This window comes from Poecilia reticulata, linkage group LG17, assembly GCF_000633615.1.
Source record: "Poecilia reticulata strain Guanapo linkage group LG17, Guppy_female_1.0+MT, whole genome shotgun sequence".
Classification (NCBI taxonomy): Eukaryota; Metazoa; Chordata; class Actinopteri; order Cyprinodontiformes; family Poeciliidae; genus Poecilia; species Poecilia reticulata.
Genome location: NC_024347.1, coordinates 23,134,903 through 23,206,991, shown reverse-complemented (window position 1 = coordinate 23,206,991; position 72,089 = coordinate 23,134,903). Strand labels below are relative to the sequence as shown.

Here is a 72,089-nt window from a genome sequence, read left to right as displayed (position 1 = left end):
AAAATGAACTTGCGCAACCTCACTCAACATTGAAGAAGTTCTTTCTTACACCTATTAAGTATATGGCTATTAAGATGCCTTTAAAAAATACCAATCCTGACAACGTACTTCCAAATACCCATGATTGAGAGTTTCGGGCATCCACAGTGCTTGTATTTGTCTGTGCTTTGTCATATCTTTTAACTTAGAGCTTAGTGGTGTTGTCATAAATTCATTATTTATTTGGTTCCTTTCAGGTTTTCCTCTACACAGAGCACAAATTTTAATTTTAAATGATAAAGAAAAAAAATCAACTGACAAACGTAGAAACGAGTAACAGGGTTATAATCAAAATGTTACTTCTTGAATCAATGTGCATTTTTGACAACATCTGAAGGCCAAAAATCACTGTGGCACACAATGAGACACGGGCTTTCAAAGCAGACTGAGGTAATAATATGTGGGTGGGTTGACGTGATTTTTTTTCAACCATCTGTCCTAAACAATATTCAAAAGACATCTGCATGACAAGTGCAAAGCAACATAAAAGGTTATGTGGATGATGACTAAGACACCCTAAGAGCAGAATTTAAATAGTTCTTCATATTCACAGGAATTGACCATTTCTGAATTATGAGCAAAGTGGCAGTTGGATTTATAGAGACAGAGATGATCAGTAGAATCACTGAGTGAAAACTATTGATCTTGTCTTGACCCTGAAGACATAAAGCCCAATGTTCTGACAGATGGAGCAGTTGGTATTAAAGTGACCAATTTCCTGAATGTCTTTCTGTGCATCTTCTAAACCACTAGAAGGTCATAAACCAGGATCATTATGATGGTTTTAAGTTATGTATTCTGTTAGTTTATAGGCAATTTTAATGTCTGTCTTTACAGTTTCACTCATTTATTAGCATAGTCAGCATTTGTTTCATTGAAACAATAGCAAACATAGAATAAGTGTAGAACAAATGGAACCATACAGCACATTTATGCAAGCTGTATAGACAGTATAGAAGCTGTGGTTGCAAACAGTCATTCTAAAAGTATTGTGTCGGAGGAAACAAATTAAGCACTATCTTACAGCGCTCTGTCGCAAAAAATCCAATCAGAACTTTCTGAATGAGTGGTTATAAGATGACCAAATGTGAAAAAAAGTTTGCTGTTCAGGTACATTTCAAGAAATGAGATAATCTTGGAAAATTCAGTAATGTCACTGATTTCAAAAAAATGAAACTCATGTATTATAAAGCCATGACAGAGTAAAAAACAGAGCCTTAATTTGGAGGATTATGGCATGTAGAAAGTGAAAACCTAAAGTTCAGAATATCAGATAATTGGAATATTGTGAAAAAGTTAAATATCGGAAATCATGGTGTCTCTTTCTTATCAGATAATTCAACCAAAATACCTGCAAAAGATCCCTGAGCTTTTAAATGCCCTTTCAGTCTGGGTTAGTCAGCTACACAATCATGGAGAAGACTTATGACATGACTGATGTTCAGAAGAACATCATCAGAACAATTACTATGCTTGAAATACTTTACTGTATTCTAGTAAGCTACATATTAGTTTAACTTTCTGAAGTAGATGGCAACAAGCATTACATTTCTACATGATATTCCTTTTATTTTAGTTGTACCTGTGTATTGTACCCCTTTTTTATCAATTAGTTGTCATTTAAAAGTACTAGAACTCTTACATAAGGACCAAGGCCTGAATGAAAAGCATTTGTGGCATAGTATGTGTCAGTTTCTTTGAGATAAAGGTGGGTAACTGTTTTAATCTTCCCACTGGATTAAAATGCCAAAGACAGTCTGGACAAATCCATAGCTCTCTATTCACAGACATGTGCTTGCCCCTGTGCATATCTACAATCTGCTTAGTATTCCAAGGCAGGTGCAGCGCATTTTTTTAGATGCTGATCTCTTTGCAGTCCATCCATTGAATTGTAATAGGATATTTGAATGATGTTGCACATTAGGGGTGTAGAAACAAATTTATGGTAGCCATTATCCCCCATAATAACAGAGGGAACACCCCGCTACGACATACTGTATAGTCTTGTCTGGTGGCAAATCGCTGTTTAAGTTAATTTGCACAGTGGTAACATTGGAATCCATAAACTGATATTTTCTTAAACAGTGGGTATTATCTCTGTGGACAGTCTAAATGTGCATAAATAAAATGTACATCTTAATTTACCCGATGGTACAATATAACTTCCACATGCTCAAAACAAACCTTTTCCCAGCCAGTAAAAGTCAAGGTTTTTCTAGTTCAATGAGTATTTGAGATATCTGTAGCTAGCTTTTAATATGCTAATTTTTTACAAAGATAAGAATATATATATATATATAAAGAGAGATTTTGTGGCATGTAAAAACTACCTTAGTCATGCTGCTGCTGTCCAATAATTTTCCAATTTCAGTAAATTACATGTCATCAGACAAGTGGTTACAGTAAGAAAGAAAACTGGCCGAATAGTAAAATAAATTATCCCCTTTCGGTTGACCTCTTTTGAAAACATCAGCAGGTTAATTATAGTAAATCAAATCAGTTYATAGGGAATGAGGAAAAGACGAGTACTGAACTAAAATCGTACTTACACTGAACAGCAATGTTTTTTTTTTCCTCTAGCTTTGTGACCAGTGGTTCAAGCAGTATTTGTTTTAGACCAAATAGTGATTTGACTTTAGCTGTTATTAAATGTTGAATTATCAGTGTTACTTGTCTTGTGCTCACACTTCTCTTTTAGAGAACATCTGTCTGAATGCATGCTCAGTCTGCATAACTACCTTTCACACATTTCCTTCTCAATGCGCCTGTAGCTAAAACGTATTGATGTGCTACACAGGTCATTATAAACAGCTGGTAATTCGTTTTATTTTTGGCAATGATTTGTATGTAATGGCATAAATGAACTTATGCATAAAATTCAGAGGTAGTTGAATGAACTACAAATAACTCATCTATGAACATATGCTTTGTAAAATGTCTCGGAAATGTATTGAAGCTATTTTAAAGCATGTATGCGTTTACTTTACCTGCGCCTTGTTTATTTTTTCAGGAACTTTTCTACAGCTTCTGTACCAGAAGGCATGATTCCATCAGAAAAAAATCAAATATACACCATAATCCATCAATGGCAGGTAGGATGGAAATGTAAAGAAATTGACTCTGACAAGAACAGACAGGTTGGCTGGTAATTACCCCAGTGCCTTTGTGAGCAAACAAAAAACACCTTCTCGGAGATAGTTGATCCAGCTTCACATATGCCTTTCATACCTTTAAAAAAAAGTGAAAGATGAAAACAGAATGGTGTCTGCAAAACATTTTAGAACAGTGCAAGATGTCATTCATTAAATGAAAGCAACATTACAATGAAATCTATTCAAACCTTTGAACCTCTGCAATTCCTCCAGATGTTTCTTAGCATCTGCATTCTGCTAAGAGGCCGGATAATATCTAATCTACTGTTAACCATTCTCTTAGTTTATTCACTTTTTTTGTTGTTGTATTTGTGATGCAGTACATATCAAAGATACAGAGCAAATCAATGACGACAACAAAGTTATTGAGGTTGCAAATTAACATTAACAAACACCTGGACTGAAGTGTTCAAAAGATCCTTCAATATTACAGCCAGGGATGGCTTTACAGAGCAGAGTAAAACAAAGGTTATGTGGCAGAAAACCATTATTTAGAGGGTCCACCTCTGTGTGCTGCTCACAATGTTAGCACTTTAAAAGAAATACGTTGTCTGCATTCTCTATGGCAAACTGGTCTAAACTGTTTGCTCCCATAAAAGTTAAGCATGTACACTCTCTTTCTAATTGTACTGCAGCGGTGTTTCATATGGTCAACATGGGCAGTTGCCCAGAGCAGCATTAGAAAGGGGATATTACTATCTCTAAGATTTGCCTTGAATTAATTTTGCATTGCATTTATTGCATGGACAGTGAGTGAGGAGTTGACGCCCCCCGGTGTTGTCAAGGGGCACTTTTTGCCACTGACAGAGGAAACGCATTACCTTAATGAGCTGCACAGCATTTTGCCCCGCCCACATCTGAAGGCATTTCCTGGAATTTTTATTGATTTTCAGGAAGTATGGTTGTTTGGTGATGCCAGCCAGGTGTAACAAATGATAGAGTGGAGCACGAGCTGGCCTGTTACCACCTCTCTAGCGTTAGCCACAAAGCCTCTGTGCTACGTTAAGTGAGATGCTTGTTTCTTTGGATGTTTGCATTGTGGAAGTAGAACCTCATGAGGACAAAAAGGAGCGCTAACAGGGAACAGCATGACACAGCTCACAGGACTGTTGCTAGCTGTGAACAGGATGTTGTATTGCAGCTGGATGGAGTTCCAAATCAGTGAAGTACCAAGAAAGATGCTATACAAACATGCAAAGAGCAAGACAATTATTTAAGGTGAGCTGGTATTTATTTGTCGTGTAGTTGGCAGTGGCAGTTCTAGACCACATTTATCATGGGGGCAGAGTGGACCAGTGTTTATCTCTTGGGGGCACATAACAAAATAATGAAACAAAATACAGGGCAGTGTTTCTTTGTTTAATGAATTAATAGAGCCACAAAGCCACTTGCAGCTCCACAGCTGTCGGTTGCGGACTTCTGATCTTGCAGTTGAATCTACCAGTTCTACAGAGGCACTGGCCTTTGTTGGTCTCCATATCTTCCTAGATCTAGCAACAAGAACTGTCCGTTTTATGGCTTCCTTATGAAGACAAGGTATCACAAGATATCACTGTTTTTCTAAGAGATAAACAAAATAAGTATCTGCAGTCATTTCTTATGTCAAATTACACTGTTTTTTCTCTGTCTTTATTTTTCTTTAATTGTGTAAGGATAGCTTCCTTTGCTACAGACCACAAAGCTTATCATCTGAGCTCCTGACCCATCAGTTAAATCAGGCTTCAGTCTTTTTTTTTTTTTGTTTAAAATTGGTGTTCATCATTCCCAACATGGCATGCATTCCAAATATGTCACGACTAGCGCATGAGGGAGCCTTTGTCACATCTGTCTCCCACACAAAAGTCAACTAATCATCAGGGAACCTTTGTGAATTTGTCAGGAACTGAATTTTGCACTACAAGAATACACGATTAAAATGATTATATGAAAGATAAGCCATCTTTCATGAGATGATATTTAAGGTCTGTGTGCAAAAAGGAAGACCCCATGTGTATACTCATGGGGAAACATACCAAGAAAAGATGGAGTCAGCTGTGCCACATTTTAGCAAGGATATGTTATCTCCAGCCTTTTGCTTGTGCTGTGACTCAAAGCAAACTAAAGAAAATAAAATATTATAACTGTGTAAATACCATATTTTGCTATATCCCATATCCAGTGTAGTGAGAAAGCATTTCTTAAGTCAATAATTTTCCAACCTTCCAAATAATTACTCAATGAACAGTATTTATTTAATCACAAGACGGGAAATAAAATAAACACCAGCATCAATCTTATTAAATGAGATCTTTACTGTGTAATTTATAATTTACCTACAGCTTTCTTTAACAAGAAGCTGTAAAAAATAATTTTATAATGGTTCTAAAAGTGATTGCTCACTGCTTTTAAGCATTTGTTAATAAATCAATATTATGATTTTGTTTTGCAACAAGATTATTATTCAACTTTTAATAACTTACTCTAGCCACAGCAGATCTCCTGTTGCTTTAAGACATGACAAACTGCTTTGTCCTGAAATTTTAAGTTGTTCTGCATTTGGAGCCATATGCTTAAGTCAGTTTTATATATTGTTTAACCAGGTTCGAAAAATCAATATGGTTAAATCTTTTTACGACACTGCAGCTTGGAAAAAACAGAGGGTGACTAAAAATGAGATTTGCTGCTCTGTTTGCTAAAGTCAAAAATTCTTATTGGTGATTGACAGCTATAAACACCTACATACATAAATTGCAGTTCAAAGGGGTTCATTTGCATCCACAACAAGATGGTTTTTGACAATTTCCCAGCTGCTCGCTGTGGGAAACTTCCCGGAGATAATGATATCCTGCCTGACAGATTTGGTGCAATCAAACTCGATTCTGCAGGTTTTCCTCATTGTGCATACTCCACCCCGACAAGGACGTTTTCAGCTAAAAAGTGATGGATTGTGCAACTATGGGGAAACTTGTGCGTCCAAGAAAAAAAAAAAAAATCAAAAGACTGACTCTGTAAGGATGGGAAACTTTGAGAAATTACTCCGGGGAGATGCAACATTCTGAAATCATTGGCGCATGGGCTAAACAGTTGCTTCCAAATTGTGTCCAGCATTTTTTTTTATTTATTTAATTTTTTTACAGTGTATTGTAAAAGCTCTTGTACCCCTAGTGCTTGCTTATATAAAAACAATCTTATAGCACAAGGTGTTCTACTGGGTCGTAGTGTGGCCAATAAAAGCCATGAATAATTGCAAAAGCGGAATGAAAATGATGCATGGGTTTTATTGCTTCATACGTGTTCAGCCCCTTTACTCTAAATAAATCCAATATAAACAAATGGAAAATAGAGACCGTTTGTGTGTGATTTATTCTCAGTATATCCAGCTGTTGTGCGTAGACCTGAGAGGTTTGTTAGAAAACAATGGTGAGCAAATCCTGTTCATTTATTCATCCAAAAATGAGGACAAAATGGTGCAACTGCAACCCTCTGCCTAAGCTGACACATGAAGGCAAGGTCATAGATCCATTGTATCTCTGAAAGGACTGTAGCGGTGCAAGAAAGAACAGCAATTATGTGGTCATATGAAAATTACTTTTTCTTATTTTTTCTGCGTTAACACCGTCTTTGACAGAAAATGAACACTTCCCATAAACCAAAAGATGCCACAGCATAGTCGTAGCAGCATTATGCTGTGGGGACACTTCTGTAAAGCTACAGGGTGGATGGCGCTACTGGAAAAGCCTAAACATACACAAATTTTAGTCTTTTGAGGAGCAAAGTCGGTGAAGGTAAACCCTCAAAAGATGCGCAGCAAAAGGTGGTTATATTAAGTATTGAATCAGAGACACTTGATGCTTTCCACACTTTTCAAATGTGTATTTTTAAAGCACCTTGAAATTGTTTTCTTTCTTCTTTATAATTTTGTGCTATTTTACATGTATCACATAAAATCCAAATAAATTGCATATCAGTTTGTTTGTCTCATGTATGAATGTAAAATTAGCCATAGAGTGTTGATACTTGCAATGCACGTCAAAAAAAATGTGAAATAAATAAATAAAAAGGAATAAAATCAGTGACAGCCAAGGACAGAGGAACTGTAGCTGGCAATTGTGCGCTTATTTGAAGTTTTGGTAGCAGAAGAAAAAATAAGGCAAAGAAGGAGACGGAAAGCTGACGGGTAGAAATGAGACATGTCAGTAATTCATACTACATCAATGAGTGTTGTGATGATGCTCTGGGGGGAAAAAAAAGAACTTCACTGCAAGAATGCTGGCATTGTTGTTGTCTTGATCATTATTCCAGCCACATGTGGTCTGCATGTTGATGTGGTGCTGTGTTAATGTTTGATATAGAGGACCTCACATCCCAGCTGGGGAAAATAACCGACTAATGGCATGAGCAGGTTTGAGCAAATAGCCGCCGAAAATAAGAGGATGAGCAGAGCAGATACCCGGCGTAATTATTGCATTACATTGCATATTACAAATAAAATTCTACATGACATTCCTATTATTTGTTTGTTTGATGAAAGTTAAAGGGGGAAGAAAAAGCTTATTTAGCTGAAATATTTTCATACTATGTATCTCAATCTACTTTTATTCATATTTAAACAAACTAGTTCATCACCAATGTATTTAACCATTATGCATCAGCATATTTTTCTTTATAGCTATGTAACCTTTCTGAATGAGCCAAAACAACGCTGCAGGTATAAGATAAAGGAACGACATACAAAGCTCAAAAAGTCGATTTTGCTGTGTCATTGTTGCTGTGTGCATTTGCAAACTGTTTTTCTATCTTCATGACATCTTTAGCCTTTCTTCTGGGATTGATTTTTGCATATTTCTCGCTGTAATATTTACATTTTGGAATGGTGAGATTTAAAATTCATTTCCCGGTGAATCGTAGCTGATTTGCTTCAAGTCATTTCAATGAGCTCACACCAGAAGGGATGTATTTTACAGTGCCCTTAAAATACATCCACATGTGGTGCTTTGTTTAACCCAAATGATAAATTAACCTATAAGAAGCATAAAAAGCCATGACATCATTTAGGCTTTCAAATCTTATGATATAGTAATTGGAGTAGACGTTAGGTTTAGCATCTAAAAAAAAAAAGCTAAATATTGTTAATATTTTTCTTCCTCGTTATGCTGGCATTTGTGAAATAAAAATGGTGCAATACTGACCTAAGACACGACATATTTAGTCTGATTCAGTGTCTAACAATGAGAAACTAACTTTTTTATACTGTTCTCTGGTTTTATCTGTATAAAGGTCATGGCTTCGTTCATCAATTAGCATATCAATTATGTCATCACGCAGCATTTGCATCGTGACATTGCATCCTGACAGTTGTCCTTTTTTTTTTAAATGCTTCATTCACTGCTGTTCTCCTTGGATACATAAACTGTATTTAATTCTGATCAAATCCCCATGAAGTTGCTCTCATTCACATATCGCAATTCTTTTGTTGCTGGAAAGCAAAATGAGGCAAACATTTTGACTGAAGAGTCATTCATTAAAACTAATTGCTGCCCTTTTCAAAGCTCTATGGGCATTTTTGAGTCTTCTTTCTATTTAAGGAGAACCAGAATCGTCACACACTTAATGATGTTTGTGCTGTTATTGGGGTACTTACCTGTACAGTGTTCTGAGAGAAAAGTGATAGCATGCCTTAAACTCTTGCTTCATTCACCTGCTTATCTCWTAGCTGCAAAACCCACCTTGAGACTTCTGCCCAGTAACGACAAAATCGGAATGCAAAAGAAAAAAATCTTTTTTGATGTATACGTTTAAATGAACTTCCGTTTATGTTTTAAAGTGAGGAAGAAAGCATAATATCAAGTTTAAAGTGTGGAGTGAGGCATGCATCATCAACTCTGTGTGTGTGTGTGTGTGTGCGTGTGCGTGTGTGTGCGTGTGTGTGCGTGTGTGCGTGTGTGTGTGTGTGTGTGTGCGTGCGTGTGTGTTAGTGGCTGTGTAACGGCTGTGCATGTACCCACACAGGCAGACATACAGTAGTGAATCAAACTCCTGCCATGGAGCGGAAAGGTCGGAGCACTTTTCTGCATTAAGTAAAAAAAATAAATAAATACATTTTACATCTTTCATTCACTCCTGAATAGAACATACTTTAATAATACTCGGAGTAGCTTTCCTCACTGCTACTGACTCAGGAAGAGTGAGTGCACAATACTGACTATGAATATAAACCAAAATAACATTTGTGCAGTTTTAGAAGTTTAAATATTTTATTTATTTAAATCAAGCCATACCTGATACAGTCTTTTATTAAAATTAAAGCTAGAAAGTGCACTTTAAACATCTGAACAGAAGGACAGTCTAATCATCGCTGGCTGTGTTGTAGTAAGCTGTCAGAGTTGTTGGTAATTTACACGCCTCTMATTAAATAAAAGGGTTTTCTTGTTTGTGAATCGGCACTAATTTCTGCTTCTCTTAGCAGATTTGTGTTGTCATGGATTTGATTAATTAACATTAATTGTGCCAACCTTAGCCCCAAAGAGTCTGAGACTCCGCTCTTTGGTTTTTAATAATTTAACTGAGCATCGCAACATTGACATGTAATAWTGCTCCAAACTGCTTAAGCTTTTACAACAGTGGCCACATGTACTGATGATCAGTTAATCAAGGGCTTTTAATAAAAAAAAAGGCTGCTAATTAGTCTCAGTCCCTGTGGAAGCAATGCAGTGCTAAACCTGGAGTTAATGTAGAGTTATCACCACCACCGCAGAGGTTGTAAGTTAATCACAGTGCCGACACAGATGCAAAAACAGAATGAAACAAGCACACCGTTTTATTCCATGGGTTAAAAATGGCTCAATTAAATAATGAAGATGAGAGTAGCAGAAAAAAATGGTCCAGAAAGGTTTTCTGGCTGTTGTAAGGAGGAGGTAGTGATTCCATTGTTCCATATTACCTGCTCAGCTAATAACCTCTGAGAGGATAAACAAGGTCACACAGATTATACATAACAATGGAGAAAAAGATGTTCATATTCACACCTAATGACAGTTTTATAAGTACCAACTTTTCCTGTCTGAGGAAATGTGACTACCKGCATAAAACCCAGAGAAACATTTAAAGCCTAATCTTAAAGGGGCAGTAACATGTATTTTCTATGGATCATAAGGCCATTTCATAGCACAGAGTGTCTTTCCAACACTCTGCCTTCAGCATCACAACAACATTTCTCCATTAAGCCTGTAACAACGTTCATAGGAACTTTGCTCTTGTACAAGTTCAGCAGACACGCAGTTTCACCAGGTGTTTCCTAATTGCTGCTGCCGCTAGTCTGGGTAGCTGAAGAGAGCGTTGCACAGGMGGAATGCTTTGTGAGGCAGAAGCTGGGCTTGGAGACTGCAGCTTTGAGGAATTTAGGCATTTGGGCACCCATAAATTGCTGCCACRGGATATTAAAGGTTTCCTAAACCATGCATGAAAAAATCAAAACAACACYCCAGGTATATTTTTGATGAGCTAATAACATTAAGACATAATATTAAGCTCCAAAAAGTTGATTTTACATAATACCCCCACTTTAGTTGTATTTAAATTTAGTTTACTTTGTARACAAAATGCTAACGAGATCCAGCCATATCTTGAACTGATTAGTTTACATTTTAAAGGAAAGGGTGGTATTATGTGAAGAGATTCTGTCTGTTTGTGCCACGCTTTTCCCATCTGTGGATGAARGATTGAACATTGCTCCATGAGATGATCAAAGCTGGGGATATTGCATTATGAGCTAACTCTGCTTTGACAAACCTGTCCCTGGACTGTGGCCCTCGCTGGTCACAGTGCTGCTTGTTCACTAAAGTTGTCTAACAAACTTTACGGGAGAGCTTCATTTGTACTGTGATTAGATTACACACAAACGGTGCGACTTCTGAAGGTAATTGATTAAAATATCTATTTATATGTACGGATATCGGATTAAAACCATGTATCACTTTCCTTCTCTCTTCAAAGTTATACACCACTAGGAATTGGTCCAGCATAAAATCTCAATAAAATACATTGAGGCTAGTGATGGTTGTAAAGTGGGGAAAACGAGAAGTACTGTCAATTTGCAGGCATGGAAGAAAAAAACTACATACATTACTTCCAGCTTTGGCAGCGTTAGCATTTGCATGTGCAGTACGAGTTCATTTGCAGCTTTATGGGATTCCTGAGCGTCACAAGAGATGTAGGTTCTCTTAGCCTCAGTGGCGGAAAGAAAATATCTCTGATTCCACCAGTCTAGACGGARCTTTTTAAAAATAAAGACAGAGCCCTTAAATCTCTGCAKGAAAGCTAATGGTTGCAGTAGAAATGTGAAACAAATAGTTTATTTTTCCCAGTTCGACTGCATCTTCAGATCACAATCCTTTCCCAAACACAGCCTGGCCAATCGACAGCATAATTGATTTCCTGATTAATGTCCTGGCCCACCTACGAGCACTGCAGCCTAGAGACATAATTTTCTCTTCAGCATGATCAATAGCTGCATCAACATAAATAAAAGCTGAGAAGAATGGAATTTGGTTTAGTCACAGCACTGAAAGCTTTCTTTCCAACTTTAGGACTTGTAGTGAGATTTTTCATAGAAATATGTACTAAACCATAAAATACAACTACACTAAACATTTAGAAATGAATGTTTCATGTTAGTAATATTCAAAATGTAGTAAATACTGATCATTTATTTTTCAAATTCAAAGACAACAGCAGGAAGCAAAACTTTCCTAGCGTAAACTTGACAGAGCTCAGGTTGAATGACGTATTTAGTGGTGAGACTGAAGCCTGGCAGAGAGAGAGCGGCTGCAGTGCTGGACTGCTGACCTCTCACTAACTCGCCTCTTTATGATGAGCAGTGATTAAATATGTAGTGTGCAGTCATCCTATTTTAGCTTCTTGCTCCTTCATCATTTTCTGAACTTTGGGTTGAAAAAAAAGTCATCCAGACTCATTAACGCCTCGTACAGATAATCCTGGATGTATCTATGTTTCACATAATTGTACCATATCATGATATGTAAATAATAGTGAAATATATTTTTAAAATGGGTAGTTTATTTGATTGTCAGCCACCAGGTTTCTGTTTTTCTCGTCCTTCGGTACACGAAGGATCTTCTATTTCCACTTTAATTTTTAGATAACATCACGGACTGGTCCTSTGCGAGTACTGGAAGCACATACTTTGTTTTGCATTTATTAAGTACACAAATCATAAAGCTTTGCTTATTCAAACGTACATCAACATCTTGATGTACGTTGGAGTAACTCTTTATTAGTTCTGCTTTATTTGTTTTGCAGACTTTTCATTATGCTTTTTTTTTTGTGGTTGAGTTGTTGCAAGTTTGACAAATATTCTCTCTGGTTTTGAATGCCGTGTAGCTGTAAAGGATTTTTTTTTACTCTTGCTTTTTTACTTTCGAACAGTTGCTAGGATGCTTAGCCGTGGTAACAAGGTCTTGTTTTTACATTTGGGAGCATATCAACGGCTCAAATAATACCTGAACTCCAACCCCTAATACCTGAACTTCAGCCTATAATCCCAGAGGAGTTGAGAAAGAGGCTTCATGAATGCAGAGTAGGACCAACGAACAGAGAGGGAAGGAGGAAGTTCAAAACATCTCTTCCTTCGATTTATGCTGGACACTGCCTGGCTTTCTGACCATACGGCCAGACAGAGATTCAAARAGAAGTGGTAAAGGCAAACGASGGGAAATRGCAGAGCCTGCAAACAACTGAAAGTGTCATCTGGAGCATTTTGCTGTGGAATATCATCTCTGCTGCCTGGAAATTGAATTGTTGGAATGTCACTGTACTGTCATCTTGCAGCAGCCTTTAGTCAGAGGCTTCTTTAAGACTGACCACTAGTGGAGATCCATCCTGCCCAGAGCATCACCATCACTATGGCTCTTTGATACTTTGACTATATGAGTTACATCAATATTTATTTTCCCCTTTGGGATAAAATAGTTTGTAGTTGAATTGAATTTTACCCCCTTTTTGTATTCACAGGGATCAATAATATTATTAAATTTGCAACATCCAAAATCATTGCTAGAAACCTCATAACTCTCCACTTGAGTCCCCCCCCCCAAAAAAAAAAAAAAAACATTTCAATATACCCTTTGCCACTTTAGTTCAATTCAGATGGCATTTATCTGGGTATTTCTTGTAATTAAAGCTGTATTTATCTTAAGCTGTGACATTCAACTTACAATGTGAATGACACTTGTGTACCTTTGTGCACAGAGTGTGCARCACTGGCATATTCAGAGTAGTTATTCAAACTGTTGCTGGAGAAAGAGAGACTTTAATTTTATTGAGAGATTTATCAGACATTTCTGTTTTACTTTCTACAAGTATAAAAAGTACACATGGGTAATTTACCGTCAAGCCCTAGTAAACCATTTGAAAAAAMCGACTAATTTATTTGTAGTAGTTGCCATCCACATRTGACTTTGAAAGAATAATTAAAGTTTTGGCTAAGTGTAGCTCTGGGATATTTTACATTCTGGAGAAGTGACGGGATGGTAAAGCGGCCAGAGATATTGATTACTGCTGGGATTACAACACCATGAGCATCGCTCTSAGTCCAACAATGTAATCATCAGCCCTCTGCTTGTAATGCACAGGTCGCCTCGGCCCCCCCACCGAGGGAGGGAAGGAGAGGCAGAGGGAGAAGTGCGGTCGGACACAGAGCAGATGGACAATGTTTCATTTGACATTGTCCTTCAGCAAATGAAAACTTTAAGGTTGAAATTTTCCAATCAGGATTTTGGTTTAAGATTATTTTGAAAACAGCTGCAACGTCTTGGATATAGATGTGTGTATTTAGTGGAGTATTTTCAGGATTTTTTTTACTTCCACCTTGAAAATGAATTTTATTCATCTTGACGGAACAAGAATGCCAAAGACGAGATTGAGATTGCTTCTTCTTTCGGTGAAAGCTCTCATCGGTGCTTGCTGTAGATTAGATTCCTGAATGTGAAGAGGTAGATGCTATAGAGAAAATGTGGATTTATTTATTTATTTATCTTTTTTTAATCTGTGACTGCACTTACCTAAAAACTATTTCACTGCKGTATGGTTCTTATAACTTTTTTGTACCAAATCAAAACCCTCTGTTGATTAGCCTTCATGTCTTTCGCATAAAGTCAAATCTCAATATAGAAAGCTTTAGTAGCCTTTCTGAAAARYTGCTAAATTCTAGTTGACRTTATTGTGGCTTCAGCAGAGCTGGCTCAGTAACGGCTCTTTGTTAGAATGCCTTTTTACTGTGAAGTGAAAAGTGCTCTTAAGACGGTCAAGGGTGTATTTTCCAGTTCTTTGAGGCCCCGTAGCCCTAGGGCGTCCCTTGAAGCAACTCCCCGTCTGAGTCACAGGAGCCAGTACATCTGAAGTATAGCGGGCCAGGTGACATCATGGTGTTTCTGTATTCTCTGAAGCAAAAAGTCACATTGACAAACTTTTCTGAAACTTCCTAACAATAAAAAGCCTGGCTATGTTTTTCCTCTTATTGTATTTGCCTGTGCATTTATCCTTCTGAGACCGTATTCATACAGAACAAACATTTGAATTTGCACTTATGTTTTAAATGCGTTTGCTTACTTACAAAAATTGAGAATTAATATGTTGACTTTGATCAACTACTGAAACAGTTTCATACAACAGTGTGAGGTGTTTTGGTTGTGTAAATGTGAATGTCTTGCAGACTGCTAGACACCAGTGCAGAATAGGTCCAACAGCAAAATCAGAATAAATATTCCCACACTTCCATATTCAAACTGACCAATGAGCACTCAAGACGCTGAACACCAATACATAATTGTACCAAAGGCTAAATAGACTCTGACCTGGAGCATTTGATTAAGTATCAAAATATTTTGTGCATCACACTATTTACCATAAATGATTATTTCCCAGAATTTCTTTAAAAATTGGTGTGAAAGAAATGCAATATAAATACAATTCTGATTACATCAAAGTACATGTAATCAGAACTGCATGAAATAAAAATTACTAACACATTAAGATGTATAATTGAACTTATGAGAATGGGGAAAATAACGTTCCAATAGGAAAGTTCATTAAAACGTCACAAGAACTAATAGTCTTTGAACTTGATGGGTCCTTATTCATTGATGTGGAAAAAAAATACTTTTCCAGAACACTCTTCAATGGAGACAATGGAAGAATACCTTCTGATAGGCCTCCTCCTTTGAGAGGTTGGGATATTTCAGCTGTAGGTGAAATCAGCATTTGTCAAAGTTGGTACAAAATGTTTAAAACGCAGGTACACATTTAAGTTGAACTGGTATGAAATGACCTTTTGAAAATTGTCCACTTTTTTATGCCTGAAACAGTCAGGTACAAAACGACAGAAACTGCAAAAGTACCAAATAACGATTTGATGAAATGACCAGCACTCGTCAGTGTTGTCAAGAAGCTGGATCACTCTTGGTCAGGGGTCTCCAACTCCAGTCCTCAAGAATTGCTGTCCTGCAACTTTCATGCGCCCATGACTCATTACCTGGCCTTGGCAAAATGTAATGACCTAATTGACTTATTGAAATAAATCAGTCCTTGAATATCTTGCACCTGTGTATAGAAACACCTGTGAAATGTATTCTTTGCCATCTCAATACACTAATAGCCAAGAACTAAAACAGAAGTTTGGTCCAGCCTTTCACAGATGCCAGTCAGTGAGAACATTTTGTTTTGTATCGACAGGCTAAAAGGATAAACTCAAACAAAATGGAAATGAAAAGCCACCTCGGTTTGCACCCCATTGCCTGTTTGTGCTGGCAGAAGAAAACAAGGACAACTGGCACAATATTGACAATCATCAAACACAGATGTTCAAACCGAAGCGAAGGTTCAGTTCACCCGGCAGTTTGGTTCAGTTTGCAGAGTTCGATAAGGAAAAATAAATAAATAAATTGAGATCTACTTGCAAATTACTGTTTTCTAATAAAGGCATAAGGTCAAAGTAATTTATTTGCATTGAAAGACTTTTTTATTCCCAGACTGTTTTTATGTTTCTTTCACGGTGTAATTGCATGTGGAGAAATGTACTTTTTAAGAAAAAACCTTAAGGTTTTCAAACTGTACTTAAGTTTTACTATGCATTGAAAAGGGTGCCATAGAATTTAATGGGCTATGGGTTCAATAACGGCCCAGTTAAAAAGAGACAGCCATGTTTTCTATTTCTTTATTTGGTACAAAGTGCATCTACAGGGCTTTTCTAAGGTGGTACTTAGCACGTAAAGGGAGATAACTAGGGCCGCAGCACATAAGTAAATCTAAAGACCTCCATAAAGCTGTAGTCGGGAGAGGAGGAGGAGGACGACGGAGACAGGTATTACTCCATCCATCATTTCCAGTGGCTTCAAATAACCAGCACAGGCTCATCCCTAGATCATTGAGGACTGGAGGTGGCGAGTCAGAAGCATCTCCTGTGTGAATTAAGTAAAATCTATTTTTGGAGCCGCCACATCCATTCTGCTGTTAAAATGTAACATTTTACAAAATGCCAGCATTGTTAGAAGGATAAATAACAGCAAGAATAAATAACAGCTTCTTCTATTTCGGTGCCATTTTGTTATTTCATAGTCTCGCAGCTTACAACCAAGTTTGCTATATTTTAAAATCTTGTGATTGGGGGTCACTTATTTAAGAAGATGACCTCCATAACTAGTAGGTTAGAAACACCACATTATATTTTTAGCAACTTTTCTTTCTTATATTTGTTCACCTTACTATCTCAGAAAGGTTTTCTTCAAGGAATTGTGTTACCAAAATATTTTATTGGTGAGCCACTTAATAGTTCCAGTGAGTGGAAGCAGCTAAAAGTCTCACTTTTACTCACATAAAAAGTATATTTACAAATCTTATTAAAACAGCACATGTTCTTATAGAAAGTAATGTTTACACATGCTGCCCATGGTTACATTGTTCCTTTGGCTGACTCTGTTAAAACTAAGGTTTGTTGATTCCTTTGGAACCAAGATCCTCCATATGACTGGGGCACTTTTTTTTTTTTTTTTGTGAGTGAGTGTGAATTCCACTCTCTTCCTCTATATACTTTCCCAAATCTCATTCACTTTCCCTGTTTTTGGGGGAAATGAGCACATTCACATCAGCATCTTTCAGTGCTGCCAGCAAGCAGCGCTATTAGTTCATTAACCTTTTGAGGTTTAAGTTGCCATCTTTATAAAACCTCTTTTAGCCTGTGCAGCTTGTAAAATGAATAAAATGCTAATGCTATTCACAAATTCTTAGTAAAATTCTACGGCTGAAACAAATATGTGGTTAGTAACACCTGAATATTCCACTCTGTGCGACTTTCTTATCGTTTTGTGTGGCAGAATACAATAAAGCCTAGAACAGAGAGGTGCATCTGATACCTGGGGAAACCGTCTGCCCTCTATCCACTGGCTTGCAGAGAAAAGGTTGGATGAATATAACTCTGTTTTGATTCAAAACCAAAACTGAGAAATGTAGGAAGATTTCTACATCTGCAATGCATCAAAACTGTTTTTCAGCATTGCTTTAAAATTCTTGTAGGATGTAGGATTAGCACATGTTAGTTTTTGCTTAAATGTTTAAGCCTTATTGAATTTAGAGATTCATACATAAAATTATTTGTAAATAAAAAAATTGTGTAATGAGCCAATATACATCACTATTCAAGCTACAACATCTATTGGTGTATAACCAGATTAAAAAAAAAAAAGGAATCTTATGAGTGAGGACAAGGCAAACCTTAAGGCAGGGGTCTTCAGATCCAGTCCTCCACGGCTGGAGACTTGCGACTTTTAGATTCGTCCCTGGTCCAACACACTGGAATCAAATGACTGATTTACCTCCTCAGGATGCAGTGAAGTTTTCCAGAGTCCTGCTAATGACCTGGCTATTTGATTCAGGTGTGTTGAAGCAGAGACGCATCTAAAAGTTGCTGGACACCAGCCCCAGAGGATTGGATTAGAAGGCCCCTTCCCTTAGAATATCAAGTAAGACCAGAGCAAAAGGCACAGATGGAGGTAAAGGTCCAACAGTAGTACAGAGCATTACAGATGGAAAATTCAAAGTTTGGTGCAGATATTTACAAACATCTTATTTAGATATCTGRATAGAAAAGACAGACACCCTAATCAAACTTTCTCCAATTTGATGTCAGTTAGGTTTATCAAATTTATTTCTGTTTGTCTAATAACTATAATGATTGAAAAATAATCTTTGAATTCAGAAGTTTACACTCCTTTGCTGAGTAATTGTTAAAATTTTCCTTCCAAAAATATGACTTGGGTCTGGGATTTTGGGTGCACTTTCAAAAACTTCTCTCAATATTTTTTTGAACATTTTTTCCTTTTATTGGTCACATTGTGGACACACACACACACTCTTTCAGGTCTGTCCAAAAATATTGAATCAAACTGGGAATTATGACTTTATGATGGCCACTCAATCTTAACATTCTTAAGGGAGTGTGTAACAAGTTTGGTGGTATGTTTGGGGTTTTGGTCCATTTGGAAAACCCATTTGTGCCCCAGCTTTTACTTCATGGCTGATGACATTAGATGTTGCTTTTATACTTCCACATAATATTTTTTTTCATCCACTTTGTGAGTTTCACCAATCCCTTTGGCAGTAAAATACTCCCATAAAATCACTCTTCCACACTTTCGTTTCACAGTTTGGCTGAAGTTTTCAAACTTCCAGCGTTCCCATTTTCCCCTCTGAACAATGGCAATGGTCATTATGGTCAAACACACTTTATACTTTAGAAAAACTACCTGGTTTCTTGAAAAGGAGCATTTGTTTCTATTTATTCAGGAACCTGCAAAATGGTCCAACAGTCGCATTGAGTGACCCACACAATATTGCACTCCTCAGATTATAGCTGTGCCTGTTTTTGCTCTAATCTTGTCCACTTTGTTTGCCTCTAATCAGACCTTCCCATGACAATTGACTTAAGAAAATCTTTTAAATTCTTCCTTATGGCTTTCCGTTTTGCCCTCGCTGTACATCAGTAATGTTTTTGTTTGTACGGCCTTTTAGATTTGGGATCCTACTCCAGCTATTAACAGGCTTTTAAAAGCTTAATTAGCTGCTCCCACATGTAAACAACTTTCTTAATGATACGGTAATTGCACATTAGGACAAATGCAAAAAGTCTTTGAAGTGGCTGGAGAAAAACACTCAGCAGCACAGCATCCAAACCTGTGGGGAAAATGTATTTATTTATTTATTATAATATTGATTAAACTGTTGAGAATCTGGCTATGTGATTTTCAGATGGGGCTGAGTATTTTTGATTTGTGAGTGACATTGGGTTTAGTACTTAGTTCCTGCTTCATACTAAAAAAACAAAATAGAAATCGATGGCTGGATGAAGATACATCTCTTACATTGCAGGTAGGTTTGCCTGGCTCAGAACGGCGTTTTATATCATGCCTGCATATAGATACGTGTTTCCTGGAAAGTGTAACCCAGATAAAGAATAAAAAGTATAGAGGAAAAACTGTTCCAATCCACTTACAACAAAATCCTTCCAAATGCCTCAACAGCCACACGACAAAACGTCAGAGGAAATGTTGACTTGTTGGCGACAGATTAATGGCACCCTGACCTTTGTCACAACCCACAACATACACAACATTTACCGTCTCTCTTTAAGGTCATGGTAGGATGTCCTGCCTGTTGCTGCCACATTTGATCTTTTACTGTGGGCTTTGATGACCTGTATTAAAACAGGCCGCGTGCTTTTCGTCCACCTCTTGTCCCATCAGCAGGCAGGTGATGTTGGCGCCACTAAAACTCAAGTCAGAGGTCAACATCAGTGAATTAATTTCAGGGTGGGAGAGACGCCGCTCCCGGAAAACTTATTGATCCTTGGTAGTTGAATATGTTAAACATTTGTCTGATAGAGATGCTTTTAAAAATCGGCAGCATGAGGCTCCCAGAGTACCAGCACAGATTCAGCAGGGAGTGGCGTTAAATTACACTGCCAATACAAAATTCTCATTGTCAAGCGTTTGCCGCTGTGGCTCTGTGCTCTTTGTCATTAGCAATTACCATGTTTAAGTCCGCAATTAAAATCCTTAATTCCCCAATTATTGATGTTTGCTTTTGTATCAAATAGGTTTCATAATGGCTTTTCTGGCTGAGATGTATAATCTCCTCCTCATGAGGGATTTTGCACACAGATTATGGCAGTTTATGTTCAGAGTGTAAAATCTTACATATCGAGTCTCCATGATGTATTTCAACAGCTATGTTAAAGAATTTGTAGACATGTGTGCCGTCAGAGGCTTTCATTTGTAAAGCAGGTTTTACAATGTTGGCAGATGAAACGGCTTAACAAAATTTATTAAATGGGTCTGCATATGTGATGAAAATATTTTACTGTTTTGACTGAGTAATACAGAATTGAGTCGGTCTTGATAAAATACTCTTATTTATTCGGAATAGTCAAATGATCATTGAAATCAATTGTGCTACCCCCAGTTAAAGCTATGTATTTACATGCACATCATAAGAAGGCATTACCTTTTTTCATATTGATTTATTCAATAAATGAATAAATCAAAACTTTTTTTTTGTTACAAGTCAGTTTTGGATAACCAAAATTCTGAATACTAGAATAATGCAAATAAAAAAAAAAAGTTTACATATCTTAACACTGTTATGCCTTTAAGCTATTTAGGAAAACCCATGTGACAATCTCATGACATTTTAAGCTTTTGATGGGTTAATTTATAACCATCCATTTATTTACTATGCCCCCATAATGCAACAACTCAGATATGCTGATTCCTTGTGACGTCATAGAAAAGTAAACAAAACTGCATTAAATGTGGACCTCCACATGTCCCTTTCATCGTTGGGTGCAATTTTCAGATGCCTGAAAGTACTATGTTCATCTGTTCAAAACATTTGATGCAAATATACACAGCATAGCAATGTCCAGCTGTCATAGCATTCAGGAGGGAGATGGGTTCTGTGTGCCAGGGATGAATCTGTCTGCAAAATGTGTGTATCAAGCCAAGGAGGAAAAAAGAGAAGATCTTGTGAACTTGGAGTCAGGAACTGGCGAATAATATCTTCGGTGACACAAGTCCATTGAGTAGTTATCAAACTTAATAAAATAACAAAATGAAGAAAATGGATCACTTTATCCAAACATATTTGACTCAAAACCAGCTTACACCCATCTGAACTGTAAATAAATGCGCGTGTGTGTGTGTGCGTGTGTGTAGGTGTGTGTGTGCGTGTGTGTGTGTGTGTGCGCACGCTCCACTGACTATCAAGAACTTTAAAGCTGACTCTCATGACCCTGTCAAAAAATGATTAAGTATATTGAAACTATGTTGTAAGTGTATCAAAAGAGGAATGAAAGCTTAGCAGTCCATTTTTTATTTCTTTTTGCAAACTGTTTTTGCTCAGACCCTGAGAGAAACCTTTACATGAACATGCTGGACGTCTGATGACAGACGATAACAGTCTGGCAAAGTTGCAGACTCCTCAGTTTTGAAATAAGTTTAGATGAGACCTGTAAAAAAAAATACAGCTCTGTAGATGAACATTTACATCTGAAGTATGTTTGCTTAAATACAAGAGGAACATCTGAGGTGATGATATACACATCCAAATCTGAGGTGACGACATAAATACATTTGTAGTTCTGTATAAATCTGCAAAACAAAGTTCAATTTCAACATTTGTGTTGACAAAAAAAATGTAACTCAAGATTTCAGCATTGCTACGCTTTCATTCTTCTTTCTTTTTTGTCTATTTTACTATGCATTGCACATTCTCGTGGCTGCCCAACACAAACCTACCGTTCCTCCATCTAACACGATTGTCATGCAGCAGCTCCCCATTCAGCCATATTCTTCCCTCACATCTCTGAACTAAAGCCTCCTCTCAAAGCCTTATAAAAATCTGCTCTCTGGGAAAGAGCAAACCGCAGAATACCAAACCTTATCGTTCATCAAAGCACAACTCTGCTAAATAAAGATGCACTACAAAACAGAGATGCGCCAATTAAGTAAATACATAAAAAGGCACTGGAATCTATACTCTGTTTCAGGTTGCTGGTGATTTTGATGGGTTCTTACAGGAAATTAGTCTATTTTTTTTAGCCTTTACTGTAGTTGAACTTTGAGTGACAGTTTCAAAGTCAAACTACTATAATTAACCCATTTTGGCATGCCGCCACCACTACCACTGAAAGCAGCATAAACGGTTCCATTCAGTGAAAAAAACTGAATACCACAACATCAAGAAACTTAATATTTTATCCTTCAAATCATCAAGGTCAAACCAACGCTATGGCGCACATATCCATGTTTATCTGCACAGATGGCATGAATTATTCCCTTTCATCTGACAAAGAGGGCTTCATTAGCATTTACAGGACCGATTACACGCTCTCCTAATCTACTGCAGGGGTCCCCGTATTCTGAATGTGGTTAAAAAAAAATATCCCATCATTCTCACATGACATGGGTAATCCAAATGAATTTCTGCCAACATGCAAGAACATAGAACATATGAATGGCTCAGTGTCAGGCATTTGGCAAACGTTCATCTAGCCGCAGCAGAGGGCGATAACACAGGCTGAGTCACACGCTGTGTGAGTCACAATCCACTTGGGGCCGTATTCAACTGTACAACAATGAACAAAAAGCTAAATGACCATCAAAGAAAAACACAAGAAAAACAGAGGATTAGCGGTCTGCGTTGGCCATTGTTAACTGCAGAAATGCAGAAAGAGGAAGAGCAAGCAGTATTAGAGGCTTTTGTTTTAATCGCTGGGGTTAATGCTGTTGTTGAATAATGTATATAAGTAGGTCTTCTAATAATTGGGAGAGTTTTAAAGGAGGAATTTCCATTACATGTTTAATAAAGCAAATTGATTCTTAATATGTATCAAATGTAGAATTTTTCAGTCAAATTAATTTGCACATCCAGCATTATATGTGTTAATCAAATTAAGTGCATTTAATTTGTTCCTACATTTTCCCTTTAATGGTAGGATTAGAGTCATATTTAGTCATATTGAATAAATTTGGATATGCATTCTGATGAGGCTAGAGTAWAATAACCTGTATTTAATGCCTGTTTGTCATTTTTAAAACTTTTCATAATGTTCGCATTTCGTTAATAAAAATGTAAAACCAAAATTYGTATTTTGATTTTCTGATACAATATTTTGATCTGAGATTTTTTTATATATCTTTTTAGGTACACTCTTGGCAAAAGCTAGCACATCTGCAATTTCTCAATGATAAAAACAGATTTATGTTCAACACAAGAATCTATTCGTAGTGAACAAGTTTTGACTTGTTTTTAAACACTGTTTTTCATTTTTAAATTAGAAAAAGAAAATAATTAATTCATTGATGCATTCATAAAAACAGACATTTTTTTGTAACTGGAAGATTTAGGGCAGCCATCTGCACAGCATTAGAGGTTTTTATGTTAATCTAAAAAATCAATCAAGGTTAAAGGAGACTTAATAGTGCTAACAATAAGATCGAGGTGTTTTATAACTGCTTGCATTTTGTTTAATTTGTTTTTGACTCAGTATTAACATTTAGGCACTTTTGGGATTTTTCTGTTCTGCTCTCATGTGACTCCAGGCTCGAGTGAGCAGTCCTCACAGATCATTGGAGCAYAGGTGCGCCGCAGAGACTCACATCTCATTAAAATGTGCATTACCCCCTTCCTGTCTTCCCATCTCCGCTCGTACCCAGCCCTGGCGTAACCATATGGACCCCATACMGACTCTCATTATACGGCACGAAGTGAATTCATTCCCATTAAAACAAGGAAGGCCCAGAAGTGTTTTTGTGTTCAGATTGTGATAATTTTCATCTGACCCAAAGCTCAGGGTGGAAAAACGTCTGTTTGGTTACATTATTAAATTACATCGGTGTCTTTTTTTWYWTTTTTTTATTCARCTGTAAAATAAACTACTCAAACATGCTTGAAAAATRTKTTCTTAGTTTACTGAAAATTACAGTTGAGCTGACCTTTAGTGGCTGTTTGTCAAGATAATCTCGCATAAAACAAGCAAACTCCTTTTGCAAAATTATTGATACWTTTTTATGCAAAATCTATTAGAAGAAGAACATTTATCTCCATTATGTGTGTGCCTGTATTTGACAGTGAAGACTGGTCTTTGTGTTCGTCCTGCACATCAAATCTCCAAACATTTCTTGGTTTGCCGTTGTAACGTGTGAAAATGTTCAAGAGTTACAGCTRCTTCAGTAAGTCACACTACACTTTTATAGTGTCTTCCTTTACAATCTATAAAGTCTGCAAAGCTGTCTTCCAAATGAGAATCGACACAGCCAGCATGCATGTGCTGCAGAAGCATCTACGTAAACATCACCCCATTCCGTTTCTCTTTGATTATTACATACACATGAGGGGGCCGCCAAAGCACTTTCAGCCCCTCAGTCATCAAACCCCTCTCCGTCTGCTGACRTGAAAAAGTGAACAGCCGTGTAATCAGGTGACATGTGATGTAAAGAAATTAGGCAGGAGGATGGGAAAGGGCTGGTGTGGAGGATTCCTTACGTTTTACTCTTAAAACAGCCAGCAGGGGCAGCTCATCGGGAAATTGGGGTTGTCAGCGAGCTGTCAGGGTGCATTGACCAAACGGATCTCGCTGTGCTGGGTAGCTGTCGTTGACATGTCAGTCTCGCCCTCAACTAATCAATCCTTGGTAGAATAGAAGGAGACAGAGGAGAAGACCTGCCACTTATCCCGTCTTTTTTTTTTCAATTGATAGCAGTAAAAAAGGGGGGGGAAATAACCTTAAATAGTAACCTTTTGAGTTAATAAACAATGATACAATGTTGATTTCTGTTTTTACAAAGTCAACTTTTCTTCTGTTTTTTTTTTTTTTTCTTTGACCACCAAATTGTTCTGCTGTCCATGAAGGTCAACACGCGCTCAGGGAAAGTGTGTGTATTTGCAGCGAATAGAAAGCACAGCTTCTGTCCATGAGCTGCTCTGTCTGGGTGACCACGAAGGTGGCCAGCTTCCCCCTGTTGCTCCAGCTCTCCTCAGTCTGGGCAAGTCGGCTTTCTGGGTCACAGCCGCCACGGCTCCCCAGGGAGACGAGACAAAGAAGGCAGAGAGGGTGTGGAGGTGAGGTGAGGTGGGGGTGGGGGGTGGGAGAGAGCGCCGGAGTTGAGTATAAATAAAATCTTCCTTGCGCTTCACCTTGAAAAGACCAGTTGCCTGTCGTTGTCTTCCTCCATGCAGATTTAAGTCCAACAAAACTCATGAATATCTATCGGAAATGTGACAACTCCCCTTGAGGTTGCTTGTCTCCAGACTCATCGTCTTGCATTCTCCTGCATTGTGAGTGACAATCTATTAGAACCAACTAATATGCTGTTCAGTTTTACTGGTAGTAACGCTGCATGCTAATTTAACATTCATGGCTGCTAAAAGGACATTCTTTGTAAACAGAAGTTGTTGAATATTTGGAAACTCTGGGAGGCAAAACCAAAGAAAATTAAGGTGCAAAATATAAAAGGKCTCTTCSTTCTCTGTGTGTATACACATCTCCTCTGTCTTTTACATCATTTGATTTCYTAAATCTGTGATTTATAACCCATAGTTAAATACCTCTGGTGCTTTGGCTGCCTTTGGTGGCACTGAGAAAAAAACGTCGGTAGTAAATGTTTTTCCAGCTGCATAATAATATTTTGAACGACAACACGACTGCAAAATAAATAATTTAAATAAATGTAATTTCRCAATTACAAAAGACTGCTTTGGTGTAATATTTGGTGCTGAATGGAATAGTTCAAATTTCACATCATAGTTCCAGTTTCTAATAATGCATTTGGCTTCTTTGGATGGACTTAGACTATCTCTCATGCCCACACCTAAAATATATGCTGACAAAAATGCTGGAGCTCAGTTGGTTAATCATAATCTAAGCSTGTGTTTCCCAACCCTGCATGTTTGAGGTATTTCCTTCCTTCAGCCCAGCTGATTTATTTCAATCGATGACTGATTAACAGCCGTTTGTTGAACTGCAATCAGCTGAATCAGGCACATTAAAGTAAGGAAACCTCTAAAGTATGTAGGACAGTCTGCCTTGAGGACCAGGGTTGGGGAAACACTGACCTAAGCAATCACCACAACTATAGCTATTTTAAAAATATCATGAGTCCCAACCTCCAAAGTCGGAACTTGAATCTTGGACACTAATTGATATTTATATTGATACAAGACTAGCTAAAATATTTATTTTCAGTATATATATGAAGGAAGAATCTAAACAGGATGTTCTGTTCATCTGGCATAGACACGGGATATTTCACTGTATTAATATTTGGGTTGCATTGGGAAAAAACTAAACTTTTCCGGTTAACATTGAAGGAGCAATGTGAGAGGTTGGGAGGATCCTTGTTATAGTACTGAAAATTCACCAGAGGAAAGGAACCTACAGTAATGATACTCTATTCTTTGAAATAAAATTGTTGCATCTCCTAATTGTTTTTAATARCATAACTTTTAACRTYAMRGGTCCGATTTCTGACATACTTGCCTATTCCAACACTGGAAAGGCAGATTGAAACCATGTTCCATGTTTTGTAGCCTTGTACAAAACCAAAAATTCTGCTTTGTATGGAAAGTTAAAATCTAATGTATTAACAGAAAACATTGTGCCCTGAATAAGGAGACAAGTCAGAAAATTAGGATGAGAGATGCTGGTAAATKTGTCGACCTTTTATCATGGCTGTAGAAAACAGACTTTATATTTACAAAAGCCGTGGCTCCGTTGTTGTGTGGTGAGTGTTTATTTCGAGGAGAGGTGGCAGGATCAGAGGCACAAAGAAAAACTTAAAATGACAGCACAGGGGGTCAGGGGCGCCACAGATGATGTTAATCCTATTGAAGCAGTGTCCCTCTAGACATTTTCGCTTGATAATTTTTTTTCCCTGTTTATTGTTCTCTTCCCTGCACTGAAATGAAATTTCTGCCTGTGACTATAACTCAGCATGAATGCAGAATACTGTTTCCCAAAATATCCCACTACCCCCTCCAGCAAAAGTGCTGGACAGCGGCTCTGTGTAACTAAGTTCTGATGGAGCCAAAAAAACCCGACAAACTGTGTAGAGCTGAGCTTTTAAAGCCATTCTGACATCAGTCCACAAGAATGCTWCTAGAAGCCCGTCGATATAATATTGCAAACTATAGGACGTATATATATTTTTACAGTTTTACTTACCTACTTTGTCTTGGATAAGATTAAGAAACAAAACGTATTTATTTCACATAAAAGTTGAGTTTCGATAGGATGAGAATCATTAAGGAGTAGAGCCACTGCTCCTCCCCGTCGAGGGGATCCAGTTGAGGAGGCTCGGGCCTCTGGTTGGGACGCCTCCYAGATAAACTCCAGGGAGCTGTTACAGGCACATCCCACCAAGGAGAGAGAGAGTTGGAGGAAGGGACTGTTCCCGGGGAACACTTTGGGACYCTCTGGGAGGAGCCGATCCAAGTGCCAGAGCAGAGGGAAGTCTGGGCTTCTCCGAAGAAACCCAGACTTTATTGAAAACACAGACTTTCAATTCACAAAGAAGAATACTTGAACATTCACCCAGAACTGAGGCTGTTGACGGCAACAAATCAGACATTTGACCAAATARGTGTTGTTAGAAAAATTAAAAGCAAATTCAAATCAATCAATCAATCAAATTTTATTTGTATAGCACATTTCAGCAGCAAGACATTTCAAAGTGCTTTACATAATTAAAATAAAAACAGAAATAATCAGTGAGAAAGAGAGAGATTTAAAAAAAAAAATTACATCATTAAAACGTCGAAAAGAAAGAAGAAGAAATTAAAAACATTAAAGACATAAAAACATGGAAGACATCAAAACCCGTACATGCGTACATCAGTTCTAGTTCTTAAAATTATTTGAAGATTTGTCATCCCTTTAACTGAGAAAACAAAGGTTCACATACTTCTTTAAAATCCCGATAATGACGACATTCATTTCCGAGCAGCTCTGCAGCAGTGACTTACAGAAATACTGTCACTATTGTGAGCTCAAATTTCTGAGTCAAAGTCCTAGTTTAGGTCACGAACGCCTCGTGGCTTTCTTGTTTTCAAATGTGTCTAAAGCGCTTTCTATAAAGACTAAATGTCAACCTCGGGCTAAATAAAACTAAGGTCAGATAAATTTATGCTGAGAAGCCCAAGAAGATGTTTGCTGTTTTTACATCCAAATAAAATACACATTTTACAATATTTTGCAGTCACACTGTCAATATTGCATCCCTTTAAAAAATAATACAGATGATTTACATATTCACAATGATTTGCATTTTCTTGGCTTTATTTATGACAGATGGCTCATGCTTTGTCACATCATTAAGTACTTTCTCTCTGTGAAAATATGTGCTGTGCTTCTATGCCAATAGTGAATATATGCTTAAGACGGTTGTTGTAAACTTAATTAAGCAGACTGCCAAATACTGATGCTAAAAGAATACCATTAGATAAAAAGCCTTTACTGTGCTTTTTTTCCCCACACAAACCTTTTGTATTTGTTCTTGAAAATGAAAATGGGAGTAAATTGGTGAGCAGCCTCGCTCTGAAAACAGGTTATGACGTTATCTGTCTTAGACCAAGCCATATAATTTTAATGTTTTAAGTTGCTCAGGGCTGGTATGTATAATTAAGGCGCTTCGCTGGATTCCCCCCCTCCTGCAATGCCTGGTTGACTGACAGGAACTGATGTAGCTTTCCAAATATTTCTTAAAAAACATGAGCGCTCATGCTGTAAAAAGAAAACGATAAAATGTGTCAAAACCTTGTTTCACACAGAGAGATGTTAATCTATCTCAAGAAATTTWACATCATATTTCATAGCCATGAATATATTGTTTGATGCAGGAAACCTAAATAAATAAATGGCCTTAGTGAAGGCTTGTTATGAAAGTAACAATGCTGGTCAGAATCTCAACATTTTGTGGTCATTTTTTCCACTGGTCTGAACTCCGTACTGTCATGTTTTCATATTATCTCTGGTGGCCACAGTGTTATCCACTGAAGTCGAAGAGTGCTAACATCCCTATTCAGCAGCTTTCGACTTGACTTTGGTCATTTAAACGAAACGCGACTGCTGCGAGTGACGAGCTTGAATGCAAACTGAAAGGGAAAAGTTTCAAACTGATGTCATAAAATGGCGCCTTTGAAGTGTCTACAACTTTTGAGGAAGCCCCAGAAACGGCACGACAGAGCAGTGAGTATGTCAGTAATGTCAGCAGTAATGTCCTAATGATTCTGCCACTCTGCAGAATCCAGTCGTGGAGGGGCTTCGCCAGCACATCAATTATGAGGAGCGTTTGTTGAAGTAATGTGCTGCACGCAAGTCAATGGGCGAGGGTGGACGGGACCTGCTGCACTATTCATGTCACCATCTGCTCCCTTTAAGCAGCTCTTCCTTTAGAGGTCTGAGCGCTCCGACGCCAAGCGATGTGCCTGGCGCCTGACCGATGCATCCTGCAGAACCCGGAGTCACAGGCAGGGAAAGGTGATTTAGCCCAGTCGTTGGCGCTGYCCTAAACGCTTTGATATCCGCTCGTGCAAACAATGTGCAGGGCGCATGTGAGACTGGGAATTGATGGAATGAGAAAAAGAAGAACGGGCTCAAACACAAGCAGCAGGAGACTTCCACAGCAATAACGACGATCAATAAAGAAAATACAAAGGTTAGAGCTGAGAGGCGTTATTACATAASATCCCAAGGCCAGCACATAAAATATATATGATGCGGAAATRGGCATGATCTGTGTTTGGAACTGATTGCCGAAGCAGAAATGTTTTGATATTTCTTCCTGTTTAGTGGGGCTAAAACTCTGGAAAATCATCCATTTTTAGCGCAACAACAAGTCGGGAAGCTGTTGACCTGCAGCCAGATGGATTTTAGTGGTGATTAGAACCTGCCAATGGCCTAATGAAAGCCTTGGTTTGCACTGAGTCTGTTTGTACAGCAAATCCATACTCTGATTACATGATATATCCACAGTGAGTATCTGTAAGCAGAGRGCATGCAATGCTATGGAGGCATCTTATCAGTATGCAAATTAAACAGCTCACTTTGCTCATTATATTAAATGAGCCGCGACTGAATGAGTTTGTCTCAATTATTTCAAAGTTGTGCTCAGCGCCTGCTTGGCATAGTGGTATTTCAGATTCATATTAAAGCATTGGTCAGAGACTGAGGGCTAAGCAGGACTTGTCACACACTCTGCGTTTACCATGCCTGGGGTTTGGATTATGCACATGCACACACGCGCACGCACACACACACAGAATAACTCCCTAGTTTAAATATTGGCCACCTTGTGGGGGGCCAGCTTTAAAAGATGACTTAGCTCGGAAATAATGTCATTAAAGTATAAAGCCGAAGAATGCACAGGGACACAAAAGGCCAACCTTCACATTGCTCTGTGTGCTCCTGTATCTGTTGGTGGGGGGTATTAAAAATGCTCTTTGCACAGGCAGCTGACTGGTTGGGGAAGAGTTACTGTGATGCACAGCTTAAAACGAATAGATTTCTATCTGATGGAAACCCCCTAAAGTAGATGAGCATTGACACATTAATATTTGTTATTTTTTTAGATTGATCAAATATTTGTATTTTAGTTAAACAATGATGGCAAAATAAATACTGGAATTTACATTGCTTTTCAAAATGACTAMGTAGTATAAACTATATACTACGTAGCTCAAAATAGCTTCATTTTGAAGTAGAAGAAAAACAATGCATCATTTTCAGAATTCACCCCTAATACAGTACACAAGCAAATTTGTTGCAATTAGAGCTGCAGGTTTTATGAGGGTTTTTGTTGTTGTTGTTTTGAGTCGTGTATCTATCAACCTTTTATATCTACAGAAAAAACCTTTCTCTGTTCCACTCCGGAAAATACTTCAATCTCTATCATAATGGTTGGAGAGTGTATGGATGGCAATCTTCAAACTGTGGAATGGACTTTAGGTCTGGACTTTGACTGGACCGTTCCAACATATGAATATTTTTTCGAAATCATTCCATTGGAACGTGGCTGTATGTTTCATGCYGCCCCCCCACAAGATGCCGCACTGGGCGGTTGCCCACTTACACACAGACGTTATGCTTTCACAGAACAGTTATGACCAATTCTTCTTGTATTACAATAAAGAACCAAATTTGACTGTATTTCRTTAAATCTGTCTGCATGACTGGATTGGAATTGTATTCATTAAAAAGATKATGCTTTTAAYGTATGTACGATATGATGCTTTGTATAAYTGAATCTTCTTTGTTTRTACAATGCCATTTGCTCTATAAACTTAATTGAGGTGAATTAAAAAAATACACCTTGAGCTAAGTTCAAGTTGTATTTGTCAAGGTTAACAAAACGAGTTAAAGTCCACAAATTAAAGKTCTTAAAAATGGACGTTTTTCTAAAACTGCACAAAAGATATCCTTAAAACATKCCTCTTGCTTCTAGAAATATYGTGCCCCTATTATTTWCTTAACCAAATTWCGTGGAAATTGTAATGTGAAYGTGTAATACTACTTGTGCTTCACKTATACGCTCAACAGACAATAATAGAAACGTTTTACACATGTCTCTTGTCACTGACGACACACAAGATGAAACTTCAATGTTCAAATCATCAASTATGACTAATGCTCTCGCATTATAGATGTCAGGCTTCTCAAAATGGGCAGGGACTTTTTATTTTGTTTTAGGAAAAGTTTGACTTCACAGTTTTTGCTTCAACACTGCCCCCTAGTGAAGAAAAATCAGATCTCTATCTGACATCAGACGAGCCACACGGTACAGGTCTTGATGCTGGATGCCTCGTCTATGACAGCTGCATGTTGAAAAAGTAGGACTGTGCACAAATGCCATATAGTTAAACTCTCATATTTCATATTTGCCCTTTGATCCAGTTATTATCAAAGAAATAAGTATTCATTTTTTTGTATTTATCATGTGCACAATAACATGATTGKGCATATTTTATGTAGATTATGTATTTTACTAAACAGTCTTTTCAGGTCTTATAAAAAAAGCATCTTCTCTGCTTCTTATTTCCCCCTTTAAGAAAAAGCTGAGTACAGTACACTTTAAACATGCATTTATCTTTAGGTTGATGACTGCCTCATTGGAGACGGGTCTGGTGCACCATATGAAATATGAAACAGGATGGGGACGCYGTTGACAGCCATGTCAGAAAGCATCAGTGAGGATGACAGGAGCAAAGRAGCTGGTCTGCGATGCTGACATCTCTGTAGCTAATCTGAGGGTACAGGTCCGCACAGCTGCCGGACCGAAAGATGAAGGAGAGGTCAATAATTTAGCATCTGCAACGTGTCGAGGTTTGTCTAGTGCAGAAGTCTCCTTCAGCCATTTCTTCTGCGCTCATTGTCCGACCTACTGTTTTCCCTCATTCATTTAAAACGCCACAGTGTCCAAGATACTTACAGGTCTAACGTAATAAGGCACAAAGTATGTTTTTAATGCTTTCTCTATGCATTTTTTTTTAAACTAGAGGAATTAAATATATTGCAAGGGCTCAAATTACAAACTACATTTTATCCATGCATAAACCTTTTATCTTCAATATTACATGTTTTTTTCCCCCCTCTTCCCTCACAGCCCTTTTTCTTTCTATTAGGCTGTCAAGAGTTCCTCATTTTTCTTAGCGCATGTGCTCCGTTGTCATGACAACTGGGATGAGCTGAATGTTCTGGCAGGTATCACCTTTGCAGTCTCACCTCTGGTGGCTGGCGCTCTAGTGTCACTGGTCCAGATCTGCTGACAGAARCTCAGCAGTTGGGCCGGGAAGGTGGAGACGGAGAGAGGGAGGGAAAGAGAGAGAGGCTGATGGGACAGGAAGACAGGCAGCAGAGAGTGAGGAAGTGTGAGGATGGAGGGATGAGGGGTGCCAGCACGGCACTGAGGTGAAACTGAAGTGGCTGCAACGTGATGGCGGACAGTTGTCCCAGTGGAGTGGAAATACACAATGCAGGAAGGACATCTGCAGAAGGCACATTCTCCATTCAGGACACTCACTGACCCTTGACAGCTGAGAAGGGAGGGATTACAATATCATTACACACTTCCAGGAATGACCCAGAAAACTGGGTTCAGTTTTTAACCCCAAAAAAGGTTAAACTGGCTTTCTAATATGACGTGTAAAGAGTGGCTTTTATTTTTTTTAAAAAAAGAAATAAAAAAAGAAACATAACCGGATTACTGAAGTGATATTTGGGTTTATGTGAACATTCTGGTCACTGTTCTTGTCCAGTCCCATGATGCTTTGCAAGAGCTCTATAAGCAACTTCCAGTTTTACAGGTGAACTAACTGTGTCTATCAGAGCAATTTTAGAWAMAAAAAAAATCATGTGGGAACATCAAGTTTTACATCAAACCAGGTTCTTAATTTTTAAAAGGTTGGAGGATAACAAGAAATTGACTCTGTTCTTTCTCCATTGCAGTGGAGTTGACAATATGCTGGTATTCATAATCAAACATAAAGATATTTACATCAACATTGATCTGGCAAAATCTATGTTTTTAAGTCACAAGGAGCTTATTAGTTTTGTGTTTGACCRTTTTTACTGATAATTTGATGCTGTAGGTTGAGAATGTGTTTAGTGGTTAAGAACAGGATGTTGTGCACTGAATTTTTAAAAATCAGAAGGACGTATGAAAACTTGTCTTTTTAAATTTAAAATCATGCATTATAGTAGTGCTCTTAAATGTTTTTAGGAGCAGGTGTGTCCTCTGTATAAGCCCAAGCACAGTTGAGGTCAGGCTGTTCCTTCTCCCTGACCTTTTAGTTTACAAGTGAAAAGAAATGGTGGTCACTTTAAATTTAGATTTTTTTAAATCACATTCTTCTTGATTGTTGATAACTGATAGAAAAATAATTGCAGGTGTGATCTATAGCTTCCTTTTGAGCACATATTTAACATGGACCAGCTAACACAGATCAAGCTTCATCTGCATAAAGGTGTAGCTGGATAACATATTTTGTTTGTTTTTCCTCCTTATTGCATATTTTCAATAATCTATTTCCCCCTTTGGCTACAATAAACCGTTGACCAAGATCTGCAAGCATTTCRGGCCAAAAATAAAGKAATCTGGTTTAAATGATCCAAAAATGTGCTCATTATAAAAGTGGTGAATACTGTATCCACTGAAACCAATGAGATGGAATAATTCAAACACGACCATMAATAGAGCCATAMAAGTTCATGTTGTACAAATAGTGAAWTTTGTTGTCATCTCTTGCTCCAGCTTTCTGAGTCATGGCWGTCACGGTCTGGGTTTTGGTTTTYATCTAGAGTCAAACCCTGGCTCAAACACTTTTTCAGACTATGTGGAGAATTAGGACCAAATGTTTGGGAAAAAYTACACAACTCCTTTCCTAAAAACGATCTATGTTTAAAAACTGTTTTTTATAACAGATTCAGCTATACTTGCTTTCAAATCGTCACTGAAAGACATGTATTCTAGCTTTATTTTATCATTAAGATTTTTTTTTTTTTGTTTGTTTAAATTTTTGTCTAACCATTACGTTGATGTAAATTCTGTTCTTTTAAAATGTGCTTTGATCGTTTTGAATCAAGCGAGAAACTTTTAGTTTCAATACAAATTCATGCCACTAGGAGGCCCCGTCTCCTCAGGAATRCAGCTCCCATTTGTCTTAGACTTACAAGAGCCAGATACCATCTGCCAATATTAGAAAAGTTTCTTACTTTAACAGGCAAAGTATGCCAGTTATGTTGGTAACATTTAAACTGGAAAACATAATTACTTATGTAAAAAAAAATCCATTCATTTTGAATGCGATATTCTCTCTTCAGACGTTGGATACACTAAAAATGACATTTATTTGATAGATTTTTTTTCTCTCCTGTTTAAAAAAAAAATCACTTTCGACATGATTTCACTAATAACTCTGAAGGGTGACCTGTTCAGGATGTACCCGCCTCACACCCTCCAGAAACCTYGCAATCCAAAAGCATTAATTGGGTYTAAATAGCGAATTTTCATTTTAAGAAGTGTATTTCTTTTAAATGTTTAGGATGAAAACCAAAAAAAGTGCCATGTTTCTAAATGTAGATAGACAAATGTCGAGCTGTGTACTAGTGTKAGGAATAGAGTTAATTTATGCTACGATTGAAACGAAATTGGATTTAATGTGCATTGTGATACGTAATGTCTTTACAAACTCAAGTAGAAATTGAGGATGTTGGATAAAAGTTGTTCCTTTTTGTATAGGGTAGATGTCTTGAGAGTAAACCATTTTCCAGAGAGTCAGATCATCCATTCATCCTACTGACTGACTCACTGTTTCACCTTCATCAGAAGAATTCAACAGTGAGGCAGGACTGTTAACTATCTATGTTCTTTCATCTGTCTAATAAAACTGCTCTCGTATTATCGTGACACCAGACTTTGACTGGACTGCAGAACTAACAGTGGAAGAAATTAGAATAACCAAAACTAAACCTGACAACTCAACGGAAAACGTTCAGAGGTCTCGAAAGTTTTGGTTGATTGGTTAATTAATGACTTCAAAGATGATCCTGTTTTTGTTACGCAATGAAAAAAACAGCATCAGTAGTGACATGCACATAAATTAAATGCATTAACATTCTAAAGACAAAGAAAAAATATTAATTTAAATAAAAKCATTTAATGCAACGTATATACGTCAATTAAAATGTTGATACATGTGTTAAAATACTTTAAACTCATTTTTAATATGTTTAATATATTTTCTAGTTCAAACAAAAACCATATCTGATAATACTGGCCTCTTGAGTTCATCCAGTCAATAAGTTTATCAGTCTCACTATTTGTGTGAGAGACTGTTGAAATAAAACAAACTATTTCTTAAATGTTCTGATTTCAAAGCAAAATAAAAAAATTTTAAACGGTAAAAAAAATGACATTAAAACACTCATCCAAGATAATGCTTTATTTGAATTTATGGAGGGTGTGTTTACAACTTGGAGTCAACATGAATGGCGATAAAAGGATCCYCTTCTGTGTTGCTGATCTGAAAGTGGGCACGGCTGTCCACACCAACAGAGATCTGCTTCCCAGTGCAGCTGCTCCCTKCTTTCTGGCCAGAAATGACATCACAGTAGGTGCCAGCCGGCAAACCGGTGTACAGGGTCAAGTCCAGGCTCCTGAAGGTGAACAGCAAATTATTTTTGATTGAAACAAAATCAAGAGTTTCGTCTTTAGCGTGTAAAACGGCAACAACAAAACATGTACATCTATATCATGTCTTAAACATTTTATTGATGTGATTTCCAGATTGAACTAATTTACTAAAAGTTATCTTAAGACCTTACCAGTCGTCATTGTTAAAAACTATGAAACCACGGTTACCGCGTCCAAAGGCAACCTGATTGCTCTGGTTGTCCCACCAGTTAGAGAGCGGTTGTCCGTTGACCACGTTACGGAACTGCACCATGTTCCTTGATAAGAAACGTGAAAATTAGCAAACATAAATGTTGCTGGTTTTAGAAAGTTTCTTTAAGCTCTCACGTGATCTGACGCCATCTGTGCTCACAAATCCATCCGTTTCCACAAGTCTGKTCCTGATTGATGATTACAGGCATGGTAGTTCCATCACCAAAGTTAGGAGGACCCTGCCAGTAGTTTTGATCCTACAGTCACAACAAAGGAGATTAAAAGTTGATCCAAATATGAACTACAACACAGAACGTTGGTTAGTATTTCAACACGTACGTGTCCATTGACTATGTTGCGGTCCCAGGTGTAACTAGACATGACTCTGGCCTGTCCGTAAGGGTGGGCAAGCATAAAGCCAGTAGCCATCTTGTACAGTCTGGATTCCCAGAAGGTAAGAATGGAGGYACCACCAGCACCGTCACCTCTCTGGTTGTCATGGTTGTCAACAAAGACAACAGCTTCGCCACTATACATGAAGCCCCAGCCTTCTCCCCAGTYCCTGGACAAAAAATGGAAACAAAAAAAGGTTTTGAGTTAGGTTAAGTAAAAACTGAATCTTTATATTTAGAGTTTAATAATTATTTTTCACATCGAAAACAACATACTTGGTGTAGCTCAGCTTTTCTCCGTTCCATTTTCTGAAGACATATCCCAGTTTGGCTCCATATTTGAATTCTGTCACTCTTCCCAGATGGGTGTACTCTTTATACGAGATGGCTTCACCTCCCAAATCAATAACCTGGACCAAAGCAATACAAGCTTAGATTAGAAGTATATCGATAAATGCATTAAACTCTTAAAGAAAATATTTGCCGTGGAAACAATTTTTCTGCCTTTTCATTCTATATTATTTCTCCCATCTTCTCTCCTGCTGCCTTCTACTGCCTTACCAGGGCTGTGCAAATACCTTTAACAGGATCTATTCAAAAAACTGTATCAAGGGGCACAAACAGATCTGCTTTGCATCAGTTTATGTATATAGGCGAAACTAACTGGGGATTGCTGGGAGCTGTTTGTTGAATCAAAAAGAGTTGGTCCACAAACTGGGCCTACATATAGATCTCAAATAACGAGAACTCATTGCAGCTGCTGGAAATTAGATCTTTTTAAGAAAAATGTTTTATTGAAAAAGTTGCAACTTCTTAATATTTTATTCTGCATTAAGCAACACATTTTTACCAAACATATTACAGGAACAAAGAGCCTGAAAGCATGGTGTACAAAATATTTAGCTTGTGCCTATTGCAGTGCAGATGGTTCTTTGTGATATGCATGTAGCATATCACAAAGAACCATACAATTGTAATACATAGGAAATAAAAGCTATACTGAATGTTACCTCCTGGTAGATGAAGGGCCTGCTGTTTGCAGGGAACCATTTAGTGTTGAGGTTGTGAAGACGTCCATAAATGTTCTCCAGGTCTCCGGGCCACATGTGTTTGCAGGCGTCCATTCTGAATCCAGCCACACCCATGTCTGCAAGGTTGTTCATGTACTCTGACACCTTACCCCTAACGTACTCTTTCTCCAGTGCAAGGTCCAGAAGTCCGACCAGATTACAGTCACGCACCTGGACAAGTCAGCATCATGTATATTTATAATGAAAGTTCTGAAATGTTATAACAAAACAGTGCTGAGGTTTAGCAGAAATGTGTAGACATTTTCACCAATCTGGCAGTCCTGATTAGTGACATTAACTACCTGATATGGATCTCCATAGTTCTCAATTTCACCACTGCCAGTCTTGCATTTGTTTCCATTGAAGTCCCAGGCAGAGTAGGGAACACTGGGGAAGTCCCTGGTGATGGTGCTGAACCAGCTTCCACATGAAGAGTGGCTTCCCTCTCCTCCTCCAGTTGCAGCCATGTGGTTGATGATGGTATCCACGTAGATGTTGACCTGTTTTCATGTTTTCAGATATCGAACACATGAATTCTTAAATGTGGTTCTGCTTATACTTAAATATAAAAAGTCATTCAACATTTTGGATAAGTATTTGGTAGATATTTGTTGGTTGTGTAGGTCTGTAGATTTACACGTTGCTGTAACATGCAATAGCTTTGTTGGCTTTTCCCTAAATCACAGTTCTTTACCCCAACATTGTTGCATCTGGTGATCATGTTTCTCAGTTGCTCTTCGGTTCCAGATCTGGAGCAAAGTTTGTAGCTAGTTTGCTGGTATCTCTGGTACCAAGGCCTCCAGGGATTGTCGAGAACAATGTGCTCTGCTGGTGGAGAGATCTGAGCCAGAGAGATAAAACCGCATTAGTTAAAACTTGACCACTACATCTGACTTGCTTCCACTCCCCCTTTTGAAACTGTCTGTTAGAAAACTGCATGGTGTATCATGTGCATGCAGAACTTAATTCATTAAAAATTTAGCTTTTATTTTTGAAACGGGTTCTATTTAGTTCTGAAATAGTTTTCTAACCTCAATTATAAAGATATCACATCATTGTCTGCATCCACTCATTGTCTATTCCTGCTAGTGTAATCAGGAAAGCCTATCTCCAGCAGAGATTTAGTGAGAGGCAGGATACACCCTTGACAGATCCTCAAGGGAACACAGGCCTAAACCCATTAACACACACACTCACACCTAAGGGCAATGTAGAGACACAATTGGCCTAATCACGTTCTTGAACCTTGAAGGGGAGCCAGAGTACCTGGAGAAAACCCATGCTTTCATAGGTAGAACATTTAAAGTATTTGTAGAAAGACTCCAGGCCGGGATTTTAACCCAGGATCATCTTGCCACAAGGCAACAGTGCTACCAACAGCGCCACCGTGCAGCCCTGCTATGAACTTGCAAACAGTAAAATTCTTGCATTTGTGAGCTAGTCAGACCTAAAGTGCATCAGTCCTCCTCATCTGTTGATTGGGATGATCAGACAACCATTTATTTTTTAACAATAAGACGTGGAAAGCTAAAGAACATATCATCTTCAAAAAATCCAGCTCTTTACTCTGTTATCGGTTTAGCTGGAGAGGAATGACAAGTTGCAGTCAATGTGGATCGATAAAGCTAATGCAAGAAAACTGCACCAAACGTAACTGTTTTGGTGAAATTCTATTAATACCCATTAACATAGCATTTTACTGCTTTTTCTGACTTCAACTGGAACTGACCCTGAAAATAACTTCAAAGAAACAATCTAACACTGTCGGCATGGAAATGGAATATATCACTTAGAGCTAAATCATGCTATACGCCCATGTTCATCAACGCATACCTGAACCCCACCAAATCCCTTTGGACCCAAGAAGCGCTCACATTCGTCAGCGATGTCGACCCAACGCCACTCAAACAAGTGGACAATGGTTGTCCTTCCATCCTTGAAGTGGGGGTTGTGCTGGGCGAGGCACAGCCCTAACAACGCTGCCAAAATGATCAGCTTCATTGTTGAGACAACTGGACACACACACATTTTACCAAACTGCAAGCATTTATGTATTTTCCTATCTTGCTTAACCAATGAAAAGCTGACAAGTACAAGCCTGGGGATTTAGCAGGTGCAATTTTATCAGTTTGCTCTTCTCAGATAATATAAATAGCTCCAGTTCTGATGCAGGGTGGAAAGCTAAACATGACAAATATGAGTAAGACTTTTTCATGAAGTTTATTAATATAAGTGCTGATTTATCTGGGTCACGGTGTGTTGGATAAATGGCAGGATGGGGCATTCAGCAGATTAGACGTGTCTAATGTCTTGTTCTTACTCTCTCATGCAGGCACACATATGTACACAGTAAGTGTGGTTCTCTTGGTGCATTTTTCGGGAAAGTGTCCAGATTACKATTAATTGATWAATTTTAATCAATWAAAATTAATTGATYGTTTTATGTTTTGTTTGCTACAGCACCATCATCACTTRCACAGCKAGGCATTAGCAAATCAGCWAAACTTTAGCCWTCAGTGCAAACATTATTTACGGACTGAGAAATCTTGGGAGTTATTTTTAACAAAGGTTTTAAAGTCATAAAGTATTTGTCAATTTCCCAGGGAGTAAATGGTGTAACAACTTCACTCCGACGTCAGACCAAGCATACTGGCAACATTTAATTTCTTAAATCCTTTCGAACAGATAATAAAAAAATTGCAAGTCACTTGGGCATGATAAATTGTTTTAACTTTTTTTTGCTCTTCTTTTTCTTGATTTTACTTTTGTCTCTTTGACATAAATAAATAAATAAATAAATAAATAAATAAATGTGTTCACAACAGTTTTGTCACAAAATGACAGAACAGGTTTACCAGGGTAAAAGCCTTCTCTTTCCGAATAAAACATTGGTTTGATATTGAGCTATAAAACACATTCTAAACAGAGAGGTCTAGATTATTATTTCTATATAAATCACATAAAAGCAAGACGTCTTTGAACCCCATTAAAGAGTAATATATTCTACTACTTCCATGATTTACATCAAATTTGGAAAACCTTCTATAAAGTGAAATTATGACATTGGTAGCTTATTAACACTATTATCCCACTACGGATTCTGATATACTGACACATTTTTCTCTATTCTTGCATGCAAAGTTTCATCTAAAAGTTGACTGCGTTTGCATGACCTTCAACTATTTGGACTATTTGTCCGTGAGTGGGCGTCTGAATAAGACGCCCACTCACGGACAAATAYTCATAGAAATAAGTGTTTGCTTTGTGTGGATGTATATGATGGAGTTTGTCACCTGGAGGTTCACAGCTGATAGAGTGGCGAGATWKGTMAAATGTTTGCAATGCACTGCAACCCCCGYCCCCCATATGACGCCGTCAGAGACACCCCCAGGCCATCCCATACTGGATGTCCCAATGTGGGACATTGGCAGGGACTCCAACATAAGTGTCTCTTGTGTTCTAAGATTGAGGTGCAGGACACAGCCATAATTTTTCTAATTCATACAAACGTTTATCTGCACTGAGAGTAACAAAAACATGAATATCCATCCATCCATTTTCTTTACACCCTTGTCCCTTAGTGGGGTCAGGAGGGTTGCTGGTGCCGATCTCCAGCTAACGTTCCAGGCGGGGTCACCCTGGACAGGTCGCCATTCTGTCGCAGGGCAACACAACATGAATATTCAATATGTAATATTTACTGTAACACTGAAAAGGATTTGGTGCAAATGAAAGTGGCAGTACACTGAGCTGAAAAGGTGGACACTGGTTTGACCAATCATCATTGACAAGTGAGTGCTGTCACTATATCACTATATTATTGATACTGATTACTATATAGTGTTAGCTTTATGACTATATTTGAAGAGGCATTGTTTTTGCAAAAGCTTCTTACTTTGGACATATTGCTGTTTGTTTTTTTATAAAGTTAGAACAAACTCACAATAGGAAGCACTTTATAAACACGTCAATTAAAATAAGTTATACCTCAGTACAATGAGGTTGCTAGAATTCATGTTTCAAACATRCATTCTTTGAACATAAATGTTTTAGGTTTTTAGGATGTTTGCTTGTGAAAAAGATTGTTTTAGGGGAAAAACAGAATGAAGAGATAATAATCAAGTTTATTTGTATAGCACATTTCAGCAACACGACTATTCAAAGTGCTTTACATAATAAAAACACAAAAATACAAAGTCRGAGAAGACGTCACACTGTAAACCAGTAAGCATTACATTTTGTCAAGTGCCATCATTACACATCAAAATGTTGGTCAGTGTTTCATTTATTATGGTTTAAAAGCAACTATACACAGGTGGGTTTTTAGTCTAGGTTTAAAGGAACTCAGTGTTTCAGCTCTTTTGCAGTTTTCTGGAAGTTTGTTTTRCATTTGCGGTGCATAGAAGCTGAATGCTGCTTCTCCATGTTTGGTTCTGGTTCTGTGGCTGCAGGGCAGACTAGAACCAGAAGACCTGAGAGGTCTGGAAGTTTGATACAACAGCAGCAGATCTTTAATAAATAATGGTGATAAGTTGTTCAGTAATTTATAAACTAACAACAATATTTTCAAGTCTGTTCTCTGAGCTACAGGGACCCAGTGAGGGCTTAAGAATTGGGGTGATGTGCTATATGTTCCTGGTTTTACTGAATCCCGTCTAATAGATTTCTTAGTCAGACCTGTGAAGATACTGTTGCAGTAATCAATACGATTGGATGAGTTTCTATGCATCTTGCTGAAACATTAGTCCTCTAATCCTGGAAATGTTCTTCAGGTGATATAAGGCTGACTTTGTTACTGTATGTGGCTTTGATAATACCTAACTGATTTTATAGGATCCTGTGTGCTTGAATGTCATTGGCTTTGAGGTTTGAGTGAAACATATGGACTATTATTTTTTTGCTCTCACTTTTTTATTGAACATTTGCACTTAGAAATAAAGCAAATAAATGTGTCCCACTCTGAGGAATATTGCTGTAGGTAATAGGTCAGTAAACKTACAATGATTAAATAATGACATCACATATCAAATCTTTGATTCGGCATGAATAGCAACAAAGGGGTCCTCGTCTAAGTTGCTGATCTTGAAGTGGGCGTTCCCATCATGACTAACAAGAATCTGCTTTCCAGTGCAGGTGTTGCCTTCCTTCTGACCAGAAATAACATCACAGTATGTGCCACCTGACATACCRKTGTTAAGGGTCACATTAAGGGTCCTAAAAGCAAAGACAGGGTGACATTAGAGCAACCATAATATAATATGTAAAGTATAGTTTAAGGAGTGGAAAAGCAGAATTTCAGTCCTTACCAGTCATCATTGTTAAAAACTATAAAACCACGATCACCACGTCCAAAGGCAACCTGGTTGCTCTGGTTATCCCACCAGTTGGTTTGAGGCTGTCCATTGACCACATTACGGAAAATCACCATATTTCTTCAAAGCAGATGCAAAAAATACATATATAATTATTTACCATGTAAAACTTCCTTTGTATCACCTGTAAAAGTAAGCCAAATTTGGTCATGTTTTGTTGAACGGTTGGCAGCTTCCTTTAAGAACTCACGTGATCTGACGCCATCTGTGCTCACACACCCATCCRTCTCCACATGTCTGGTCTGGGTTAACAGAGACAGACTTGGTGGATCCATTAGTGTTRCTTGGAGGGCCCATCCAGTCATTCTGATCCTATTGGTTTTGAAAAATAGGTAAAACACAAAAGCCTCTGGAAAACTCTTGATACTTACAAAGGTTGGCAGACGTTACTTTTCCATTCACAAAGTTTCGGTTCCAGCGGTAGCTAGACATGACCCTGGTCACTCCATAGGGGTGAGCAAGCATGTAGCCGACTGCCATTTTGTAGAGTCTGGAGTCCCAGAAAGTTATGATGGATGAGCCACCTGCCCCATGACCTCTCTGGTTATCGTGGTTGTCAACAAAGACAACGGCATTKCCATCAGACATGAAGCTCCACCCTTCTCCCCAGGTCCTGGACACATGACCACATCATATCTATTCTGGGAAACTCATTGGTGAAATACATATAGAAATATGGTAATTAAACATTAATGTAAAAATTATTTATGGATGGTTCCTATTTCCACAATGTGGCCCATCTACTTTAATGCTRAATGCAGTCTTGATTGATCACGCAAGTACGATTTCATCTTAAGATATCTTTTCCTGCATGTGCCAGAACATAATTGCTCTAGCCCTTAGCAGAAACTGCTCATTTGCATAGCAAAACATCATCACAGCTGATTGGCTTAAGGATCAATGCCATTTCAGAATCAAGAAAATCGTATTCAAAAGTTCATAAGTGGACATCCGGATTTTTAATGCTAGCATATCTGCCGAAATAAGCATACCTTGTGTAAAACAGTTTCTCTTCATCCCACTTTCTAAAGACTTTTCCCAATTTTGCACCATATTTGAACTCGGTCACTCTGCCCAGATGGACATAGTCAGTGTAAGAGATGGCCTCACCTCCCAAATCAATAACCTATAGGGCCAAGGGAAGAAAAAAAAAATTACGTGTACACCAGAAACGGTTCAGTCTGACTGTGCCAAGCCACAAATACAACAAAAACATTGAGATTTTCACTTAAGAAATATGTTTTTGCTTATTTTGCTAAAAAGAAATACAAAACTCTACATCTGTTAAAGCCTCGTGGTGTCAGTAATTTTTAGGGATGGATCATAAATGTCATGTTTTTATATTTTGGTAAATGTTTTAGCCATCCCATAATTGTTTTCATGTGTACATCTGCTTTCTGAATTTTGCATGTCATCTTGTTTTCCCTCATTTTCTCATGGTTCCTATTGCAGGCTGTGTAGCACTCAGCCRCCTGTTTAAACAAATAATATTGCTTTAGCTCAAACAGTCACATTGAAGAGTGARGCTTTCATAAAAGCATCTTTTTTTCTGGCAGCGGTATTTAAGATGCAAACCATTTGCACGCACTTTCTCACAATTTGAACTCAAGCCCTCRGGCTGCTGTCTCTTTGAAGATCTGATRAACTGAGTCAGTGATTCTCTTATGTCCTAAGGAGTGTTTTTAAATGTGCGGCGGTGAATCTTTCTTCCTAGCAACCTTTTTATATTACACTGCTTGTTTTGTGTGTGTTTTTACAYTAGAGCCCTGTGATATTTAATTTGTCTGAAACATTTAAGTTTGACAAAATATACAAACAAGATAAAATCTATGAGGAGGMAACTACTTCACACTACTTGGCCACAACACAAAACGCAATATATACTATATGACGTTATTAGACATTTTAAATATCTCTTCATTTAAGAATAAAAAAATATTCCATTACGTAAATGTTACCTCCTGAAAGACGAAAGGTTTGGATTCCCTGGGAAACCACGTTGTGTTGAGGTTCTGAAGACGACCGTAAACATTTTCCAGGTCGCCAGGCCACATGTGCTTGCAGGCATCCACTCGGAATCCAGCTACACCTAAATCAATTAGCTTGTTCATGTACTCAGCCACTTTGCCTCTGACGTAGTCTTTCTCCAAATTAAGGTCCAAAAGACTGACCAGACGGCAGTCTCGCACCTACGACAGCCAGTGCTTATGTTATCATTCCATCTAAAAGAACCTAGGTAGTGTTAACTAAGTAATACGGAATTGATCAACTTTATTGTATTAATGAATGCTTCATAAATGTTTTGGATTTTAAAGTGAAAATGTTCAAGCAGCTGTGTTGGTGACTAATATCCTGTCCTACACAACATGATATAGATACATACAGTGGATACTTTAAATCGTTTTTTTAATTGAAGAATGATTTAAGAACGTTTTACCTGAAAAATATCTCCATAGTTTTCTATGTCGCCACTGCTCGTTCTGCATTTGTTCACATTGAAGTCCCAAGCAGAGTACGGGACGCTTGGAAAGTTCTTGTTGCTGGCACTGAACCAGCTTCCACACGAGGAGTGGTTTCCCTCTCCGCCACCACTTCCACACATGTGGTTGATGACAGCGTCCACATAAATATTAACCTGTTGGCAATATGTTTGTACAACAAGTCATGGCAATTTCTATGTCATGATTATACATAATAAGCTTAACTGCTTACAATTCTTCAATTTTGAAGTGCCGAAACTCAGGAAATGGTAAAAATTCAATTTCAATGAAGAAAATAATGCAACAAAAAGCTTTTGGTACTTATTTGTTTTAATAATGTCTTAGGATCTATCAGAAGGTGCTGCTTAGACTTGGCCTCTTTTCCAAAATTACCCCAACATTGTTGCATCTGATGACCATGTCTATAAATTCCTCCTCACTGCCTGATGTGGAGCATAAATTGTAGCTGATTGGTTGGTATCTTTGCCACCATGGCCGCCATGGCTGGTCCAGAACAATGTGTTCATTTGGTGGAGAAATCTGAGTGATAGATCCAAAATACAGTTATGTGTATTTGACTTTTTTTTTTTATACTGAGGGCACAAAGTCATGTTAAAAATATAAAGGCTGGGGAAAAAAATTGCAGAGAAAACTAAAATTTTAATCAAGGAACATAAGCTTAATACTTAATACTGATAGAGTTTAGTGAATTACACAAGCTGGAACGTTTAGTAAATTCAGCATAGAAGGAAACCATTATAAACAATTACTTCTCCAAAACGCAAACAGATTATTCAGCTCAACTCACCTGAACACCACCAAACCCTTTCGGAGCCAGGAAGCGCTCACACTCGGCAGCGATGTCAGACCAGCGCCACTCAAACAGGTGGACAATTGTTGTCCTTCCATGCTTGAAATGCGGGTTGTGCTGTGTGAGGCTGAGCCCAAACAGGGTTATTAAAATGAACAGCTTCATGCTTCTGCAAAAAGAGAGACTGTATCCCATCTTCTGCCAACATATGCCAGAAACAAAAGCAGCAAAAATGTAACATTAAACATTTTGTTTAACCTGGTTCTAACTGTAGTATATTCAGACGCACATCATAGGTCTTACCCGTTAGAGCGCACCTGTTTAGACTGGCCCCATGTGTGTTTGGTCACTTATTTCAGCAGCAAGAGGATGTAGTAACATATATCAAACAAAAGTCTTAAAAAGCAAATAAAAGGCCAAAGCAGGTCTGCAATTCAAATATGACCTTTTGCCTCTGTGAAAAACAGTAATCAAAGAAAAACATTCACTAAAATTTGCTGATTTACTGTTGGTCTGAATTCTGCATTCTGTCCTTGATAATTTACCAACTTGTTTTAAAAAGCTGACTTTTGTCACACATTTAAAATGCTATTTTGGTGCAGATTTGCTTTACTATAGACAGTGTCTGCTGAAATACTCAAAAGCATGATATTTTTGCTCATTTGTTTTTCTACATATTCTGCACACCAGAGCCAAGTGAGGACGCTACAAATCTTTTTCAGTTTCTTGTTGACATTCCAGTAAGTCTAATTTTCTTTACAGAAACTGATTTCAACATATGACCTATGTGCCAGTTCTAAAGCCTTTACCTTTCCGTCCTTTGTTGGGTGTGATTAGGGAATACTGGACTATCCTAGTGAGTCATTTTAAGAGGACGGCCCCTCTGCTTCTGTATAGCAGTAATACGACTCCCCCTGATGACCGAACATAGTCATAAGACAAATCGCTGACATATCTAAGCAATCCTCATTTCAAAGGAGTAGCTTTATTGTCCTACAGTCACTCAGGCATGATATAAACTTGATTTCAAGATCTGGATTTCTATGGAGAATTAATACTTTATGCATTGTTTAACCTAATAATTTATTTTAAATCCTTGGGGTCAAACTTGTCAGGGTCTGGTGTAGGCAATCTGCGCATCATGACACAATCACAGCAAGTAGCCGTACAATCTCATTGGATCTTCAACATGTAGATGGCTGATATACTGGACATGACCATTCAGTCTCTTGCAAACACAAAATGTGAACTCTATCAAAGTCATCGAAGAGCTTGGTATGCACTTCAATGTGTCATCAAGGCATCGAGTGTCATAACATGTATAATTTTAAGCAGCTATAAAAAGGTGAAAGAACAATAACAAAAAAAAAATCCATATTTAAGATTTCATGCAATTTTATTTGGAGTTTACAGTTTACAGCTTGGAATCAGCATGGATAGCAATAAAAGGATCTTCCTCTGTATTGCTGATGTAGAAGTTTGCGCGGCCATCGCTTCCAACTTGGATCTGCTTTCCGGTGCACCGACTTCCTTCCTTCTGGCCCGAAATGACGTCACAGTAGGTTCCGCCGGGCAAACCGGTGCTCAGGGTTACATCTAGGGCCCTGCAGTTTAAAAATGGGCCACACATTATTTTAAGCAACGTTCAAACTGATTCACTTTTAAAGAAGACAATGATCTGAAAAAACTTAACATACAATATACAGGAAAGGAAAAGTTTTTGGCTCATAAAATGCTTACCAGTCGTCATTGTTAAAAACTATGAAACCACGGTTACCACGTCCAAAGGCAACCTGGTTGCTCTGGTTGTCCCACCAGTTGGCATGAGGCTGTCCACTGACCACATTACGGAAAGTCACCATGTTCCTTAAGAGAAAAGATTTTTATTTAATCCATTTGATCATCATTTCATCATGCATCATACATTTCATCATGCTATGAAATGTAACGTGTTCTGTGAACCCACTTGATCTGACGCCATCTGTGCTCACACACCCATCCGTCTCCACAGGTCTGGTCAGCGTTGATGGGAACAGGCTTGGTGGATCCATCACCATTACTGGGAGGGCCAATCCAATCATTCTCATCCTGTAATCATCAACACTTTTTCCTCAACGTAGGAACAACTCAAATAATGTTTAAAATATGTTATATAATGCTTGTTTCATTTTTTTCTAAACAAAACAAAGGCATACCTTTCCATTCACAATGTTGCGGTTCCAGCGGTAGCTCGACATCACTCTGGCCTGTCCATAAGGATGAGCCAGCATGTAGGCCACAGCCATCTTGTGGAGTCTGGCGTCCCAGAAGGTAACAATGGAGGCACCACCAGCACCGTGACCTCTCTGGTTGTCGTGGTTGTCAACAAAGACAACAGCATTGCCATCAGGCATGAATCCCCAACCTTCTCCCCAGTTCCTGGACACATGAGCACATCATATCTACTGTGGGGAATCCATTGGTGAAATACATATAGAAATAATTAAAGATTAATGTCAAAATTATTTATGGATTTTGAGTACAAATGAAATCACTGATATTTTTGATGTTGTTCAGTAACTTTCATACACCACAAAATTTGCCAACATACTTGGTGTAAGAAAGCTTCTCCCCATTCCATTTTCTGAAAATGGTTCCCAGTTTGGCACCATATTTGAATTCAGTCACTCTTCCCAGATGGAAATACTCGCTGGCTGAGATAGCCTCACCTCCAAGATCAATTACCTACGTGTGATAGTCATACATAAATCCAACGGAGCAATAGTAAAGCTGCCTGGCTATTAGAATTTATGTGAAATTTGAGTAGTTTTCTAGTTTACCTCCTGGAAGATAAAAGGTCTGGCACCACCTGGGAACCACTTGGTGTTAAGGTTGTTGAGACGACGGTAGATGGAGTCCACGTCACCAGGCCACATGTGCTTGCTAGCATCCACTCTAAATCCAGCCACACCCATGTCAACAAGCTTGTTCATGAAGTCAGCCACTTTGCCCCTGACGTATTCTTTCTCAAGGGCAAGATCCAGCAGACCAACCAGACGACAGTCGCGCACCTACAAGTAAGCAACAGTCACAATAAAACAGATGGAAATAATCACGCTGATTGGAGGATCATTAATAAATATATATATATATATAAAGTTATATTGTTGTCTTCTTTTTTCGGCACTAATTACCTGATAGGGATCGCTGTAGTTCTCGATTTCACCACTGCCAGTCTTGCATTTATTGTCATTGAAGTCCAAAGAAGAATAGGGAACACTGGGGAAGTCTTTATTGCTGGCACTGAACCAGCTGCCACAGGAAGAATGGGTTCCCTCTCCACCTCCAGATCCACACATGTGGTTGATGACGGCATCCACGTAGATGTTGACCTGCGAATAGACTCGAGCGTTATGAAACCCTAAGCCTACTACTCTTTGATCAAAGCCTCTGTAGCCAAACATGCTACTACACACACACACACACAGACCATAAAGAATGTTATTTTACCCCAACATTGTTGCATCTGGAGATCATGTCCCTGAGTTCAGCCTCACTGCCAGATCTTGAGCAGAGGTTGTAGCTAATTGGCTGGTATCTCTGCCACCAGGGCCTCCAGGGATTGCTCACAATAATGTGTTCATTTGGTGGAGAAATCTGAGCAACACAATAGACGAATGTTAACTTATCACTTGTAATTTGTCACATTCAAAACACAAACTCTCAGAAAAGTGTTCATATCTAAAGGAGCATTTAAGGGGGGACTCTTGAGCTGCTCGAGTTTAGTATTAACAAGTAGATGTATTACCAAATGCTTGAGAATATTTATATCGGTTGAAGTTCTAGAATAAAGAAATACACGGATAATATGGAAATCAAAATGTCTCATGTTATCACATTCAGTGATAACCAGATATGTCCAGATTTAAATTCAATTATTTTAACAATCTAGTTGGACACAAATCTAAATCTGTTTTTAACAAACTGTCTAGGTTTAATGTCAACTGTACCTTGCTTAAGATAAAAAGTGAACATAAAAACTAGTTTTGCAAACAGGTCTGCACAATCCAGCTGCTGTCTGCAAAGTTGGCTTGGGTTTTTTCCTTGTGGTAACTGTGGATCAGTGGACAAGGTAGTCTTGCAATAGTAACATTGTGGATTTGACCCCAACTTTCAAATGCTGATGTGCACCTTTCGACTGTGTCGGTGTGATTAGGTGAATATGGTTCTAGTGTGGTTAACATGTAAAGTGCAATGCAGCATAAATTCTGCCCATTTATCATTTTCGAAGCTGTAGTGATAGACATATGGCTGAATATGGAAAATTCCCCAAATTAACTGTTTAAGTGAAAAAGATGAAGTTAAACATCCCCAAGTAAAATCAAAAGGACTAAACATATTGCCCTTTGCATCTTTTGGAGCAATATTAACACTACATGAGCACTGCAATGAGGGTGTCAGATAAAAAATTAAAAAAAACATTTTTTCCGTCACCTGCTTCTAATGGACAAAATATTGGATCAGATGCATGATGTGTTATATGTCCAGAAATTTTGTAGATGTCATACTAGTATAAGTACACTAATTATATGTTGGACAAGATTGCAAACTAGCAGAGAACTAAATCATAATGTAATGAATCCGAAAAAGCAATGGATTAAAGGAACTTGGAGCTAATCATGGCCCCATACTTTACGTGGTTGTTTGTAAAAGTTCTCTTGAAAAGCAGTGGCCACATCATCAAAGACAGTTGGACATTTAAGGCGCATCAAGCATGTGTCATTGCCAGTGGTGGAGAAAGTACTCAAAAAATGTACTTAAGTAAAAGTACAAATACACAGACAAAAATGTACTCAAGTAAAACTACCACATTAACATTTGTACTTAAGTAAAAGTAAAAAAGTACTGGCTTTTAAAAATACTTGTGTATTATAAGTAAAAGTACTTGCTGAATGCATTACCTAATCACTAACACAATATCATTAAGTGAACCGATCRTATTTAATTTTATTACATTAGAAATGTGCCATTTTAATAAACAATGCCACAGATAGAGCATGTTTTTATTATGTTTACTCTCTGTAACACAGTTTAGACTTAAATATGTGATTCTATGCATCATAATTTCAGGGATGGAAACATCTTGTCTCCTGTCCTAACATAACATGAACCTCACTTTTTTTGCCACTAGTGGCTTTTATTTTTAAAGAAATCCAACAGAAAGGGGATGGAAAGAAGGTGGATGAGGGAGGACATGTAACCAAGGAGCCAGTAGCAGTGTTGTAGTGAAGACCACCAACCCAAGACCAAGTCAAGACCAGCACGTGACACAAAAAAATTAACTTTTACCTATCAAAATTGCTTCTCAAATTGATCTGAAAGATCCACMTTCCCATAAAACACCTAGATATTAAATACTTAGAGCTGAAATAAATTTAATCAGTAAAGATCCGTCCRGAAGAATCGGATCGTTCCTGAATGTCATATCAATGCAGACTTTGGTCACAGCGTTGTCCCAAATTTGCGACACCTCAGTCAACACCTTCACACAATAATTCAGGGCATGAGTGACACTTTTTTTCATCTCAGATGCAACATGTGTCTCTGTACAGCTAGCTTTGCTAGCATCACGTCCACAGAGTTTACCTTTCTTTAAGCTTTCCTTCCAAGTGACGCTAAAAGTTGGACAAAGTCCCCACCGTCTGTGAAAGCGAAGCGCTGCTGAATTTACATGTCGCCATATCGATTTATGCAGCGCTATTATATTGCTGACGATTAGACAGACATTTTCTCCCGCTCAGAGGAAACCACTGCGCATGTCTGGAGCTCCACGTGCGAGTAAAGGGGGAGGCGATGGGTGACAATAGACACTAAGTCACGTTATTGCTCGGATTTTACGGCGCCACCTTAAATCCCTGAACTTCACATTTTAACGGAAAAAAAGCGCAACGCGACTTGGATGTAACGAGTAACGAGACAGTTTTGTAGAAATGTAGTGAAGTAGAAAGTACAGATACTTACTGTAAAATGTAGTGGAATAAAAGTAGAAAGTATCCATTATTAAATCTACTTAAGTAAAGTACAGATACACGAAAATTGTACTTAAGTACAGTAATGAAGTACTTGTACTTCGTTACTTCCCACCTCATTGCCCAGGTAAATGGTAAATTAAATTACATTTTTAAAAATGACATTAAAGGTAAATTAAATGGCATTTAACTGAAATAACTTTGTTGAATTTATTTACTGTCCAAGCCTGTGCTGCAAAAAAATTTTTTTTTAAAGAAATCCAGGTGCTTGAGTTGAGTCTTAGATAAAAGCAAATACTTGATCTTAAATGACTTTGATTGGGATCAGGGATAAAAAAATCTTTGTCAGGAGATTTCCAGCAGAAACCATCCTGCAAAAGAAGTGGCCACTTTTTTTATTATTATTATTGTGACTTTTTTTTTTTTTTGTCCTGCTGCATTAACATTAAACTCATCATTTACAGACATTAGTGCCAGCAGACATACCTGAACACCCCCGAAGCCATTAGGACCCAAGAAGCGCTCGCACTCTGCAGCGATATCAGCCCAGCGCCACTCAAACAGATGGACGATGGCAGTCCTTCCGCTTTTGAGCTGGGGATTGTGCTGAGCAAAGCTCAGGCCAAACAGAGCGACCAGGATGAGAAACTTCATGTTTTTCCCTAATGAGAGAGAAAACTGCACTCATTCTCTGCCTTTTCTTGTGCGTATTTATAGCAGTTTAGCTCATGCCTGGATAACACGGAGATAAGGAGTTATCGCTGCTGTGGTTAAACAGGTGCTTCTCTCTCACAACCTGGTGACATAAGTACCTCACCTAAACTTTTTTTTAAGGATCTTTAAACAAAATACATCTATATTTGTTTTGGGTTGCATAAGCACACTTTAAGACTTTTTTCCCCCTTTTTTTTGATGAGAAATGACTTTCAAGTGAAAAGGCAGTTAGACCTTTCACATATATGTATACTATTCATAGTATTATGAATATTACTACTAATGTGAATATTGAAACACAGCTTTTGTGTTTATCACTTATGACGGCAGATATGCTTGGTAAGGAAAACATTCACCACAAAGTTGCTTTCCAATGTGGCTTTACCTCTAGCTGCCATGTTTTTTTCTTTGTTTTGAATTTTTATCATTAACCGTCACTTGGCACAGTAAAAAAAAAAACAAGGCCTTGTGTTTTGAAATGCCTCAATAAGGTTTTTACATTGTGCTTTCTCACAAGCACATATAAATCCAGTGGAGATATGCAATAAGTTCATCATTATTTATATATAAAAAGTATTGACAACTTTTGACATATATTAAACTGTTTTGTCAAGAGGAAGACAAACAACAACAGTCCCATCAACCTGCTAAAACATACTGAGTGAAAGTGGGATACCTCAGCATCTCAGCAAAGCTTCTTCTTCTTTGCCTCTATTCACAGATATTGCTGCAGCCTGGTTTTCACTGTGAAGTGATCAGCCAAAAGAAATGTAGTTAAACCCCTTAGTATGCAAATGGTGGAGCGCCTTTGTATTGACAGACATTTTAAAAGATATGTTATTGAAAGTGTGGTCTGAAACCTGCATGTTTCATCTAGTTTTACGTAATTCCATACACATGGAACAGCGTTATTTTGAGCTCAACAGTGTGGTTTGTCTTCTGCAGTTGTGTGCTGATGTAATATACTAATCTTGAATGTCATGTTTTCATTAGTTGTTGAGGAAAATTATCATAATTAACAAAGAAATCTTAAAATCAGGATACTGTCTGTTAGTCTAAATTTTCTCAGTGAATTGAATTTCTGAAGTAAATAAATCCTTCAGTAGTATTATTTATAAAATTGTACTTCTATGTATGTGCATGTCTGTGTGTGTCAGTTTGTTTATCTAACTGGTCAATGTTTAAAATGAGTACATTTGCTAAATGGATCCTTCTTCATTCCCAACAGTGAAGTTCATGTGCAGGAGCTTAGTTGCAAGATAGGTAATCTGACCTGTTTGCTTTGTATCCAGAGAAACCAAGCACCACATAGCCAGAGTTGTGTAAATTAGGCAGGAAGCCAAAAATGTTATGCAAAGAAAAATGTTGCATAATGTCCACAACACTGACCTTGAAAGAATGCAGGCATTAAATCATGGGAGGCCTCCATGACGGGGACTGATTTATTTCAATTCAATTTATTTATAGTTTATTGTAGCTTTACAATCATAAGTCTTCTCAAAACACTTAACAAATATAAGTAAGCTGACACTGCAGCTTCATTGCGTAAAACAGACTTGTAAATTCCAGAATGACGGTGCTTTACCTTTTTCTGTGTTGAAGCTTTTATTAAAAGATTTGCTTCATCCCATCTGCTTCCTCTTAGAGCCCACTCCAGCCACTGTGACCACCTCCCACAGCGAGCATGCCAAGCTAACGTCTGACCTGCCTTTCCGAGTTTCGTTCTGGGTCACTGCCGCCGGCGAGTCTTCAGGTCATGCGTGTGTAAAGTAAAACACAAGGTTTAGACACAGCTGTGTCTGTGTGGACAATGTGTGGTGACACGAAAGGTCTAGAGAAGAAAAAAAAAATTAAAAATCTACAATGGGTGGGCAGATTTTACTCCAAGTTTCAGATATGCCATGCAAACTTGTTTGTTTCATAGATCATGCAGAAAAAGCATTTGGGTTTTCTGGAAGGAAGACTGGAACGTTATTTTTGAAATGTTCATGGAAACATTTCAAAAATGTTTCCATGAACATGGAAACATAATAACCACAGTCCTCGTCTTCCGGTCATCAGCAGTTGTCTCATCGAAAGGCTCGTTAAGCTTGAATTTGACCTCGGTAGTTTTGAAGGCGCTCTGAGACTTCATGCAGATCAGCCCCTGATCATCCACGCTCATCACGAAGTTAGGCTTGGTTCGGTTCCCCACCTGCTGGGTGGCAAACCCCACACCCAGTGCCTTCATGTAGTCGTCAAAGTTCTCGCTGGAAATCATCTTCCATGTTCCTACAACATTTATTTTAAACAGGAAATGTTCACACTTTTTTTCATGTGGTTATTACTATCAAATTAACTTTATAAGCAGCTGATATCAAATATTTGCATACACTGTTCTACTGATGAAATTCCCAGTTTTGGGGAGGGGGGGGCAATAAACAGGAGATTTTCTGAGAGTAATTCCTGAAGGGCTCATAAAAAAGTGCTCTCCCTTTTTCTCTCCTGCTTCTTTGAGATTTACCTTGTGGGGTTTTCCTTTTTTTTTTTTTTTCTATTTTCAACCACCGTCAACTATGGTACTAGGTTGAAGGCAACAGTGGTTCACCTATAATTACATCTAACAAGAACGTATTTACCCCTGTGATCCAATCAACGTAGCTTCACGAGAAATGGAATTTCCAAAACTATAAAGGAAATACCTTCAAAAACAATCCAGCAGCATCAAACTTCTCACACATGTATTTATTGTAATGTTAACTCAAATTCAACAAGATGTTACAACTGTGCTACAAAATATGGCAAACTACATATGTACAACACCACTACAAAGTTCAACTAATTATGCATTATTAATGTATGTGAGTTTGGCTTTACTGCCAGATCTGGAGCAGAAGTTGTAGCTGATTGGCTGATATCTCTGCCACAAGGGTCTCCAAGGATTGTCCAGCACAAGATGTTCATTCGGAGGAGAAATTTAAGGAGCATAATGCTCAAATATCAGTACTGGTCACATTTAAACACCAACTCTGTACAGCAAGAGCACAATTCAATCAAACCAGTGTTGAAGGCAGATCATGGGATGTGTTATAAAGACATTTTAAATAAGAAAGTTGAAAAACTGTACCCAGCATAAAGTTCTTCTTTTGTTTGAATACTTCACATATTTAATGTTCCCACAATTTCAAGTAATAGTGACAGGACCTGTGCAGTCCTCAACTCTTACAAAGCTGTCTAACCTAGAGTAGCAAAATACATCTCATAAATAGTTTAGCCACTGGAGGGAGCAAGAGACTACAAACTAATTTAAAAGACATTTCAAATATTCTTTCTTTGGACAACAGGAACCCTACCCCTATAAAACTTCCCTAAAGCACACTTTATCTACTACAATAAAATACATATGCATCACTCACTAGAACACTTTTTTTTTTCAATCTTGACTTTTTAAGACACTTAGAGCTTATAGATTGTTTTTTTTTTATCTAACAGATTTGTTCTTAAGTGAGAAAAAGTTTCAGTGGGAAGCTACATAGTTGAAAGGTCACTTCATTAGATAAACAGATACTAAGGAGTATTAACATATTACTATAATAAATCATTCTTGCAAAACTGTTAAACATTTCACTGTTAAGAAATTAAGCTGCATATTCAACAACAAGAGCTCAACCATGCACACCTGAACGCCATCGAAGCCATTGAGACCCAAGACGCGCTCACACTTTGCAGCCATATCAACCCACCGATATACTTATACAGGTGGACGATGGCTGTCCTTCCCTGCCAGAGCTGGGGGTTGTGCTGAGCATGTTGAGGAATATAATTATGTTAATAGTTAAAAGTTGTGTTAATTCACATTAACGGCTCAGCCTAAACAGAACCAGCAGAAGGAGAAATGTCATGCTTAACAGTAACGAGAGAGAAAACTGCACTCTCTTTTCTGCACTGCTGCGTGTGCATATAAAGGATTTTATCATGCTTCTAAATAAATTGTAAAACATAAATGATCTATTTTGCTGTATGGTTAATCAGGTGCTTCTTTCTCACCGTTTAGCAATGCAACTTCTTCAGGTTGCATTGCTCTTGGGATCCTTGGTAAAACTATGTAAAAAGCCTTCAAATAAGTTCATCTTTACTTGCAGTAGCAAAAACAGATTGACAAGTTCACATCCAAGTACTTTATATCTTCTTCTGGCTACAGCTGCGTTTTCTCTGCTACATTTTTTTGCACATTGTTGGAGCCAACAAAGAGGTACTGTATATTTATTTCCCTGGTAGCATATCCTGATTCCAAGATTGTCTCATGCTCAAGCTSTCTTCTGTTCACCTTAATCGTTGAGGGTTTTAAGAGACCATTAGAGTGTTGTGTTTCAGTGTTGATTTTGCCATTGGTTTTAGATTGATATCCTGAAGAAAACAAAACATTGACTGTCATGTTCGAGGGTAGTCTTAAGGCCCACATGTAGAATCAGACCCAGAGAAGCAACAGTAAGTTAAGAATTTATTTACGAAATACAATCACAGGTGTCTTGCAGGCGATCCTTTGGATCGGGTCCGGGGTTCGTCTGGAAGCAGAGAGACGGGTCAATGGCTCTGTGAGGGGTGGACAGAATGTCTGATMRGACAGCAGGAGAAATTAGCTTTCATCTCCTGGAAGACKTCTCAATGGAGCAGGTTGGATCCGGGCAACCAATCGGGAGGTCYGAGGTAAGTTTCTCTGACAGGAATGAAATGTGGGCTRGAGCGGGCAGGCAGGTGAGGTTCGGARCTGCAGGTGGGATTACAGGTTTGTGGGTCTGGCTTATACCTGGGAATGAACGACAGAGAACGAGTGAGGGAAGCAGACAACAAGCTGAGGTTTTCTCAAGAAGGTCACAAATAACTAGGGTTTCTCAGGAGAAGGTCTAGCGAGCTAGAGACTACCGKGAGGGAGTAATCATCCGGCAGAGAGGTGAGGTCTCAGCTCCTTAAATCCTCTCTGGCTGATGATCCCAACGAGCTCCAGGTATGCGGCTCTGCTCCAGGACGCTCCCAGCAGGGAGCCAATGGGGAGAGACACTTTCATAAACCCAGATCCTGACATTGACATCCCATTCTCAGTTTTTGGTAAAGACTCCCTGGACTGTTGGAAGAGAAATTGGCTCTCTGTATCACAAATCTCCCACTGTATTTAACAGTAGACCTGAGAAGTTGTTCAAAGTCTTTCTCACACCAAACTTAATGAAGTCACAAAGGAACTTGGTTCTATCTGATTTAGGACATGATTCCAGTTTAATTCCCAGTAACGACTGGCAAAYTCAGAGACAAGTTACAGTCCCCGTCCCAGTACAATGGGCCTTTGTGTTTCGTATTAACACAGGGAGACAATAAGTCGTGAATTGCTGAACAAAAGGATCTGCAAAGACCATATTATTGTGACACCAAGTCAAATAAAAAGTTGTAAAACCTGAATTTTTATTACCCCGCAAAGGTGTGTTCAGATTCAGATTACCTGACTAAACTCCAAACTAATCTTGCAATAGGCTACTATTATATACAAAAGTCATACCTAACTCATTTAAAAACATTTAGTGACAAAATATGGTTTTGTTTTGCACATCTTCACCCTCAAATGATAAAAATGCTGACATTTACTTTTGTGTTGTTCTTGCTTTTCTGCACAGCTAATCTCTTGGTCTTTCCCAAGTATTGGTATGAGTGTACCTGGAACAAGTACTCTTATCAATATTCAGCTATATTGGGCTATTTGGCAGTTGCATATTTTTTTTTCTGTGTGTGCACTGCAAATGTTTGTTGCACTTGTGGCACTCTAAAAGAATCTCAAGAGAATGCCCCCTTTTTGAAATCAGACCGTCAATTTCTGAAACCACACATAAATTGACGTGAAAGCGCACACGGGGTCGATGCGACCCGGCCAGAGTGCGTGCCGAGTAAAAAACTTGTGGGTTCTGAATGACCCCATCTCTTAAGACCATGGAAGGGTTAAAATCTGTAAACAAACAGCTTCTTCTTTTTATTATTATTTTATGAATTGTACTAAAACCAATGTTGCTTCCAGGATTAAGAGTTGCAATGGTCCACTTTGTGGAGGAGTGTGAACTCCTCCTGCTATTTATTTTTTACACCTATTTAAAATGTATTTGGTGTGATATAAGGAGAGATAATAATAACTTAGTCTCAAAAACCTGTGTTTCTTTTACTTCATTTAAGAAGTAACTGGGCAGTAAAAAGAGCAGAAAGAGGAAGAGATACTCAGTAAAAGGCACGTGGCCGAGCATCAATTCTGGGAAACCTGTGTTTCTTTTGTGGAAACTGCAGTTACCACAAAAGGAGCGACTACCCTGGTGCACCAACAAGTAATTTATTTTGACTTACCATGTTTAAAGGACAAGTATCAAAAGATGAACAAAACTTCAAATTACTTGCAAAGACCTTGACCAGCTGATATTAAGGATATTAACATTGAACTCATTCAATTTTTTTTTTAAATACCCATTGTAGCAAGTTTCCACTTTAATTTGTGATATTTATTGTTCCTGTGACATATTACACTTTGTGGGAGGACATGTCAGCGGTAGGTTCTGACTAATCCAAATTTTCCCYCAGGCCCTCAAAAATTCCAGTCAAAGTAAAGTCTTTTCCTGTATGGACAACCCAGAACATTTCTCCAGAGGTGATGAAGGGTTTGAAGGGACAAAGCTTTCTTTCTAAAACAAGTGAAGCAAGAGGAAGCTGGTCATTCAAWTCCCACACTTTGTTCTGTCATGGGAAAGCGGATCAGGAATGGTAGTGGGAGGAGTTGAAGGTTGCAAAGTATAAGCGGGATTAAAAAYGGAAAAGAGTGATGTCAGCAGGTTGAAGGACACAGAAGACATAAAGAGGTGACTATGGTRAGAGGAGGCTAGCCTTGCATGGGAAATGCTGAAAATGAGAGGAGAGTGGTGAGATTAAGCTGAGTATATATGGTGTTCATACTAGAATTCACATAGATGTAGGTCAAAAGGAACATTAGGTAAAGTGAAAACAGAGTAAAACAAAATGGTATAGTGTCTCCAGTTCATATGTGTGTGTGAAAGTGGTCAAACCCTCTGGACAGTGTTGTGTATGTCACAATATTTAACACTGTTCTYTCAATTATTGACTCCCAAACAGTTATTGTGGACATTACTGCAGCAAAATCACAATTCAAAAAATTATGAAAGTGAATGATGCTGAATTTAAACAAAATTCTCTGAGAATTAGTTTATTCTTTCTGGTAATTTTGCTTGATTTGTCCACTTTATTTTTTATTCCACCCTTTGACCAGGCAGACTTGGTTGGTCTAATCCTAGAAGAAATCTGTCTAAGTTATGGTTATGTACAGCGATCCCACTGACTGATGTCTAAATACGGTTTAATCGTAGCTTTAATATTGAAATCAGGGCTGTTGCTCAGTGGACTCACTTCCCTTTCCTTTTTTTATTTTGAACCCAGATATGTTGCGCAGATGTTGGAGAAAGCTTTCCATCGTTCTGCAAAGAATAACAGCAGTAGCGGAAGTCCCCACRGAGATGCTTCTCCTCCAACATGCACAAACGCGCACACAGTCAGACACGTGCACACACGTCTGGCAGCGCGCTCACCCAGCTGCAGACTGAAACTCGAATACCAGATTTATTTATTTATTTTTTTGACCAAATCAGACATTCTCCCATTTATTTCTCACATACGCAKCTGGTTTAATGGTGAAAAGAAAAGACCTGAACACTTCCATTTTGTTGCAGATATGAATTTGTGCGGCMCAGCATCGTTCCCTGCTGTCACTGGTCGGGAAACAGGATGGACTCTGGAGAGATCCAAGCATCTATGTTAGAATCAAGGAATACTTGCCAGGTCGTCTTAACTCTTGAATTTTTAATTCAACAGTAGTTTTATTTACAAATGATTGCAGCTGGAACTGATGAATATTTACTCTGAGGCATTTTTCCACTCATAATACCTATTTTATTCGCATCTTTGATGAACAAAACAGGTTTGAGCCTCAATCTCAGTGACATATCGCCACTTGTGTATACCAACATAGAATCAAAGATTAAATGRCACGAGATGTCTTTGTTGATTCATTTTCAAACAGGTTGTCATTTGTACGTAAGAAAATAAGGAAAAATAAACAAAAGCTGCTGGCTGCACCTGCAAACAATGAATAAATCAACAAATTGCTGGTTTTTTAATGTACTCAAATAGGCATGGTAATGTTTGGTTTCTATGAAAGACAAATGTGGGAGGGAACTGGCTGCGGGTTAAAAAAAGTAAAGGATGTAATTAAGCAAAACATACACACACGCACACACACAAACTAAATCTAAAAATGGGAAACACATCAAACTCTGGCAATATAAAAAAAACAGCAGCATGAAGAGTGGACAATCAAAGGGACTAGCAAAGAGGCTGAACTTCTGTTCACAACTTCTGGACTGCCATTTTTAGAAATTGTCTCTCACAGTAATAAAAGAAATAAAAACATTTTTAATCTTAAACAGAAAAAAAAAAATTGTCATTCCAGTCCTTTTGTATTTCAAAAATTAGGGTATAACCTGAAAAAATGGACTTCATCTATRATAATTTTCTAGAGCATAAAAGGTAAAGATATTATTTAATATTGATCTGGCTCTTTTAATACTTTTAAATCATTGCAAGCAAGGTAGTGTGTAGGATTTTTATTTATTTCTTTTTTTTACTTTTGATTTTTTATGCAAGTTGCAGTTGCACTAAGCGCAAAAAATAACGTTATCTGTACAGCTCAGAACTTTGCAACGACTTACTTTTTGACTTGATAAACCAAGTCAAAGATTGAACTTTTGTTTTTTTCTCTCTCTGGACCATGTAATTGGGCTGTGACGCCACTGAGGGTTTTTTTCTGTCTTGTAAAATCTAAACTGGAATTAACAGGGACATTATGACAGGCATGGCCCTGGTCCACTTTCTCAAAATTTCAAGTTAGTTTGCTTCTCATTCCAAGGTATTTAAGCATTTTATTTGAGAGACGACCCCAATAAAACGTCACATAAAACACGGTAAGGGTAAAAGTACTCAATCAACGTTATTCCATAAGTGTCGTATGTTGTCGAATGCACAACAAAATCCAGTTTACATAGTTTTTACCAAACAGCATGACTTGGCTTGTCACTTGTAATCCAGAAAATGATCAACTCAATGAATTTTTATTTTCCACATTGAACAAAGAACAACAAGATCCTTTTATTCARATCTCTTTTGTTGCGCCCACAGTTTGCAATAAGCTTTTCCTCAAGCATGTCATATAAGCTTTTGTGTTTTAATTTTGAAGTTACCAAGTTGAGCTGTAAATATGGTGACGTCAGTGAAGTTATTAGGGCAGCACTTGTAAATTTTCCCGTCGTGCCACAGAGGAGATTTCATAGCAGGTTCCACAAGCCGAGCGSCTTGTGTCCTCACGTGTAGCAGTTTGTCAGTAAATCACAGTGTGTGAGCAATGCCATGAATTTTAAATGGACCTGAGTCATGAATGTACAAAAAAAGAGGAAAAAAAAAGAAACAACTTTGCTTTGTTCAATTTGAGCAAAAATACCAAATGAAAAACTTCAAAAGATTCACATAAAGGGTCGACATAAAWGGTCTATTTTATCAAAATAATATGTTATTCAATAAATTCCTGCAAGTGGATTTTAATAGGAAACTGGAAAGTTCACGCTGAAATTACAGATGGTCCTAATTTAATGACCCTCTTTCACGGTAGTCAGCAGGGGAGGGAAGGAGCTTTGCTTTCATGGTCCTGAGCTGAGCAACAGTTTTTATTGTGAAGAAAAATTCCTGAGTTTCCCTAATTATTTTCCTAAAGTCTGKAGATTTTCCTCTCCACACATTCATCTTTTTGAATAACATAACCATGAAACTRAAGGAGACATAATTTGACAAGTAACCTACTTGAATCCTGAATTGTTTTCTTCTCTAAAACTGATCTGTATTTTTGCTCAGCTGATCTTTACTCACTTTTTTTTTTTAAATCAATTACTGGATCATATATAATGATACCGTAGCTTTAGCGGTTTCACTGCATGTTTATTATATAGGTACTCCTTTTAAATGTAACTTTATAGATCTGTTGTTCAKTACCTTAATTATACCCTGTAGTGAAACTGTCATAACAGGAACAAAAGAGACTAAATATTCTTAACACATCCAATTTTTTCTGTATKCATAAGTGCAAATGCAAAGTAAATGTTGTTCATTATTTGACAATTCGCAAAGCCTTAAGAAACATTGAGATTACACCAARCCACGAGATCACTGGGCCTTTTATCTGCTAGTTTTTATAGGCAAKGGCTACACAAAAAAATGCTACTTTTTCTAAATTAATATATTTTTTATGTCCACAATTTTTGGAGAAATCAGGCATGGAATGGTGAGAAATTCACCATTTTAATTTCTCTTGCACCGATTTTGCAGACAGAGTTCAAGAATGCCAAAGCTACAAGTGGATAAGTTCAGTGGTTCATTACATGATCATCAGAACCTTTCTGAAGTTCCTGATTAAATTTGACCTGTCTTTAAATTGTGCCCACATCAGTGGGGAAAGTTCTCTTCATGTGAAGCAATTCAAGGAAAAGTGTGTCAGAAATCTCTGCCAGAATCAAAACAGATTTGCCTAAAGACTTTGTCGCAATGAGAGGTCAGTTCCTTCTGTCTATAGAAGCAAAAGCACTAACCTGCAAATAATACTAAAATGACAAGAAACTTTATTTTAGACATAAATCTAATGTGTTGATATGACATTCTGGCTGTGACAACGGAAGCATTGCACTTTCTGCTAGAGGACAGGACTTTTTTGAAAAGTATTCTTACATAAACTGTTTTTGTCTTGGGGAAGACATGATCTAAATGCATTCAGTGATGCTCTTGGCGATAGAGTTAGCTAACTCGCTAACTGTTGAGACTTTATTTACAAGAAACCAATTGATATTGTGGTAACATTTTCTGGCGCATGTTGGATTGACCATTGTTCCATTAGTGACATTTTTTGTCAGTCATGGATGAAAGGTTTCTGCGCTGCTACATAATCATATCTGCTATGAAATTACAAAAAATGGCCGAATAGGGTGGACTGAAATGCTCTGCTACCTGGAGATGTGTGTATGCATGTGTGTGAGTAGTTTGTACCTACTAATTGTCATATTTTAAAGTTTATGGAAATTTTGTTTTGTTATAGAGTCACTGGCTTTACTAAAGCAGAAGTAGGTCAGCAACACGGTTACAGTGTTAAACATTTGGGCAAATGGAAGCCAGTCAGCCAGTCAGTCAGTCAGTCAGTCAGTCAGTCAGTCAGTCAGTCAGTCAGTACCTCCCCAGATGATGAAACTTGCAAAAAAAAAAAAAAAATCCAGATCTCTAAAAATGTGTGATCCAGATGTTTAGGGATTTTTTTTTTTTTTTTTTTTGTAGGAACGAGAAGGTATGGAAATCATCTATTTTCTGCCTGAAGAGAAAATAGCAGCAAATCTTAAAGAAGAACATGATGCTCTGCAGGTCTAAAGCTTATACTTAAGGAGGAATTGTGTGTTTAGTTGCCATGCAGAGGGTTGTGGCTCTCTGTAAACCTCATCCGTATTTCTATGTAAAGAGCTTTCATATAAACACTTCAAGCACTGGCTGTTTGTTCGGTGCAGACTTTGTTTTCTCCCATAAACCGAGGGGTCCTGCAGCTTTGCAAGATCTGTCCAAGTTCCTGTCTTCACCCAGCTTCTTCTCGTGCTCGCTGACTTAACAGTAGTCACCTACCACTACTGTGTAAAAACATGCCAAAGCAAGATTCTAATACAAACAGGAGAGGAACAACCTCCAAACGTAAATGAAGACTTTGAAATTTGGCGGACTGAGAACTATTGATATACCTCAAAAAAAAAAAAAAAAAAAAAGGTTTCACGCACAATTTTATTATTAAAAATAAACCAGTCTATAACTCTTTATAGACTGGCGATGTAGGGGACATCCTCAGCTATTAATCTTTTCTACAATCCACCTCGTTCACTTGTGTATGTCCTCCAGGAACATCATGCATTGATTAAAGAAACAATGCTCTTCCTCACTGAGGGGGAGGTAGAGACACAGGGAGAGACATGGGGGTGGAGGAATAAAGTAATAAAAGACATCCTTTCTCCGAACTGCTATCCAGCAAAATCAATTTAAACGAAGGGAAAATGAAGTGATAACATTTTACCTCATGCAGTAAAAAGAATTTTCATTGACTGATTTTTGATCTATGTTTGGAGCAGCTGACTCTTATGAAGTATGACAGTTTAAGACCGATTAACCCTAATTGCCTATGAGGACCTCTGCTTGTAGTTTATTAAGTCACATAACATCTTTAGGAATAGATCATAGGAATTTTATTATATAAGCACTTGTTAAAACGTCATGATCCGAGTACCAAATGACACATTATGATACGTGTCATACATTGCAACATCTGTTTGGGTGCAAACAGACTAGAACTGCTTGAGTTTAAACAGGAAATGATCATCAACCACCTGAAATACTGTAGGCCATTTTTGTAAAGTGGTGTCTAAAAGAAAAACTGTATGTTCATGAAGAGATTCCAGTTTAAAGACCTGTTGTTTTTGTGAATTAAGTAATAATGTTCCTGTTCAGATCCTTCAGATGGATCAACCTTGTTTTGTTGTGGGTCAGTCCATGGTTAAATGTATCATTTTCTATTCTCATTTATTTATTGCCCTGAAAAATATTTGACATATTCACTTTTTGGGTGTAGCTGAGCACTCTGAAAGTTAGGAACTGACAAATTTAGATAGGYTTTCTTTGGTCGCATACATCAATTTGAAATTWTATCAAGAAATAMATTTCAAAACTAAACAGTTTTTCCTCAGATGTTTTATGTGCACATTATTTTGTCCCAGAAACTCCCTCTCATTCGTCACTAGCACTTTTAGTYTTATTTTCCACTTTCTATGCTCCTGTAAATCCCTGACAAATACCTTTACACTCAGCACCACCATAAAGTTGGCCCCAGTACCATTTGGGTATGAGAATAGATGTGGACACAGAGGCCCTGTAGAATATTCAGGAAGTTCATTTTGGAGTATTTCCACGAACCCTTCTGGAAACACCTTATTCAAGCCAAATCAAATTAGAACCATCAGASCTATGAGAGAGTCTGCAGCTGAATAAAACTCACTGTGCCCATAACTCGCCGCCGTGTGTCTGTTATCTGTGCTGTGTTTGCCCATCTCAAACAGATCAAAGCCATGGAAGATCATCGCCTGGCCTCATGAATGCACTTTTAGATGTCGAGCACTAGAGGTCTCTCTAGGAATTTGTTGAGTGATGTTCCAAAAACGGCTCTGAAAAATGTAGCAACTTCCTTTGATTCCACGTTTGTCTCAGATAATTAAGCACTGGAATGGTCATTGTGGTCATTGCCCACTTCAGCCTGCATAATACCTGAATTTGTMAATCTACAGTTTAGGCCGACTCTTTTTCATTACCTTTTTTTTTATCCCCTATTGTTTTAATTTCAGTTTGATTTGCTGGCAACACATTTCTTTTTTGATGTAGTCAAATTAAGTGAATTGAAGGTATTAAAATGCTTTTGCTACATATTCTCTTACAACATGCAACAGGCTTTTGATCTGACGTGTTTTAAAACTCAATTGCACAGTGAAAGTGATCCTGTTCCTTGTGGCTTCATTCTAACATCTCATCCATGACAAACATGCAATTTTCCCTATTTAGGTAAGGCTGGCAGCATGTCAAGGGAGGTGTACCACTAAAGTCATCAAGTTCCATTTTTCTCAACACAGATCATGTTGCCATAATAATTCATATTAAACTACACATTTGGAGGGTAAAAAAAAATACAGTGGAAAAAAAAGACTGTATTTAAGCAGCTTTAAAAAAAAAAAGTATTTTCACAGAATTTAACATCTCAAACTTTGACTCATGAGAGCTCTTATGCATTACTTTAGCAGAATGTTGATGCATTTCACAGTCTCAGCTCTGTGTTGGCTCAGCAGTTACCAACAAAAACTGACATCATTAGGAAGTTACTGCTGCATATAAGAGTATATCGTTTTGTGCAATAAAAATGTGTCTTTTACAGTTTTGTTTACTTCTGACCAAAAAAAATAAGATTGAATAACACTGTTTAGTTGGCTATTTATATTTGCTTTGGTTAAAAACATATCTGGGGGAATGTTTCTAAGCTAAGTTGTACAATATACTCAGACTTTTTCCTACGACCRAAATGTATGRTTAAGAAAACATTTATTTTGGTGTTAAATAAAAACAATGTCTTGAGTAACATAGTATAGTCAAATAAATAATGCTATGGAGAAAAGGGCTATCATCTTGGAGACACTCTGAAAAGTCATATGAAGTACCATTACCAACTGCTTTATTAGGTACACAGCTTCTATTGGCTGATATAAATAACATCATCCAATAACATGACAGAAACTCAAAGCATTCAGGCATCTAGCCATAAAGAAGATTTGCTAAAGTTCAAATTGAGCAWAAGAAAAAGGAAAATAAGAGAACCATTTCAGAAACTGCTTCTTTACATTATAATATAGTTTCAGAGAGGATATATTTCAGATCTTTGTGGGCAAAACAGGACTACTTTATGACATTTGGCAAACASGAATCCAAGCAAGCAAAGATTCTGTTGGGTTCCTCGAGGCTCGAACTCTTCGATATGCAAATCAATTTGAATCCATCTGATTTCTTATCATCCTAGYTAATGCATAGTCTAGGGCGTTGGACAGGACAAGAAAATTGGTGTGTCAGTTGTTGTTTCTTTATTGTGTGTGATTGAACTGGAGCCAAACATCTGCAGCCAAGCCTAAGCCCAGGCCATTATTAAGTGTGTGTGTAGCACATATCTGGAGCTTGTCAAACAAAACCACACAATAGTAGGAAGCGTTGCTGACTACGTTCAGTGCAACACAGCTGCAACTTGACATGACATAGTCTCCTCAATTATCCTTGGTTTAAATGGTGAAGAGCTTTCCATGAAATTTCTACGTTTTCTTTTCTTTCCCTCCAATAAGACAGAGAGATGTTTTCTTTTTGGGATGACTCATTTAATTCTTGAATAGATAGTTTAACAGGGAAATCTTCTTTTTTTTCCCTTTTCTTCCTCCCAATCTTTAAGGAAGCTTCTCATCTTAGTTTATTTTAGAAAGKTCTGCCCTCTGAACCTTAAAAAGCTTTTCTTGGAGACTAAAGAAAGTGCCCACATTTCTCACCCACTTACACCTAAACAGGAACTTTTAAAGTATAGTATTTAACTCTCCCTCCTCAGTGCATGGGTGTCCATTTGCTTCACAGTTTAGGCATCTATGTGATTTTCTATGTTATATTTGTTCCAAAGCATCAATTTGGTGTGCATGGCTTGACTTGGTGGCCAGTAATAAGCTTCTGTTCCAATGCAGTGGCCTTCACCACAGGGAACTATGTGGCCAGCTGCCCCTGGCACCACAAGAGGAGCCAAAAATTTGACTGGTATGAGTCATCTTTGGTCTACTACAATTCTGGAAGCTGGAAAAATAAAAAGAGGGGCATCTAGCTGTTGAACCTTAAAGTCACTTTGAGTTTCAGTTTGTTTTTATTATAACATATCATGAGCAATCTCTAAAGCATCCTGTGAATTTGTAGAGTTCTGTCCAGTCTATTGCATATTGCAACATGTTTAAGACGAGAAAATTATTGCTTTACTCCAAGTGGACACAAAGTATACAGCATTTATGTTATAAATACAAGTTTCTCAGACTCTTGCCATGATCATGTCAAGAAATATACTTTTCTTGCATTAATCAAAAGGTTTTGAACGTCTAAGACAACCATCCAAGACCATCTAAAAACCAAATGCATCCTTTGACATCAGAATATGCATGTAATTGTAGGAGATGAGGTCTGTGGTATACTCACTGGCTTACTTTCACCCCTTATCACATTTTTCACAAGACTGGATTCCTAGAGCTTCAGTCCGAGCCAAGCCTCACATCTTTACAACACCAGTCTGAGTCTTTACAGTACAACTTAAATCCTATGTCTTTAGATTGTCAGTATAAGTCACATCTCACATTATCTTGCAGCATCATTATGCCCGTCTAAGTGAGGTCTTGCATCTGTCCAAAAATAAATCTTGTCTCAAACTTTTGTATCAAGTCAAAAGTATTTAGCCTGTATGTCTTATCGGGTTAAATTTCATTATTTTTTAAGTCAAAAGCAGAATTTTGCTGGATTTATTATTATTATAATTATAATTATTATTAGTATTTCAATTTGTTTTTTTATGTAATTACATTTTATAAACCTAGTGTCAAAAAAAATTAATTATTTTTTGAGTTACTTAGATTTTAATTCTTGTCTTAACAAAATCATTCACACTAAAGTAGCCATTCAGTTATCCAGCAGTGTTTGTAATAAATCATTACTGATATAAATTTGTTCTTAAAGTATTACTGATTGCACTTTAAAAATTAGGTCACTTTATGTTATTAAAGGTAAAGTTTAAACAGTAATGATTTCTTGGTTAATGTCAAGTTGTCATAACAAAGACATTTTGAATAATGTAAACTTTGTATTAAAAGTGTCATTATTTACCGAATGACGCTTTMWGACAACAGTCATAAATATTCATGAAGCCTTATTCATGTTCATGACATGTTATGTCATGTTTATGACAGTGTCATGTCAGTCTTATTCGCCCCTCTTCAAATAAAGTGTTACCGTTTTGTTTATATTATTTTTATTTGTTTAAAAAAACACAAGAGAACAAACAAACAGTAAGATGGACAAAAACATGTACATACATAACCAAGAACAAAATAATTTATAGAAAGAAGTGAACACTTATTTAGCCCTACCCCTTATCTCAATTTAATGAGATGCATTACAAATGAAATATTAGCTGCATTAGAGAAACAATAGTTTATTTATTTTTTGTGAGTCTAAGTTAAGTAGACTCACAATCCAACAAATAGTCTTTTGTTAAATCCAACAGTGCAACTGTCTTTGTTCTAAATTGGATGATGACAYGATCCTAAACACCATCATGGTCCGAGTTTATTGCACCAGATGTAGTCTACTCCCCTGTTGTATAAATGAAGGAACAAATCAGTGAACAACACTCTTGTGCAGTGTGACGCATCCATTAGTAACAACAAATAAAGACCCTGCAGAGGTCAAACTTGTTAACAGATCCTGCAGCTGTAAATACTCCTCAGCACATCAAAAGTTTGACTTTATTCACCAACAGATCCACTAGTCAGTGCAGATTAAGGCTTTGGAAAAAAGGCTTAAAGTTGGAAAACTTTTTTTTCTTTATTAACATTTAAATATACACTGAAAATCCAGTCTTACTATACTAAATGAAAGTCTCAGATTTCAAATCTCTGAGGTCAAATCAGATCTCTTGAAAGCAAAGTGTTGAGAGACTGAAAAATTCCCGTTTTGTGGGTGTTGTGTTCAGGATGTCACCAATAATCCAGGTCGGGGTTTCATTTTACCTGCTTCGCTGCGCATAGTAGTGACACTGTTGAATTTCTATTTAATTCTGTCATTCATCGCACGACTTGGATCATAACATGCATCCCTATCTCAGCTTTTAGTGCAGACCTGCAAAGTTATACGGGAAAAATGAAGCATGTCGGAAAAAATGCTACCTGAATGATGGTGAAAGGGAAAATGGTCTTTGGAAACAATGACAGTCCTATTGGGAGGAATGATTCCACATGTGGGAATGTTGCTCTGTTTTAAATGATTACAGATGTTCTGCTTACCCTATCTGTTTGACATGAGTGCACAGATAGCAAGAGTCCTCTGAATGCACTCGGAGATGGAGAAACGTATGCTCACCAGCAACTCTTCTTTTTTTTCTACAACGTGAGTTTATCATGCTCCTGTTGCACTACTTGTCACTGACCTGCTATGGCACAACATGTAAGGGAGCGGAAGACGGTTATACAGTACATAAGACCAGCTGTTTTGTCACCTTTGTGTTTGAGTCTCACTCGGAGTTTAACTGCCTCCACTGGAAAAGGCAATGGATCAACGTCACTCAAAAATGTTCCTAATGCTCTTTTATGTTTTTGCAGGTCCACCCAGCAGCTTCCTTCTCTAAAAGGCAGGATTTGGCCCTCTGACAGCCAGATGTTGGCCTTAGAATAAAGACTTGGGTGTTGCCAACCTGGCTTTTTTTAAAAGTGAAGCAGAAGAAGTTGAAACACACACAAAAAAACCCAAGACAGTTTTAACTAGGTATAAGCCAATGAGTGTCTATTTTTTTTTTAAACGGGAAGAGGACCTCTGGATCCACTCCATGCTGAATCATCATACATCTTTGTTTTGAAACGTTTATTTTCCAACCAAGTTCGCTGCTTGACAGGGAAGATGGTAGACACATTAGCAGATAAAGATCCAGATGTTTCTCTTGGAGCCATTGTAGAGCACAGGTTCATAAACTGAGGCATTCCCCAGGCGACGTCAAGTGGCAGGTCAAAGGTGAGATGTGACATAACGTTCACTGCTCAAAGTGAAAGGCACACGTTGTAGCTCAG

At 37.8% G+C, this 72,089-nt stretch overlaps 3 protein-coding genes and 1 pseudogene across 5 annotated transcripts; all 4 read right to left on the bottom strand.

Moving 5' to 3' along the window:
- Positions 1–36,212: 36,212 nt before the first annotated feature.
- Positions 36,213–40,160, bottom strand: LOC103479749 (pancreatic alpha-amylase-like). Of its 3 annotated transcripts, none has more exons than XM_008434372.1 (9): positions 39,966–40,160; positions 38,827–38,973; positions 38,435–38,632; positions 38,073–38,303; positions 37,339–37,472; positions 37,010–37,232; positions 36,806–36,927; positions 36,610–36,735; positions 36,213–36,441 (listed from the first exon to the last, which is right to left on the bottom strand). In XM_008434372.1, exons 1-9 carry the CDS (start codon positions 40,158–40,160, stop codon positions 36,252–36,254), a joined length of 1,566 nt encoding a protein of 521 aa, XP_008432594.1. In that variant the 3' UTR covers positions 36,213–36,251. The 3 variants fall into 3 exon arrangements, with proteins under 3 accessions (XP_008432594.1, XP_008432595.1, XP_008432596.1); XM_008434373.1 differs by having other exon boundaries at positions 40,007–40,132; XM_008434374.1 differs by having other exon boundaries at positions 36,349–36,441; positions 36,610–36,722; positions 39,966–40,133.
- A 2,488-nt stretch (positions 40,161–42,648) lies between these two features.
- Positions 42,649–47,270, bottom strand: LOC103479748 (pancreatic alpha-amylase-like). The gene is made up of 10 exons (XM_008434371.2): positions 47,099–47,270; positions 46,793–46,993; positions 46,378–46,524; positions 45,942–46,139; positions 45,463–45,693; positions 44,497–44,630; positions 43,895–44,117; positions 43,695–43,816; positions 43,439–43,564; positions 42,649–43,346 (listed from the first exon to the last, which is right to left on the bottom strand). The coding sequence occupies exons 2-10, from the start codon at positions 46,988–46,990 to the stop codon at positions 43,157–43,159; spliced, it is 1,569 nt and encodes a 522-aa protein (XP_008432593.1). The 5' UTR covers positions 46,991–46,993; positions 47,099–47,270; the 3' UTR covers positions 42,649–43,156.
- A 902-nt stretch (positions 47,271–48,172) lies between these two features.
- Positions 48,173–53,490, bottom strand: LOC103479747 (pancreatic alpha-amylase-like). Its single transcript, XM_008434370.1, has 9 exons — positions 53,290–53,490; positions 50,285–50,431; positions 49,969–50,166; positions 49,615–49,845; positions 49,386–49,519; positions 48,991–49,213; positions 48,762–48,883; positions 48,536–48,661; positions 48,173–48,399 (listed from the first exon to the last, which is right to left on the bottom strand). The coding sequence occupies exons 1-9, from the start codon at positions 53,455–53,457 to the stop codon at positions 48,210–48,212; spliced, it is 1,539 nt and encodes a 512-aa protein (XP_008432592.1). The 5' UTR covers positions 53,458–53,490; the 3' UTR covers positions 48,173–48,209.
- A 1,649-nt stretch (positions 53,491–55,139) lies between these two features.
- LOC103479875 (fatty acid-binding protein, heart pseudogene) lies at positions 55,140–55,777 on the bottom strand (annotated as a pseudogene).
- Between the last annotated feature and the right edge of the window lie 16,312 nt (positions 55,778–72,089).

Coding starts and splice junctions, on each gene's coding strand:
- LOC103479747 (XM_008434370.1), bottom strand. CDS start 53,457: ATGAAGTTTCTCATCCTGGTCGCTCTGTTTGGCCTGAGCTTTGCTCAG. Junction 49,214..49,385: donor GAGAAGCTTTCTTACACCAA/GTATGTTGGCAA, acceptor TCATGTGTCCAG/GAACTGGGGAGAAGGTTGGG. Junction 48,400..48,535: donor GTTTTTAACAATGACGACTG/GTAAGCATTTTA, acceptor TTTAAACTGCAG/GGCCCTAGATGTAACCCTGA.